Here is a 70832-nt window from a genome sequence, read left to right on the forward strand (position 1 = left end):
GCCCCCTGGTCCGGAGCCGAGCAAGTGATCTTCTTTGAGGAAGTGTCCACTTACCTAAACTCCGTCGACGCCGGCGAGTGCATTATCCTCGGGGGGGATTTTAACCGCACCCTCGAGGCGAGCGACCGTTCCGGTCCCGTGCGTTGCCGAACGGCGACGGAGAAGTTGAGGGACCTGGTCGGGTCCTTCGACTTGGTGGACGTCTGGCGGAATCTCCATCCCGACTCCAGCCAGTTCACCTTTGTGAGGGCTGTAGGAGGGTGCACCAGAATCGACCGCCTGTACGTTTCGCGGGCGTACGCCTCCTGCGTCCCGTCGGCCTCCATCCGGCCGGTGTCGTGCACGGACCACCACCTGGTATGGATGGAGCTCGCTCTGCTCCGTGCCCGGTCGGGGTCCGCGTACTGGCACTTTAACAACCGGCTGCTGGAGGACGCGCGGTTCCGGGACTCGTTCCGTCTGTTCTGGAGCGACTGGAGAGGGAAGCGGGGAGGCTTCTCCTCCTTGAGGCTATGGTGGGACGTGGGCAAGGCTCACGTCCGCCTCTTCTGTCAAGAGTATGCGAGGGGGTCGACTAAGAGGCGGGAGTCCGAGGTCAGGCGGTTGGAGCAGGAGGTGCTTGGCCTGGAGTCCCGTCTCGGTCAGGCCGCCGAGGATCCGGCCCTGCGGCAGGTGTACGAAGAGAAGAAGGACGCTCTGAGGGACCTGCACCTTGTCGGGTCCCGAGGAGCGTACGTGAGGTCGCGGCTCCAGCTCCTGCGGGACCTGGACCGCGGCTCTCCCTTCTTCTACTCGCTGGAAAAGTGGCGGGGGGCTCGTAAGCAGCTCCTTACGCTGTTGGCCGACGACGGGTCCCTCGTCTCGGACCCGGAGGGAGTCAGGGCCCGTGCTCGATCTTACTACGAGGCTCTGTTCTCTCCGGATCCGTCCAGCGAGGAGGCGCGCAGAGTTTTGTGGGAGGACCTGCCGAAGGTCGGCCCGGAGGACGCTGAGCGTCTGGACGCTCCGCTCAGTTTGGCGGAGCTGACCGGCGCCCTCCACCAGCTCTCTAGGGGCAAATCCCCGGGGCTGGACGGGCTGACCGTGGAGTTCCTCAGGGCCTTCTGGGACGTCCTGGGGGGCGACTACGCGCGGGTCCTGGGGGAATGTCTGGCGACCGGGGAGATGCCCCTTTCGTGGCGCAGGGCGGTCGTGGTCCTGCTGCCTAAGAAGGGGGATCTCCGCAACCTTAAAAACTGGCGCCCGGTCTCCCTCCTCAGCACGGATTATAAGGTCTTCGCCAGGGCGATGTCTGCTCGCCTCGGCACCGTGCTGGACCACATGATCCACCCCGACCAGTCCTACACGGTCCCGGGCCGGACGATCCACGATAACATCCACCTGGTCCGGGACCTGATCCACCACTCCCAGAGGGCTGGTCTGTCGGTCGCCTTCCTTTCCTTGGATCAGGAGAAGGCGTTCGACAGGGTGGATCACGAGTACCTATTCGGGACTCTGCGCGCTTTCGGGTTCGGGTCGCATTTCGTCGCCCGGATCCGACTTCTGTACGCCGCCGCGGAGTGTCTGATTAAGGTTAACGGATCCTTGACGGCGCCCCTTCGCTTCGGGAGAGGAGTGCGTCAGGGGTGCCCCATGTCCGGCCAATTATATACCATCTGTGTAGAGCCTTTCCTGCACCTCTTGCGAAAGAGGCTGTCGGGACTGGCTCTGCTCGAGCCGGGCGTGGAGGTCGTCCTTTCGGCTTACGCCGACGACGTGCTCCTCATGGTCACCGATCCCCTTGACTTGCGGAGAATGCGCGAGTGCCAAGAGGTCTACTCTGCCGCGTCCTCCGCAAGAATCAACTGGGAGAAATGTTCCGGACTCCTGGTGGGTCAGTGGCGGGTGGACTCCATGCCGGAGGAGCTCAGGGCTTTCGCCTGGAGTACCACGCACCTCCGGTACCTGGGAGTCTACCTCGGCCCTGCCGAGGAAGCCTGGCCGGCGAACTGGGTAGAGCTGGAGGCCAAAGTCACCGCTCGCCTGGCGCGCTGGACAGGACTGCTCCGAGTGTTATCCTACAGGGGTCGAGTGCTGGTCATAAACCAGCTGGTGGCCGCCATGTTGTGGTACCGGTTGGTCACTTTGACCCCACCCCCTGATTTTGTCGCCAAGATTCAGAGGAAGTTCGTCGACTTCTTCTGGGCCAAAGGGATGCACTGGGTCGCTGCCGCGGTCCTGAGTCTCCCGCTTAGGGAGGGCGGTCAGGGGCTGGTGTGCGTCCGCACCCAGGTGGCAACTTTCCGCCTTCGGATGCTGCAGCGATACCTGTACGCGGAGCGTCCTCTTAGATGGCGTGCGCTGGCGACGTATTTTTTCCGCCAGCTGCACGGCCTGAACTACGACACGCAGCTCCTGTTCGTCTCGCTGCTGGGCGGCCGCACGTCTTTGCAGGAGCTGCCTGTCTTGTACCAGGATCTGCTCAGGGTCTGGACCATGGTCGCCTCCGGTCGGAGCTCTCGCCCGTCGGGGGTAGCGGCCGTCCTGCAGGAGCCGCTGCTCGGGAATCCGTTCCTCCGCGATGTCGGCTTCAGCCGCTCGTGGCTGACGGAGCGGAGGGCTGTGGCCGGTCGGGTAACCAGAGTCAGGGACGTCCTGGATGGCGGAGGGTCGGGTTGGCTCGAGCCGTGGGCGCTCGCCGCTCGCATGTCCTCGTGGCGTGCCGGGGACGCGGCCGCCGCCATCCAGGCGTTGAAATCGGCGCTCGGCCCTGACTCCACTCGGGGTGTGGAGGCGGCTCAGGCGTGCGGAGCCATCCCGTCCGACCTGACCCCCGTTCGGACGGAATTCCTCCTCGGCGCCAAACCCCGGAACCTCCCTCGGAGGGCCGCGCCTCACAACTTGAGCCGTCTCTCGGAAATTCCCTCCGTGCCGTTTCACACCGCGCGGGGGGATTTCCTGTACGGGCTGCTCCTGCACACCATCCACTTCCTCGCCCTCGTCTCTCGCCCGGACACGCCCTGGCGTGCCATCCTGCCGTCCGGCGGAGACGGGGGTCCCCAGTGGGAGGCTCTCTATACGGGGGTCCTCCCGTGTTACTTTGGGGATCTGGGGTGGAGGGTGTTGCACGGAGCAGTCCCGTGCAACAGGCGTTTACGCCATTTTACGGACACCCAGGCCGCTTGCATTTTCTGCGGCCTGGAGGAGTCCGTTTTTCATTTGTACACTGGGTGTGCGAGACTGCAGCCCCTGTTCCATTATTTGGAGGGGCTGCTCCTCAAGTTCTGGCTGCACTTCAGTCCCACGCTCCTGATCTTTGGCCGCCCGGTGAGGAGGGGGGCGGGCAGGTCGGTGGAAGTCCTCGTGGGCCTGCTCCTGGGCCTGTCCAAGGTGGCTATCCACAGGTCCAGGATGCTCGCGGTCCGCGGGGGTGGGCGCTCGGAATGTCTGCCTCTCTTTCGCGGGTTGCTCCGCGCCCGGGTGGCCCTGGAGATGGAGCACGCGGTGTCTGCCGGTACGCTTGAGGCTTTCCGCGACCGGTGGGCACCGCAGGGGCTGGAGTGCATCCTGGACGAGGATAATAAAATTTTGATTTGAACTCCTGGTTTTGGTTTGTTTGGTTTTTAGTTGTTAAGCACACCCCACACCCCCCTTCTTATAAAAGGGGGGCCTAATTAGAAAAAAAATAAAAAAAATAAAAATAAAAAAAATAAAAAGAAATAAAAAAAAAAGAAGGAAAAAAACCTTTTGATGATCTTTTCCGTGCCTTCTCGTGGATCTTCAAAAAAAAAAAAAAATTAACCCCTTTCACTCAAAAAAAAGAAAAAAAAATTAACCCCTTTCACTCAAGCAATTTTAATGTTCCAAAATATAGTCCAAAAGTTTGTGTCAAAATATAAAATGAGAGAGCAGCTATTAGTTCTCTGACAGGGGAAAGCGTTCAAAGCGTTTATGTGGAGGTATTATTCAGGCTGGTTCTAGATTAAGATTTAAATGGTCAGCGATAGATTTAAATATTCGATCTGATGACACAAGTCTCCAACTGTGTGTTCTGCTGCAGCTGGTCTGCAATTTAATCGGTTTCAAATCAATGGATTCGCGAGACCTTTTGATTATCTTTTCCGTGCCTTCTCGTCGATATTCACCTGTTGCCTTAACTTGCGGTCAATTAATGTTCAGTGGAAGTTCCTGTTGAGACTTCTCTTCAAAGATGAAACAAGTGGAATAATAATTGTGATACAATGTATTAAAGGGGAGTGGGAGACACCTGGTGAACGGGATTGACCATCGGTCTGGACTCTCAACATCAGTGACGGTGCGAACTGCGGGCTGTTAACTGGTTAATTGTCTGTCCCAATCAGCCTGAAGCAGAGTCCGTGGCTCACGGACTCTGACAACATCCACACGTCTCCCACGGAGAGAGGCCTGTGAGTAGAGTGCTGGGGCCGGTCGGTATTGGCGAGCCACTTGCCGGCCAATCGAGTGTGGCCCTGCGGAAGTGCTGCAAGCAGGTGCAGAGCACAGAGGAGAGGAGAGCCATCGAGAGGGAAGGAGGGAGAAAGAGGGAAGGAGGCGAAAAAAAAATATCAAGCAGCTGCGAGGGGTGTGCTGCTGTTGTCAGCCTTAAACAGCAGGAAGAGGAGGTCGGCGGCGATCGGGGTGGCCGACTGAAGGTAGGGGGAGGTAAGAAGATCTTTTTCGACCAGGGGATTCCGCCCCCAAGTGTCTGGCCCGGGACAGCTGGAGCTGCCTGGGTGAAGTTCCTTACTTTTGCCATCTGTGGAGGACTGAGCCTAGTCAGCTCCGGCTGTCTAGGGGAAGACATCTCCTCCCCCTGCCCACCGGAAGACTCCACGTTATCGGCCACCCGTGTACGTGTACGTTCCTTCCCTCCAGAGACATTTCTGCAGCGGCCCGCCCCTGCAGACTCCCTCCTTCCTCTTTAAGGAACATCCCTCCCTCTCTCTCTTGTGGTTTCCGCATTTAAAAACAAAAAGAAAAAAACGCCCCAGAAAAGGAGCCCCTCTCCCAATAGATCAGTACCATTTTGGGGAGAGGAGGTTTCCTTGGGCTTTTGGTCCAACAAAAAAAAAGGAAAATACCTGGAAGACCTAAGATTTGGGGTGGGCGTGGCGTACAAGAGAATGGCAACACCATCTTCGCCAGTGCCGGGACCCAGCAGGACGTATGCGGGCGTTACTGCGGCTGCTGCTCCCGCTGCTCGTGCTACTCCTGCTGGCCCGGCGCCATTCCGCCTTGTGACGAGGAAGCACGGGGTCAAAGCCTATGCCCACCCCGGCATGACGATTGAGGCCTGCGTGAAGGCCATGGCCGAGGTTGTCGGCCCCTCGGCCATCGTCGCGGCCTCGAAAGTGTACGGGAAGGCTGTAGTCTTCCTGAGGTCCGAGCGGGCGGTGTCCCTGGCCCTTAGCAAGGGGCTCACGGTGGGCGGGACTTTCCTGCCGGTGGACCCGCTGGAGGCCACCGCGCAGCGGGTGGTGCTGTCAAACGTCCCGCCCTTCCTGCTGGATGAGCTCCTCCTCCCTCACCTGCGTCAACTGGGGGAGGTGAGGTCGGGGGTAACGCCGCTGTCGCTCGGCCTCAGGGAGACCAGCCTCCGTCATGTCTACTCCTTCCGTCGCCAGGCGTTTATCAAGCTGGCGCGGGAGGAGGTTACGGAGGGGGGCTTTAACGCCCTCCACGAGGGGACCGCCTACCGTGTCTTCTGGACGGCAGAGGGTGGGCGGTGCCATGCCTGCAAGGAGGTGGGGCACCTGAGGAAGAACTGCCCCGCCTCCCAGGCCGCCAAAGCAGCTCCGGCGGCCGAGGCTGGCGCCGCCACCGCTCCTCCCCCCAAACCCGCCCCCGCGTCGGGAGAGTCCACTGCGTGGGCGGAGGGTGCCGACGAGGCCTCCGCCGGGGGAGAGGGAGGGAACCCTCGCCCGAAGAAGGCGCGGAAGAAGAGTAGACATCGGGAGGCTGGTCCCCAGGTTGGAAATCCTTCCAGCCAGCCCGAGGCCGTGGTCGTGACCGCGGCCAAACGACAACTCGCGGTCGCGGCAGAGCCAGGGCTGGCGGGTATTCAGGAGGGAGCGGAGGGGGGGGCCCCAGCAGACATGGGGCTCGCCCTCCCTCCGCCACCCTCCGGAAAACAGAAAAGGCGCCGCTCCCTGGAAGCGGAGGGGAACCCTGCCAAGGGACGGCCCCCCGCGAAAAGGGAATCGGAGTCGGCGCCGGCGGCGGATCCTGCGACTCCACCCTCCATTTCCCACCGCCAGCGGGGGTCATCCACCTCTCGGGGGGAGGAGATCGTGCCCGTGCCTCCCGGGGGGGATGGAGAGACCCTGCCGAAAGGGGGGGCCGCGGATTCGTGCGCCGACGCGAGCTTCCCGTTCACCGGGTCGGGGGTCCTGGGTGCCGGAGCGGGCGAGGCCGAAGAGGCCGGATTCGTCTGCCCTCGGCTCGACCTCTCCCAGGACCTGCTCGACCTGGTGGCGGGTTTTAACACGAAAATGTCACGGGCCGGGTCGGTCGGTGGCGGTGTGGGTGGGGAGACCCCCTTCTCCCAGTCTCTGGGCGCGGAGCCGGGGGAGGTTGGAGAGCTGGAATATATGTTCTCCCCGGTTTCCCCGGTTTCCCATTATATCCGGGTGCCCGTTTACCACCGCTCGGAGGCTGGGGAGGGTCCTCGCCCGGAGCCGCCCTCCGACCCGGACCCCCCGGTAGAGCCCGGGGAGGAATCCTCTGCCGACGATCCTGGGGGTGGGATCGTGACAGAGGTGGGGCCGGCCGGCGCGGCCGTCCCGTTCTCCGCACCCTGTGCGGGGAGTGGGTCGGCCGCGGGCGACGATGGCCCGGAGGAGGTCGGGGACTCGGTGGTGGGCACTGGGGAGGATTTAGAGTTCGCCGCCAGTGAGGCGGCGGACACCCTCGTGCCCGACACCGAGTCTCCCCTCATCCCCGTTGAGGAACTCCGGGATTTTGTGTCCGGTTGGACCCATCATGGCAATGGCGCCCGGCGGGCCCTCGACCGTTGGTCGGAGCCGGCGCATCTGATCCGCTCGGTCCGGGCCGCCGTCGTGTCCGTGGCCGCGGAGGAGGACGGCGGCGGGGTCGGTCTGCGTCGGCTCAGATCCCTCCTCACCGGGCTCTTGGGGGGAGAGGAGGTCGACTAGCGGCCCCGCTCCCTCCGCGCATTAGTTTTTAGGTAGGTTGCGCTGTGCTCTTGCCATGGAGATAACCATAGCCAGCCTCAACATCAACGGCGGCAGAGACGCCCGCCGTAGATTTGACAAGTTCTCGGTCCTTCGGGACGGGAAGTATGCGGTGTGCTTTCTGCAGGAAACCCACACCGTTCCGGGAGACGAGGCCACGTGGATCCTGGAATGGGGAGGGGGGGTCTACTTGAGTCACCTCAGCGGCGTTTCGAGCGGGGTGGCCATCTTGTTGGCCCCGACTTTTCAGCCGGAGATCTTGGGGGTCAAGGAGCCGGTGCCGGGCCGCTTGCTCCACGTAGCCCTTCGCCACGGGGACGTGCCGCTTCACCTGGTGAACGTGTACGCCCCCTGGTCCGGAGCCGAGCAAGTGATCTTCTTTGAGGAAGTGTCCACTTACCTAAACTCCGTCGACGCCGGCGAGTGCATTATCCTCGGGGGGGATTTTAACCGCACCCTCGAGGCGAGCGACCGTTCCGGTCCCGTGCGTTGCCGAACGGCGACGGAGAAGTTGAGGGACCTGGTCGGGTCCTTCGACTTGGTGGACGTCTGGCGGAATCTCCATCCCGACTCCAGCCAGTTCACCTTTGTGAGGGCTGTAGGAGGGTGCACCAGAATCGACTGCCTGTACGTTTCGCGGGCGTACGCCTCCTGCGTCCCGTCGGCCTCCATCCGGCCGGTGTCGTGCACGGACCACCACCTGGTATGGATGGAGCTCGCTCTGCTCCGTGCCCGGTCGGGGTCCGCGTACTGGCACTTTAACAACCGGCTGCTGGAGGACGCGCGGTTCCGGGACTCGTTCCGTCTGTTCTGGAGCGACTGGAGAGGGAAGCGGGGAGGCTTCTCCTCCTTGAGGCTATGGTGGGACGTGGGCAAGGCTCACGTCCGCCTCTTCTGTCAAGAGTATGCGAGGGGGTCGACTAAGAGGCGGGAGTCCGAGGTCAGGCGGTTGGAGCAGGAGGTGCTTGGCCTGGAGTCCCGTCTCGGTCAGGCCGCCGAGGATCCGGCCCTGCGGCAGGTGTACGAAGAGAAGAAGGACGCTCTGAGGGACCTGCACCTTGTCGGGTCCCGAGGAGCGTACGTGAGGTCGCGGCTCCAGCTCCTGCGGGACCTGGACCGCGGCTCTCCCTTCTTCTACTCGCTGGAAAAGTGGCGGGGGGCTCGTAAGCAGCTCCTTACGCTGTTGGCCGACGACGGGTCCCTCGTCTCGGACCCGGAGGGAGTCAGGGCCTGTGCTCGATCTTACTACGAGGCTCTGTTCTCTCCGGATCCGTCCAGCGAGGAGGCGCGCAGAGTTTTGTGGGAGGACCTGCCGAAGGTCGGCCCGGAGGACGCTGAGCGTCTGGATGCTCCGCTCAGTTTGGCGGAGCTGACCGGCGCCCTCCACCAGCTCTCTAGGGGCAAATCCCCGGGGCTGGACGGGCTGACCGTGGAGTTCCTCAGGGCCTTCTGGGACGTCCTGGGGGGCGACTACGCGCGGGTCCTGGGGGAATGTCTGGCGACCGGGGAGATGCCCCTTTCGTGGCGCAGGGCGGTCGTGGTCCTGCTGCCTAAGAAGGGGGATCTCCGCAACCTTAAAAACTGGCGCCCGGTCTCCCTCCTCAGCACGGATTATAAGGTCTTCGCCAGGGCGATGTCTGCTCGCCTCGGCACCGTGCTGGACCACATGATCCACCCCGACCAGTCCTACACGGTCCCGGGCCGGACGATCCACGATAACATCCACCTGGTCCGGGACCTGATCCACCACTCCCAGAGGGCTGGTCTGTCGGTCGCCTTCCTTTCCTTGGATCAGGAGAAGGCGTTCGACAGGGTGGATCACGAGTACCTATTCGGGACTCTGCGCGCTTTCGGGTTCGGGTCGCATTTCGTCGCCCGGATCCGACTTCTGTACGCCGCCGCGGAGTGTCTGATTAAGGTTAACGGATCCTTGACGGCGCCCCTTCGCTTCGGGAGAGGAGTGCGTCAGGGGTGCCCCATGTCCGGCCAATTATATACCATCTGCGTAGAGCCTTTCCTGCACCTCTTGCGAAAGAGGCTGTCGGGACTGGCTCTGCTCGAGCCGGGCGTGGAGGTCGTCCTTTCGGCTTACGCCGACGACGTGCTCCTCATGGTCACCGATCCCCTTGACTTGCGGAGAATGCGCGAGTGCCAAGAGGTCTACTCTGCCGCGTCCTCCGCAAGAATCAACTGGGAGAAATGTTCCGGACTCCTGGTGGGTCAGTGGCGGGTGGACTCCATGCCGGAGGAGCTCAGGGCTTTCGCCTGGAGTACCACGCACCTCCGGTACCTGGGAGTCTACCTCGGCCCTGCCGAGGAAGCCTGGCCGGCGAACTGGGTAGAGCTGGAGGCCAAAGTCACCGCTCGCCTGGCGCGCTGGACAGGACTGCTCCGAATGTTATCCTACAGGGGTCGAGTGCTGGTCATAAACCAGCTGGTGGCCGCCATGTTGTGGTACCGGTTGGTCACTTTGACCCCACCCCCTGAATTTGTCGCCAAGATTCAGAGGAAGTTCGTCGACTTCTTCTGGGCCAAAGGGATGCACTGGGTCGCTGCCGCGGTCCTGAGTCTCCCGCTTAGGGAGGGCGGTCAGGGGCTGGTGTGCGTCCGCACCCAGGTGGCAACTTTCCGCCTTCGGATGCTGCAGCGATACCTGTACGCGGAGCGTCCTCTTAGATGGCGTGCGCTGGCGACGTATTTTTTCCGCCAGCTGCACGGCCTGAACTACGACACGCAGCTCCTGTTCGTCTCGCTGCTGGGCGGCCGCACGTCTTTGCAGGAGCTGCCTGTCTTGTACCAGGATCTGCTCAGGGTCTGGACCATGGTCGCCTCCGGTCGGAGCTCTCGCCCGTCGGGGGTAGCGGCCGTCCTGCAGGAGCCGCTGCTCGGGAATCCGTTCCTCCGCGATGTCGGCTTCAGCCGCTCGTGGCTGACGGAGCGGAGGGCTGTGGCCGGTCGGGTAACCAGAGTCAGGGACGTCCTGGATGGCGGAGGGTCGGGTTGGCTCGAGCCGTGGGCGCTCGCCGCTCGCATGTCCTCGTGGCGTGCCGGGGACGCGGCCGCCGCCATCCAGGCGTTGAAATCGGCGCTCGGCCCTGACTCCACTCGGGGTGTGGAGGCGGCTCAGGCGTGCGGAGCCATCCCGTCCGACCTGACCCCCGTTCGGACGGAATTCCTCCTCGGCGCCAAACCCCGGAACCTCCCTCGGAGGGCCGCGCCTCACAACTTGAGCCGTCTCTCGGAAATTCCCTCCGTGCCGTTTCACACCGCGCGGAGGGATTTCCTGTACGGGCTGCTCCTGCACACCATCCACTTCCTCGCCCTCGTCTCTCGCCCGGACACGCCCTGGCGTGCCATCCTGCCGTCCGGCGGAGACGGGGGTCCCCAGTGGGAGGCTCTCTATACGGGGGTCCTCCCGTGTTACTTTGGGGATCTGGGGTGGAGGGTGTTGCACGGAGCAGTCCCGTGCAACAGGCGTTTACGCCATTTTACGGACACCCAGGCCGCTTGCATTTTCTGCGGCCTGGAGGAGTCCGTTTTTCATTTGTACACTGGGTGTGCGAGACTGCAGCCCCTGTTCCATTATTTGGAGGGGCTGCTCCTCAAGTTCTGGCTGCACTTCAGTCCCACGCTCCTGATCTTTGGCCGCCCGGTGAGGAGGGGGGCGGGCAGGTCGGTGGAAGTCCTCGTGGGCCTGCTCCTGGGCCTGTCCAAGGTGGCTATCCACAGGTCCAGGATGCTCGCGGTCCGCGGGGGTGGGCGCTCGGAATGTCTGCCTCTCTTTCGCGGGTTGCTCCGCGCCCGGGTGGCCCTGGAGATGGAGCACGCGGTGTCTGCCGGTACGCTTGAGGCTTTCCGCGACCGGTGGGCACCGCAGGGGCTGGAGTGCATCCTGGACGTGGATAATAAAATTTTGATTTGAACTCTTGGTTTTGGTTTGTTTGGTTTTTAGTTGTTAAGCACACCCCACACCCCCCTTCTTATAAAAGGGGGGCCTAATTAGAAAAAAAAGAAAAAAATAAAAAATAAAAAAATAAAAAGAAATAAAAAAAAAAGAAGGAAAAAAACCTTTTGATGATCTTTTCCATGCCTTCTCGTGGATCTTCAAAAAAAAAAAAAAATTAACCCCTTTCACTCAAGCAATTTTAATGTTCCAAAATATAGTCCAAAAGTTTGTGTCAAAATATAAAATGAGAGAGCAGCTATTAGTTCTCTGACAGGGGAAAGCGTTCAAAGCGTTTATGTGGAGGTATTATTCAGGCTGGTTCTAGATTAAGATTTAAATGGTCAGCGATAGATTTAAATATTCGATCTGATGACACAAGTCTCCAGCTGTGTGTTCTGCTGCAGCTGGTCTGCAATTTAATCGGTTTCAAATCAATGGATTCGCGAGACCTTTTGATTATCTTTTCCGTGCCTTCTCGTCGATATTCACCTGTTGCCTTAACTTGCGGTCAATTAATGTTCAGTGGAAGTTCCTGTTGAGACTTCTCTTCAAAGATGAAACAAGTGGAATAATAATTGTGATACAATGTATTAAAGGGGAGTGGGAGACACCTGGTGAACGGGATTGACCATCGGTCTGGACTCTCAACATCAGTGACGGTGCGAACTGCGGGCTGTTAACTGGTTAATTGTCTGTCCCAATCAGCCTGAAGCAGAGTCCGTGGCCCACGGACTCTGACAACATCCACACGTCTCCCACGGAGAGAGGCCTGTGAGTAGAGTGCTGGGGCCGGTCGGTATTGGCGAGCCACTTGCCGGCCAATCGAGTGTGGCCCTGCGGAAGTGCTGCAAGCAGGTGCAGAGCACAGAGGAGAGGAGAGCCATCGAGAGGGAAGGAGGGAGAAAGAGGGAAGGAGGCGAAAAAAAAATATCAAGCAGCTGCGAGGGGTGTGCTGCTGCTGTCAGCCTTAAACAGCAGGAAGAGGAGGTCGGCGGCGATCGGGGTGGCCGACTGAAGGTAGGGGGAGGTAAGAAGATCTTTTTCGACCAGGGGATTCCGCCCCCAAGTGTCTGGCCCGGGACAGCTGGAGCTGCCTGGGTGAAGTTCCTTACTTTTGCCATCTGTGGAGGACTGAGCCTAGTCAGCTCCGGCTGTCTAGGGGAAGACATCTCCTCCCCCTGCCCACCGGAAGACTCCACGTTATCGGCCACCCGTGTACGTGTACGTTCCTTCCCTCCAGAGACATTTCTGCAGCGGCCCGCCCCTGCAGACTCCCTCCTTCCTCTTTAAGGAACATCCCTCCCTCTCTCTCTTGTGGTTTCCGCATTTAAAAACAAAAAGAAAAAAACGCCCCAGAAAAGGAGCCCCTCTCCCAATAGATCAGTACCATTTTGGGGAGAGGAGGTTTCCTTGGGCTTTTGGTCCAACAAAAAAAAAAAAAAAAAGGAAAATACCTGGAAGACCTAAGATTTGGGGTGGGCGTGGCGTACAAGAGAATGGCAACACCATCTTCGCCAGTGCCGGGACCCAGCAGGACGTATGCGGGCGTTACTGCGGCTGCTGCTCCCGCTGCTCGTGCTACTCCTGCTGGCCCGGCGCCATTCCGCCTCGTGACGAGGAAGCACGGGGTCAAAGCCTATGCCCACCCCGGCATGACGATTGAGGCCTGCGTGAAGGCCATGGCCGAGGTTGTCGGCCCCTCGGCCATCGTCGCGGCCTCGAAAGTGTACGGGAAGGCTGTAGTCTTCCTGAGGTCCGAGCGGGCGGTGTCCCTGGCCCTTAGCAAGGGGCTCACGGTGGGCGGGACTTTCCTGCCGGTGGACCCGCTGGAGGCCACCGCGCAGCGGGTGGTGCTGTCAAACGTCCCGCCCTTCCTGCCGGATGAGCTCCTCCTCCCTCACCTGCGTCAACTGGGGGAGGTGAGGTCGGGGGTAACGCCGCTGTCGCTCGGCCTCAGGGAGACCAGCCTCCGTCATGTCTACTCCTTCCGTCGCCAGGCGTTTATCAAGCTGGCGCGGGAGGAGGTTACGGAGGGGGGCTTTAACGCCCTCCACGAGGGGACCGCCTACCGTGTCTTCTGGACGGCAGAGGGTGGGCGGTGCCATGCCTGCAAGGAGCTGGGGCACCTGAGGAAGAACTGCCCCGCCTCCCAGGCCGCCAAAGCAGCTCCGGCGGCCGAGGCTGGCGCCGCCACCGCTCCTCCCCCCAAACCCGCCCCCGCGTCGGGAGAGTCCACTGCGTGGGCGGAGGGTGCCGACGAGGCCTCCGCCGGGGGAGAGGGAGGGAACCCTCGCCCGAAGAAGGCGCGGAAGAAGAGTAGACATCGGGAGGCTGGTCCCCAGGTTGGAAATCCTTCCAGCCAGCCCGAGGCCGTGGTCGTGACCGCGGCCAAACGACAACTCGCGGTCGCGGCAGAGCCAGGGCTGGCGGGTATTCAGGAGGGAGCGGAGGGGGGGGCCCCAGCAGACATGGGGCTCGCCCTCCCTCCGCCACCCTCCGGAAAACAGAAAAGGCGCCGCTCCCTGGAAGCGGAGGGGAACACTGCCAAGGGACGGCCCCCCGCGAAAAGGGAATCGGAGTCGGCGCCGGCGGCGGATCCTGCGACTCCACCCTCCATTTCCCACCGCCAGCGGGGGTCATCCACCTCTCGGGGGGAGGAGATCGTGCCCGTGCCTCCCGGGGGGGATGGAGAGACCCTGCCGAAAGGGGGGGCCGCGGATTCGTGCGCCGACGCGAGCTTCCCGTTCACCGGGTCGGGGGTCCTGGATGCCGGAGCGGGCGAGGCCGAAGAGGCCGGATTCGTCTGCCCTCGGCTCGACCTCTCCCAGGACCTGCTCGACCTGGTGGCGGGTTTTAACAGGAAAATGTCACGGGCCGGGTCGGTCGGTGGCGGTGTGGGTGGGGAGACCCCCTTCTCCCAGTCTCTGGGCGCGGAGCCGGGGGAGGTTGGAGAGCTGGAATATATGTTCTCCCCGGTTTCCCCGGTTTCCCATTATATCCGGGTGCCCGTTTACCACCGCTCGGAGGCTGGGGAGGGTCCTCGCCCGGAGCCGCCCTCCGACCCTGACCCCCCGGTAGAGCCCGGGGAGGAATCCTCTGCCGACGATCCTGGGGGTGGGATCGTGACAGAGGTGGGGCCGGCCGGCGCGGCCGTCCCGTTCTCCGCACCCTGTGCGGGGAGTGGGTCGGCCGCGGGCGACGATGGCCCGGAGGAGGTCGGGGACTCGGTGGTGGGCACTGGGGAGGATTTAGAGTTCGCCGCCAGTGAGGCGGCGGACACCCTCGTGCCCGACACCGAGTCTCCCCTCATCCCCGTTGAGGAACTCCGGGATTTTGTGTCCGGTTGGACCCATCATGGCAATGGCGCCCGGCGGGCCCTCGACCGTTGGTCGGAGCCGGCGCATCTGATCCGCTCGGTCCGGGCCGCCGTCGTGTCCGTGGCCGCGGAGGAGGACGGCGGCGGGGTCGGTCTGCGCCGGCTCAGATCCCTCCTCACCGGGCTCTTGGGGGGAGAGGAGGTCGACTAGCGGCCCCGCTCCCTCCGCGCATTAGTTTTTAGGTAGGTTGCGCTGTGCTCTTGCCATGGAGATAACCATAGCCAGCCTCAACATCAACGGCGGCAGAGACGCCCGCCGTAGATTTGACAAGTTCTCGGTCCTTCGGGACGGGAAGTATGCGGTGTGCTTTCTGCAGGAAACCCACACCGTTCCGGGAGACGAGGCCACGTGGATCCTGGAATGGGGAGGGGGGGGTCTACTTGAGTCACCTCAGCGGCGTTTCGAGCGGGGTGGCCATCTTGTTGGCCCCGACTTTTCAGCCGGAGATCTTGGGGGTCAAGGAGCCGGTGCCGGGCCGCTTGCTCCACGTAGCCCTTCGCCACGGGGACGTGCCGCTTCACCTGGTGAACGTGTACGCCCCCTGGTCCGGAGCCGAGCAAGTGATCTTCTGTGAGGAAGTGTCCACTTACCGAAACTCCGTCGACGCCGGCGAGTGCATTATCCTCGGGGGGGATTTTAACCGCACCCTCGAGGCGAGGGACCGTTCCGGTCCCGTGCGTTGCCGAACGGCGACGGAGAAGTTGAGGGACCTGGTCGGGTCCTTCGACTTGGTGGACGTCTGGCGGAATCTCCATCCCGACTCCAGCCAGTTCACCTTTGTGAGGGCTGTAGGAGGGTGCACCAGAATCGACCGCCTGTACGTTTCGCGGGCGTACGCCTCCTGCGTCCCGTCGGCCTCCATCCGGCCGGTGTCGTGCACGGACCACCACCTGGTATGGATGGAGCTCGCTCTGCTCCGTGCCCGGTCGGGGTCCGCGTACTGGCACTTTAACAACCAGCTGCTGGAGGACGCGCGGTTCCGGGACTCGTTCCGTCTGTTCTGGAGCGACTGGAGAGGGAAGCGGGGAGGCTTCTCCTCCTTGAGGCTATGGTGGGACGTGGGCAAGGCTCACGTCCGCCTCTTCTGTCAAGAGTATGCGAGGGGGTCGACTAAGAGGCGGGAGTCCGAGGTCAGGCGGTTGGAGCAGGAGGTGCTTGGCCTGGAGTCCCGTCTCGGTCAGGCCGCCGAGGATCCGGCCCTGCGGCAGGTGTACGAAGAGAAGAAGGACGCTCTGAGGGACCTGCACCTTGTCGGGTCCCGAGGAGCGTACGTGAGGTCGCGGCTCCAGCTCCTGCGGGACCTGGACCGCGGCTCTCCCTTCTTCTACTCGCTGGAAAAGTGGCGGGGGGCTCGTAAGCAGCTCCTTACGCTGTTGGCCGACGACGGGTCCCTCGTCTCGGACCCGGAGGGAGTCAGGGCCCGTGCTCGATCTTACTACGAGGCTCTGTTCTCTCCGGATCCGTCCAGCGAGGAGGCGCGCAGAGTTTTGTGGGAGGACCTGCCGAAGGTCGGCCCGGAGGACGCTGAGCGTCTGGACGCTCCGCTCAGTTTGGCGGAGCTGACCGGCGCCCTCCACCAGCTCTCTAGGGGCAAATCCCCGGGGCTGGACGGGCTGACCGTGGAGTTCCTCAGGGCCTTCTGGGACGTCCTGGGGGGCGACTACGCGCGGGTCCTGGGGGAATGTCTGGCGACCGGGGAGATGCCCCTTTCGTGGCGCAGGGCGGTCGTGGTCCTGCTGCCGAAGAAGGGGGATCTCCGCAACCTTAAAAACTGGCGCCCGGTCTCCCTCCTCAGCACGGATTATAAGGTCTTCGCCAGGGCGATGTCTGCTCGCCTCGGCACCGTGCTGGACCACATGATCCACCCCGACCAGTCCTACACGGTCCCGGGCCGGACGATCCACGATACCATCCACCTGGTCCGGGACCTGATCCACCACTCCCAGAGGGCTGGTCTGTCGGTCGCCTTCCTTTCCTTGGATCAGCAGAAGGCGTTCGACAGGGTGGATCACGAGTACCTATTCGGGACTCTGCGCGCTTTCGGGTTCGGGTCGCATTTCGTCGCCCGGATCCGACTTCTGTACGCCGCCGCGGAGTGTCTGATTAAGGTTAACGGATCCTTGACGGCGCCCCTTCGCTTCGGGAGAGGAGTGCGTCAGGGGTGCCCCATGTCCGGCCAATTATATACCATCTGCGTAGAGCCTTTCCTGCACCTCTTGCGAAAGAGGCTGTCGGGACTGGCTCTGCTCGAGCCGGGCGTGGAGGTCGTCCTTTCGGCTTACGCCGACGACGTGCTCCTCATGGTCACCGATCCCCTTGACTTGCGGAGAATGCGCGAGTGCCAAGAGGTCTACTCTGCCGCGTCCTCCGCAAGAATCAACTGGGAGAAATGTTCCGGACTCCTGGTGGGTCAGTGGCGGGTGGACTCCATGCCGGAGGAGCTCAGGGCTTTCGCCTGGAGTACCACGCACCTCCGGTACCTGGGAGTCTACCTCGGCCCTGCCGAGGAAGCCTGGCCGGCGAACTGGGTAGAGCTGGAGGCCAAAGTCACCGCTCGCCTGGCGCGCTGGACAGGACTGCTCCGAGTGTTATCCTACAGGGGTCGAGTGCTGGTCATAAACCAGCTGGTGGCCGCCATGTTGTGGTACCGGTTGGTTCCTTTGACCCCCCCCCCTGATTTTGTCGCCAAGATTCAGAGGAAGTTCGTCGACTTCTTCTGGGCCAAAGGGATGCACTGGGTCGCTGCCGCGGTCCTGAGTCTCCCGCTTAGGGAGGGCGGTCAGGGGCTGGTGTGCGTCCGCACCCAGGTGGCAACTTTCCGCCTTCGGATGCTGCAGCGATACCTGTACGCGGAGCGTCCTCTTAGATGGCGTGCGCTGGCGACGTATTTTTTCCGCCAGCTGCACGGCCTGAACTACGACACGCAGCTCCTGTTCGTCTCGCTGCTGGGCGGCCGCACGTCTTTGCAGGAGCTGCCTGTCTTGTACCAGGATCTGCTCAGGGTCTGGACCATGGTCGCCTCCAGCCGGAGCTCTCGCCCGTCGGGGGTAGCGGCCGTCCTGCAGGAGCCGCTGCTCGGGAATCCGTTCCTCCGCGATGTCGGCTTCAGCCGCTCGTGGCTGACGGAGCGGAGGGCTGTGGCCGGTCGGGTAACCAGAGTCAGGGACGTCCTGGATGGCGGAGGGTCGGGTTGGCTCGAGCCGTGGGCGCTCGCCGCTCGCATGTCCTCGTGGCGTGCCGGGGACGCGGCCGCCGCCATCCAGGCGTTGAAATCGGCGCTCGGCCCTGACTCCACTCGGGGTGTGGAGGCGGCTCAGGCTGCGGAGCCATCCCGTCCGACCTGACCCCCGTTCGGACGGAATTCCTCCTCGGCGCCAAACCCCGGAACCTCCCTCGGAGGGCCGCGCCTCACAACTTGAGCCGTCTCTCGGAAATTCCCTCCGTGCCGTTTCACACCGCGCGGAGGGATTTCCTGTACGGGCTGCTCCTGCACACCATCCACTTCCTCGCCCTCGTCTCTCGCCCGGACACGCCCTGGCGTGCCATCCTGCCGTCCGGCGGAGACGGGGTTCCCCAGTGGGAGGCTCTCTATACGGGGGTCCTCCCGTGTTACTTTGGGGATCTGGGGTGGAGGGTGTTGCACGGAGCAGTCCCGTGCAACAGGCGTTTACGCCATTTTACGGACACCCAGGCCGCTTGCATTTTCTGCGGCCTGGAGGAGTCCGTTTTTCATTTGTACACTGGGTGTGCGAGACTGCAGCCCCTGTTCCATTATTTGGAGGGGCTGCTCCTCAAGTTCTGGCTGCACTTCAGTCCCACGCTCCTGATCTTTGGCCGCCCGGTGAGGAGGGGGGCGGGCAGGTCAGTGGACGTCCTCGTGGGCCTGCTCCTGGGCCTGTCCAAGGTGGCTATCCACAGGTCCAGGATGCTCGCGGTCCGCGGGGGTGGGCGCTCGGAATGTCTGCCTCTCTTTCGCGGGTTGCTCCGCGCCCGGGTGGCCCTGGAGATGGAGCACGCGGTGTCTGCCGGTACGCTTGAGGCTTTCCGCGACCGGTGGGCACCGCAGGGGCTGGAGTGCATCCTGAACGAGGATAATAAAATTTTGATTTGAACTCTTGGTTTTGGTTTGTTTGGTTTTTAGTTGTTAAGCACACCCCACACCCCCTTCTTATAAAAGGGGGGCCTAATTAGAAAAAGAACAAAGAAAAAAAAAAAACCTTTTGATTATCTTTTCCGTGCCTTCTCGAAAAAAAAAGAAAAAAAAAAGATTCGCGAGACCTTTTGATTATCTTTTCCGTGCCTTCTCGTGGATATTCACCTGTTGCCTTAACTTGCGGTCAATTAATGTTCAGTGGAAGTTCCTGTTGAAACTTCTCTTCAAAGATGAAACAAGTGGAATAATAATTGTGATACAATGTATTAAAGGGGAGTGGGAGACACCTGGTGAACGGGATTGACCATCGGTCTGGACTCTCAACATCAGTGACGGTGCGAACTGCGGGCTGTTAACTGGTTAATTGTCTGTCCCAATCAGCCTGAAGCAGAGTCCGTGGCTCACGGACTCTGACAACATCCACACGTCTCCCACGGAGAGAGGCCTGTGAGTAGAGTGCTGGGGCCGGTCGGTATTGGCGAGCCACTTGCCGGCCAATCGAGTGTGGCCCTGCGGAAGTGCTGCAAGCAGGTGCAGAGCACAGAGGAGAGGAGAGCCATCGAGAGGGAAGGAGGGAGAAAGAGGGAAGGAGGCGAAAAAAAAATATCAAGCAGCTGCGAGGGGTGTGCTGCTGCTGTCAGCCTTAAACAGCAGGAAGAGGAGGTCGGCGGCGATCGGGGTGGCCGACTGAAGGTAGGGGGAGGTAAGAAGATCTTTTTCGACCAGGGGATTCCGCCCCCAAGTGTCTGGCCCGGGACAGCTGGAGCTGCCTGGGTGAAGTTCCTTACTTTTGCCATCTGTGGAGGACTGAGCCTAGTCAGCTCCGGCTGTCTAGGGGAAGACATCTCCTCCCCCTGCCCACCGGAAGACTCCACGTTATCGGCCACCCGTGTACGTGTACGTTCCTTCCCTCCAGAGACATTTCTGCAGCGGCCCGCCCCTGCAGACTCCCTCCTTCCTCTTTAAGGAACATCCCTCCCTCTCTCTCTTGTGGTTTCCGCATTTAAAAACAAAAAGAAAAAAACGCCCCAGAAAAGGAGCCCCTCTCCCAATAGATCAGTACCATTTTGGGGAGAGGAGGTTTCCTTGGGCTTTTGGTCCAACAAAAAAAAAAGGAAAATACCTGGAAGACCTAAGATTTGGGGTGGGCGTGGCGTACAAGAGAATGGCAACACCATCTTCGCCAGTGCCGGGACCCAGCAGGACGTATGCGGGCGTTACTGCGGCTGCTGCTCCCGCTGCTCGTGCTACTCCTGCTGGCCCGGCGCCATTCCGCCTCGTGACGAGGAAGCACGGGGTCAAAGCCTATGCCCACCCCAGCATGACGATTGAGGCCTGCGTGAAGGCCATGGCCGAGGTTGTCGGCCCCTCGGCCATCGTCGCGGCCTCGAAAGTGTACGGGAAGGCTGTAGTCTTCCTGAGGTCCGAGCGGGCGGTGTCCCCGGCCCCTAGCAAGGGGCTCACGGTGGGCGGGACTTTCCTGCCGGTGGACCCGCTGGAGGCCACCGCGCAGCGGGTGGTGCTGTCAAACGTCCCGCCCTTCCTGCCGGATGAGCTCCTCCTCCCTCACCTGCGTCAACTGGGGGAGGGGAGGTCGGGGGTAACGCCGCTGTCGCTCGGCCTCGGGGAGACCAGCCTCCGTCATGTCTACTCCTTCCGTCGCCAGGCGTTTATCAAGCTGGCGCGGGAGGAGGTTACGGAGGGGGGCTTTAACGCCCTCCACGAGGGGACCGCCTACCGTGTCTTCTGGACGGCAGAGGGTGGGCGGTGCCATGCCTGCAAGGAGGTGGGGCACCTGAGGAAGAACTGCCCCGCCTCCCAGGCCGCCAAAGCAGCTCCGGCGGCCGAGGCTGGCGCCGCCACCGCTCCTCCCCCCAAACCCGCCCCCGCGTCGGGAGAGTCCACTGCGTGGGCGGAGGGTGCCGACGAGGCCTCCGCCGGGGGAGAGGGAGGGAACCCTCGCCCGAAGAAGGCGCGGAAGAAGAGTAGACATCGGGAGGCTGGTCCCCAGGTTGGAAATCCTTCCAGCCAGCCCGAGGCCGTGGTCGTGACCGCGGCCAAACGACAACTCGCGGTCGCGGCAGAGCCAGGGCTGGCGGGTATTCAGGAGGGAGCGGAGGGGGGGGCCCCAGCAGACATGGGGCTCGCCCTCCCTCCGCCACCCTCCGGAAAACAGAAAAGGCGCCGCTCCCTGGAAGCGGAGGGGAACCCTGCCAAGGTACGGCCCCCCGCGAAAAGGGAATCGGCGTCGGCGCCGGCGGCGGATCCTGCGACTCCACCCTCCATTTCCCACCGCCAGCGGGGGTCATCCACCTCTCGGGGGGAGGAGATCGTGCCCGTGCCTCCCGGGGGGGATGGAGAGACCCTGCCGAAAGGGGGGGCCGCGGATTCGTGCGCCGACGCGAGCTTCCCGTTCACCGGGTCGGGGGTCCTGGGTGCCGGAGCGGGCGAGGCCGAAGAGGCCGGATTCGTCTGCCCTCGGCTCGACCTCTCCCAGGACCTGCTCGACCTGGTGGCGGGTTTTAACACGAAAATGTCACGGGCCGGGTCAGTCTGTGGCGGTGTGGGTGGGGAGACCCCCTTCTCCCAGTCTCTAGGCGCGGAGCCGGGGGAGGTTGGAGAGCTGGAATATATGTTCTCCCCGGTTTCCCCGGTTTCCCATTATATCCGGGTGCCCGTTTACCACCGCTCGGAGGCTCGGGAGGGTCCTCGCCCGGAGCCGCCCTCCGACCCGGACCCCCCGGTAGAGCCCGGGGAGGAATCCTCTGCCGACGATCGTGGGGGTGGGATCGTGACACAGGTGGGGCCGGCCAGCGCGGCCGTCCCGTTCTCCGCACCCTGTGCGGGGAGTGGGTCGGCCGCGGGCGACGATGGCCCGGAGGAGGTCGGGGACTCGGTGGTGGGCACTGGGGAGGATTTAGAGTTCGCCGCCAGTGAGGCGGCGGACACCCTCGTGCCCGACACCGAGTCTCCCCTCATCCCCGTTGATGAACTCCGGGATTTTGTGTCCGGTTGGACCCATCATGGCAATGGCGCCCGGCGGGCCCTCGACCGTTGGTCGGAGCCGGCGCATCTGATCCGCTCGGTCCGGGCCTCCGTCGCGTCCGTGGCCGCGGAGGAGGACGGCGGCGGGGTCGGTCTGCGCCGGCTCAAATCCCTCCTCACCGGGCTCTTGGGGGGAGAGGAGGTCGACTAGCGGCCCCACTCCCTCCGCGCATTAGTTTTTAGGTAGGTTGCGCTGTGCTCTTGCCATGGAGATAACCATAGCCAGCCTCAACATCAACGGCGGCAGAGACGCCCGCCGTAGATTTGACAAGTTCTCGGTCCTTCGGGACGGGAAGTATGCGGTGTGCTTTCTGCAGGAAACCCACACCGTTCCGGGAGACGAGGCCATGTGGATCCTGGAATGGGGAGGGGGGGTCTACTTGAGTCACCTCAGCGGCGTTTCGAGCGGGGTGGCCATCTTGTTGGCCCCGACTTTTCAGCCGGAGATCTTGGGGGTCAAGGAGCCGGTGCCGGGCCGCTTGCTCCACGTAGCCCTTCGCCACGGGGACGTGCCGCTTCACCTGGTGAACGTGTACGCCCCCTGGTCCGGAGCCGAGCAAGTGATCTTCTTTGAGGAAGTGTCCACTTACCTAAACTCCGTCGACGCCGGCGAGTGCATTATCCTCGGGGGGGATTTTAACCGCACCCTCGAGGCGAGGGACCGTTCCGGTCCCGTGCGTTGCCGAACGGCGACGGAGAAGTTGAGGGACCTGGTCGGGTCCTTCGACTTGGTGGACGTCTGGCGGAATCTCCATCCCGACTCCAGCCAGTTCACCTTTGTGAGGGCTGTAGGAGGGTGCACCAGAATCGACCGCCTGTACGTTTCGCGGGCGTACGCCTCCTGCGTCCCGTCGGCCTCCATCCGGCCGGTGTCGTGCACGGACCACCACCTGGTATGGATGGAGCTCGCTCTGCTCCGTGCCCGGTCGGGGTCCGTGTACTGGCACTTTAACAACCGGCTGCTGGAGGACGCGCGGTTCCGGGACTCGTTCCGTCTGTTCTGGAGCGACTGGAGAGGGAAGCGGGGAGGCTTCTCCTCCTTGAGGCTATGGTGGGACGTGGGCAAGGCTCACGTCCGCCTCTTCTGTCAAGAGTATGCGAGGGGGTCGACAAAGAGGCGGGAGTCCGAGGTCAGGCGGTTGGAGCAGGAGGTGCTTGGCCTGGAGTCCCGTCTCGGTCAGGCCGCCGAGGATCCGGCCCTGCGGCAGGTGTACGAAGAGAAGAAGGACGCTCTGAGGGACCTGCACCTTGTCGGGTCCCGAGGAGCGTACGTGAGGTCGCGGCTCCAGCTCCTGCGGGACCTGGACCGCGGCTCTCCCTTCTTCTACTCGCTGGAAAAGTGGCGGGGGGCTCGTAAGCAGCTCCTTACGCTGTTGGCCGACGACGGGACCCTCGTCTCGGACCCGGAGGGAGTCAGGGCCTGTGCTCGATCTTACTACGAGGCTCTGTTCTCTCCGGATCCGTCCAGCGAGGAGGCGCGCAAAGTTTTGTGGGAGGACCTGCCGAAGGTCGGCCCGGAGGACGCTGAGCGTCTGGACGCTCCGCTCAGTTTGGCGGAGCTGACCGGCGCCCTCCACCAGCTCTCTTGGGGCAAATCCCCGGGGCTGGACGGGCTGACCGTGGAGTTCCTCAGGGCCTTCTGGGACGTCCTGGGGGGCGACTACGCGCGGGTCCTGGGGGAATGTCTGGCGACCGGGGAGATGCCCCTTTCGTGGCGCAGGGCGGTCGTGGTCCTGCTGCCTAAGAAGGGGGATCTCCGCAACCTTAAAAACTGGCGCCCGGTCTCCCTCCTCAGCACGGATTATAAGGTCTTCGCCAGGGCGATGTCTGCTCGCCTCGGCACCGTGCTGGACCACATGATCCACCCCGACCAGTCCTACACGGTCCCGGGCCGGACGATCCACGATAACATCCACCTGGTCCGGGACCTGATCCACCACTCCCAGAGGGCTGGTCTGTCGGTCGCCTTCCTTTCCTTAGATCAGGAGAAGGCGTTCGACAGGGTGGATCACGAGTATCTATTCGGGACTCTGCGCGCTTTCGGGTTCGGGTCGCATTTCGTCGCCCGGATCCGACTTCTGTACGCCGCCGCGGAGTGTCTGATTAAGGTTAACGGATCCTTGACGGCGCCCCTTCGCTTCGGGAGAGGAGTGCGTCAGGGGTGCCCCATGTCCGGCCAATTATATACCATCTGCGTAGAGCCTTTCCTGCGCCTCTTGCGAAAGAGGCTGTCGGGACTGGCTCTGCTCGAGCCGGGCGTGGAGGTCGTCCTTTCGGCTTACGCCGACGACGCGCTCCTCATGGTCACCGATCCCCTTGACTTGCGGAGAATGCGCGAGTGCCAAGAGGTCTACTCTGCCACGTCCTCCGCAAGAATCAACTGGGAGAAATGTTCCGGACTCCTGGTGGGTCAGTGGCGGGTGGACTCCATGCCGGAGGAGCTCAGGGCTTTCGCCTGGAGTACCACGCACCTCCGGTACCTGGGAGTCTACCTCGGCCCTGCCGAGGAAGCCTGGCCGGCGAACTGGGTAGAGCTGGAGGCCAAAGTCACCGCTCGCCTGGCGCGCTGTACAGGACTGCTCCGAGTGTTATCCTACAGGGGTCGAGTGCTGGTCATAAACCAGCTGGTGGCCGCCATGTTGTGGTACCGGTTGGTTCCTTTGACCCCCCCCCCTGATTTTGTCGCCAAGATTCAGAGGAAGTTCGTCGACTTCTTCTGGGCCAAAGGGATGCACTGGGTCGCTGCCGCGGTCCTGAGTCTCCCGCTTAGGGAGGGCGGTCAGGGGCTGGTGTGCGTCCGCACCCAGGTGGCAACTTTCCGCCTTCGGATGCTGCAGCAATACCTGTACGCGGAGCGTCCTCTTAGATGGTGTGCGCTGGCGACGTATTTTTTCCGCCAGCTGCACTGCCTGAACTACGACACGCAGCTCCTGTTCGTCTCGCTGCTGGGCGGCCGCACGTCTTTGCAGGAGCTGCCTGTCTTGTACCAGGATCTGCTCAGGGTCTGGACCATGGTCGCCTCCAGCCGGAGCTCTCGCCCGTCGGGGGTAGCGGCCGTCCTGCAGGAGCCGCTGCTCGGGAATCCGTTCCTCCGCGATGTCGGCTTCAGCCGCTCGTGGCTGACGGAGCGGAGGGCTGTGGCCGGTCGGGTAACCAGAGTCAGGGACGTCCTGGATGGCGGAGGGTCGGGTTGGCTCGAGCCGTGGGCGCTCGCCGCTTGCATGTCCTCGTGGCGTGCCGGGGACGCGGCCGCCGCCATCCAGGCGTTGAAATCGGCGCTCGGCCCTGACTCCACTCGGGGTGTGGAGGCGGCTCAGGCGTGCGGAGCCATCCCGTCCGACCTGACCCCCGTTCGGACGGAATTCCTCCTCGGCGCCAAACCCCGGAACCTCCCTCGGAGGGCCGCGCCTCACAACTTGAGCCGTCTCTCGGAAATTCCCTCCGTGCCGTTTCACACCGCGCGGAGGGATTTCCTGTACGGGCTGCTCCTGCACACCATCCACTTCCTCGCCCTCGTCTCTCGCCCGGACACGCCCTGGCGTGCCATCCTGCCGTCCGGCGGAGACGGGGGTCCCCAGTGGGAGGCTCTCTATACGGGGGTCCTCCCGTGTTACTTTGGGGATCTGGGGTGGAGGGTGTTGCACGGAGCAGTCCCGTGCGATAGGCGGCTACGCCATTTTACGGACACCCAGGCCGCTTGCATTTTCTCCGGCCTGGAGAAGTCCGTGTTTCACATGTACACTGGGTGTGGGAGACTGCAGCCCCTGTTCCATTATTTGGAGGGGCTGCTCCTCAAGTTGTGGCTGCACTTCAGTCCCACGCTCCTGATCTTTGGCCGCCCGGTGAGGAGGGGCACGGGCAGGTCGGTGGACGTCCTCGTGGGCCTGCTCCTGGGCCTGTCCAAGGTGGCCATCCACAGGTCCAGGATGCTCGCGGTCCGCGGGGGCGGGCGCTCGGCCTGTCTGCCTCTCTTTCGCGGAATGCTCCGCGCCCGGGTGGCCCTGGAGATGGAGCACGCGGTGTCTGCCGGTGCGCTCGAGGCTTTCCGCGACCGGTGGGCACCGCAGGGGCTGGAGTGCATCCTGAACGAGGATAATAAAATTTTAATTTGAACACTTGGTTTTGGTTCGTTTGGTTTTTAGTTGTTAAGCACACCCCAAACCCCCCCTTCTTATAAAACGGGGGCCTAATTTAGGAAAAAAGAAAGAAAAAAAAGAAAAAAGAAAAAAAAACCTTTTGACTTATCTTTTCAAAAAATAAAAAAAATAAATTAAAAAAAATTAGCGAGACCTTTTGACTTATCTTTTCCGTGCCTTCTCGTGGATATTCACCTGTTGCCTTAACTTGCGGTCAATTAATGTTCAGTGGAAGTTCCTGTTGAGACTTCTCTTCAAAGATGAAACAAGTGGAATAATAATTGGGATACAATGTATTAAAGGGGAGTGGGAGACACCTGGTGAACGGGATTGACCATCGGTCTGGACTCTCAACATCAGTGACGGTGCGAACTGCGCAGACGGCGCTGCGCGGTAGACCCGCCCTCTCCCCTCTCCCCTCTCCCTGCTCCCGGGGCGGAGGCGGAGGCAGAGACGGATACTCGGAGGGTCCCGGCCCGGAGAGCCGTGACCCCGAAGGAGGTCTCGCCCTCGGCCTTTCAAACACACAGACAGCAGCGGCCACAGGAACCGATCAGGATCAGATTATCCCGTGATTGAGTTTTTTGAAGGGGAAACCAAGAAGATAGATGAGGGCTGTGCAGTAGACGTGGTCTACATGGACTTCAGCAAAGCCTTTGCCAAGGTACCGCATGGTAGGTTGTTACATGAGGTTAAATCTCATGGGATCCAAGGTGAGGTAGCCAATTGGATACAACATTGGATTGACGACAGAAAACAGAGGGTGGTTGTAGAGGGTTGTTTTTCAAACTGGAGGCCTGTGACCAGCGGTGTGCCTCAGGGATCGGTGCTGGGTCCGCTGTTATTTAGGAGGCATGGTTAGTAAGTTTGCAGATGACACCAAGATTGGTGGCATTGTGGAAAGTGAAGAAGGTTATCTAGGATTGCAACGGGATCTTGATAAATTGGGCCAGTGGGCCAATGAATGGCAGATGGAGTTTAATTTAGATAAATGTGAGGTGATGCATTTTGGTAGATCGAATCGGGCCAGGACAGACTCCGTTAATGGTAGGGCGTTGGGGAGAGTTATAGAACAAAGAGATCTAGGAGTACAGGTTCATAGCTCCTTGAAAGTGGAGTCACAGGTGGATAGGGTGGTGAAGAAGGCATTCGGCATGCTTGGTTTCATTGGTCAGAACACTGAATACAGGAGTTGGGATGTCTTGTTGAAGTTGAACAAGACATTAGTTAGGCCACACTTGGAAAACTGTGTCCAGTTCTGGTCACCCTATTACAGAAAGGATATTATTAAACTAGAAAGAGTGCAGAAAAGATTTACTAGGATGCTACCGGGACTTGATGGTTTGACTTACAGGGAGAGGTTAGATAGACTGGGACTTTTTTCCCTGGAGAGTCGGAGGTTTCGGGGTGATCTTATAGAAGTCTATAAAATAATGAGGGGCATAGATAAGGTAGTGAGTCAAAATCTTTTCCCAAAGGTAGGGGAGTCTATAACGAGGGGGCACAGATTTAAGGTGAGATGGGAGAGATAAAAAAGGGTCCAGAGGGGCAATTTTTTCACTCAAAGGGTGGTGAGTGTCTGGAACGAGCTGCCAGAGGCAGTAGTAGAGGCGGGTACAATTTTGTCTTTTAAAAAGCATTTGGACAGTTACATGGGGAAGATGGGTATAGAGGGATATGGGCCAAGTGCAGGCAATTGGGACTAGCTTAGTGGTATAAACTGGGCGACATGGACATGTTGGGCCGAAGGGCCTGTTTCCATGTTGAAAACTTCTATGATTCAATGAATCTAAAGGAAACAGTGTTTCCTTTCAGTGATTCTCCTTTTGAGAAGGGGGAGCACTGCTTCTCTCCCTCTCCCCCCGGGTTTCCCCCTCGCGCGCTCCCCCCCCCCCCGGGGTTTCCCCCTCGCGCGCTCCCCCCCCTGGGTTTCCCCCTCGCGCGCTCCCCCCCCTGGGTTTCCCCCTCGCGCGCTCCCCCCCCTGGGTTTCCCCCTCGCGCGCTCCCCCCCCGGGGTTTCCCCCTCGCGCGCTCCCCCCCCCCCCCCGGTGTTTCCCCCTCGCGCGCTCCGCCCCCCCCCCCCCCGGTGTTTCCCCCTCGCGCGCTCGCCTCCCCCCCCCCGGGGATTCCCCCTCGCTCGCTCCCCCCCCACCTGGGGTTTGCCCCTCGCGCGCTCCCCCCCCCCGGGGTTTGCCCCTCGCGCGCTCCCCCCCCCCGGGGTTTGCCCCTCGCGCGCTCCCCCCCCCCGGCGTTTGCCCCTCGCGCGCTCCCCCCCGCCGGAGTTTCCCCCTCGCGCGCTGCCTCCCCCCACCACGGGGATTCCCCCTCGCGCGCTACCCTCCCCCCCCCCCGGGGTTTCCCCGAGAGAGGGGGAGCGTGAGGGGGAGTAGTGAAGGAGTAGAGAGGGGGAGCGAGAATGTGAGGGTGCGGGTGATTTTGGGGCCCCACCTCCTCCTCCTCCACCTGCCCCACCTCCTCCTCCACCTGCCCCACCTGTCCCAGCAACGAACCCAACGTGAGAGAACCAGTCAGCCAGACGTGCAAGTCCAAAGGATTGGTGAGCCTCGACCGGACGTGTGTGTGTGTGATCGGTGTCTCCAGGGTCCCCACCAACCTCTTAGTTTAGCAGGATAAAGTCCTGTTGTGGGTGTGTGTGACTCAATGTACTGTGTAGGACCGTTTGCATCATTGTTTTCTTCGTGTCGATGGTATAATAAAACTAACATTCCAATTCAATTCAAACACCGAGTTTGAGTATTCTCTGTGCTATTCGACTACGTGATCCATCACCGGGTGGATGTCTCTCACACAGGGGAACGATTCGAGTGGGACAGGTGTTGGTTCAGTTCTTTCAGAAAGTTTGTGGGAGGCTCTTTAAAGGGTCTGGGTCTCTCTCTCTCTCTTTCTCTCTGTCTCCCCAGTGCCTGGTCATGTGCTCTCCCCAGTGCCTGGTCATGTGGTCTCCCCAGTGCCTGGTCATGTGATCTCCCCAGAAGTTCCCTCAGTGGATGTTCCAGTTGTGATGGTGGAGGTGAAAATCTCGAGTTTTCCGGGAACAGAGAGCGGGGAATCTGAGAGAAGTGAGTAATAATGAAATCAATAAAAACTAATGTCAATGAGAGAAACAAACAAAGATAAAATGACTGAGCACTTGAACAAATCTGAGCTGATCAAAGAGTCACAGAAGTTTACAACACGGAAACAGGCCCTTTGGCCCAACATGATAGATGAGGTCTGTGCAGCAGACGTGGTCAACATGGACTTCAGCAAAGCCTTTGTCATGGACATGTTGGGCCGATGGGCCTGTTTCCATGTTGTAACTTCGATGATTCTATGTCCATGTCGCCCAGTTTATACCACTAAGCTCGTCCCAGTTGCCTGCACTTGGCCCATATCCCTCTATACCCATCTTACCCATGTAACTGTCCAAATGCTTTTTAAAAGAGAAAATTGTACCCGCCTCCACTACTGCCTCTGGCAGCTCGTTCCAGACACTCACCACCCTTTGAGTGAAAAAATTGCCCCTCTGGACCCTTTTGTATCTCTCCCCTCTCACCTTAAATCTATGCCCCTCATTATTTTATGGACTTCTAAAAGATCACCCCGAAACCTCCTACTCTCCAGGGAAAAAAGTCTCAGTCTGTCCACCCTCTCCCTATAAGTCAAACCATCAAGTCCCGGTAGCATCCTAGTAAATCTTTTCTGCACTCTTTCTAGTTTAATAATATCCTTTCTATAATAGGGTGACCAGAACTGTACACAGTATTCCAAGTATGGCCTTACTAATGTCTTGTACAACTTCAACAAGACATCCCAACTCCTGTATTCAATGTTCTGACCAATGAAACCAAGCATGCTGAATGCCTTCTTCACCACCCTATCCACCTGTGACTCCACTTTCAAGGAGCTATGAACCTGTACTCCTAGATCTCTTTGTTCTATAACTCTCCCCAACGTCCTACCATTAACGGAGAAGGTCCTGGCCCGATTCGATCTGCCAAAATGCATCACCTCACATTCATCTAAATTAAACTCCATCTGCCATTCATCGGCCCACTGGCCCAATTTATCAAGATCCCGTTGCAATCCTAGATAACCTTCTTCACTGTCCACAATGCCACCAATCTTGGTGTCATCTGCAAACTTACTAACCATGCCTCCTAAATTCTCATCCAAATCATTAATATAAATAACAAATAACAGCGGACCCAGCACCGATCCCTGAGGCACACCGCTGGTCACAGGCCTCCAGTTTGAAAAACAACCCTCTACACCCACCCTCTGTCTTCTGTCGTCAATCCAATGTTGTATCCAATTGGCTACCTCACCTTGGATCCCGTGAGATTTAACCTTATTTAATCTGACGAAGGGGATAATCTCCAAAAGCTTGTGATTTTAAAATAAAATTGTTGGACTATAACCTGGTGTTGTAAGATTCCTTACATTTGTCCACCCCAGTCCATCACCGGCATCTCCACATCATGACTCCTTTAAATGGACCATCATAGCTTGGTCCTCGTGTAGCTCTGAGCCGACCACTGATCCGTTAGGATCTTTCGTAGATGGGTTTTTAGACCATTTATTTGTGTTTGCAGTTCTGTATCGTCCAGGCTATTTATTACCGAGGATCCTGTATTGTAGGTTGTGAAAATATCGTTCCAGGTTCCCCTTCTTTGTCTCCCTGCGCCCAGAGTGTGCTCAGTGTGTAATGTGTCCAGCTCTGCTTTGTCAATGTTGGCAAAGTTGAATTTGTGGAATTTCCTAAACATTTCTTTTAGTCGGGCCTGGTATAGCTGTGCTGTCTCCTTAGGGCACCATTCAGGTAAGTGGACTTCGGTAAGGTTTAGGAGAACTGAAGCTACTGCGTAGTGTAGCCCCTGGTGTAGTACCTTTTCGGTCGGCACTAGCACTAACCCATTTCCTGGTCCCTTGGTGGTGTTAGGACACCTCTCTATTACTGTCCGTGATTTCGGGGTCGTGGGCAGAGGCATTCGGGTGCGTGCGACTAGTTTGGTGGCGTTGACTGGGATCGGGGAGTGTGGGAGCGCGCACGCATGCAGGCTGGAATCCCACCCCATCCCCTACCCGGTATCTTGCCATTGTCTGGAGAAGATGATGGATATGCCTGTGGGGCAGGCTCTCTCTGATCCCCACATGCAGATATAGATTCCCTGTTCCGACTCCCACCGCTTATCGCAACACACACTCACTTTTCTTCGGTTCCCTGTGATCGTCCGGTCGGTGTCGTTCCACAGTCGTTCCCAGTCGGCTGTACGGTCCCCTATGTCCCTGCTCAGCTTCCTGAGCCACCACCACCTATTCAGGGCAATCCGTCCCTTGCATGTAAGACACACACGTTTCCCCTCAGTGACACTGACCCTTGGAGCAACGACCTGTACCCTCGGGCACGGGATGGAGGCCTCCCCGTAGGTGAACCCAGTCTGGCTGGAGTATTGTGTAGAGTTAGACCCCAGCCACCCTGGCCACCTTCCCTCATGGAAGTAAATAGCGAGCTCCTCCACACCCGGTTCACCATCCCCAGTGGGAACGATTGGCGCTCTCTCTCCCGAGCACCCATAAATGTGGGAGTCCTCCACGTCCCCTCGGTCACCGATGCTCACCCCTACCAGGGCGAGCAGGAGCAGAACCCTCCTCATGCTGATTTCCTCTCTGGAGGGACACACAGAACAGATAGCCATGTCCCGAGAAGGTTCTCTGGCTTGACAGGTGATCGAGTCTCGAAATTTAAACTTACTTATTGTAAAATAATTAAATAATAATCAACCTGAAACTACCAAAACTGTAAAAAAACTTAACATTCATCAGAAAACTATGTACATCCCCCGCCCGTCTCCGGACGGCCAGGCTAATTCCTGTTTGGCCTCCGTCTTGGGCGGCTTCTGGGCAGCCTGTACACCTGGGCGTAAGGTGGCCTGTCCCGCCGGGCCCGGACAATCCTTCTTAAAACAACTGGGGGTTTCCCTGAATTCCAGATGATCTGGGGAGTGTCCCTTCCTGTGCTACAGCACACTACCACCCCCTTTGGTCTGGCTGCTGAGTCCCTGTCCTGTCCTATGGGTTCCTCGCAGTCTGAGGCCTCAGGCTGGGGACCCCTTTTCCTGCAATGATCCCTGACCTTGGGCATTCTTTTACGGGTTGCGGCCCTTCCGGGGCTGAACCATTGAAACTGAGGTGAGCACGGTAGTTTTGGCTGTGGTGTGCGAGGAGACCTTCTTCGGCCTCCGGCTGCCGGGGGTGCGTCCGAGTCCCAAACAATTGGTGGGATGGGCCCTCCAGTGACACAAGCCACTGCCCCCACCGGTGCAGTCTGTGAGTCTGCCACAGCTGCTGGCTGAGGATCTCTATCTTTAGGACGGTTCACCCTTGCTGGCCGTTGCCCTTTCTCGGGTGTGTACAGTTTACACTGGTTAATGTGGAACCATTTCGTGCAGCGAGGCATCTTTATGGCAGAGACCATGGGACTTGCCTTGTCGACAATGTTGTAGGGCCCCATGTACAGTGGTTCAAAACTCCCCACCCGGGCAAAATTCCGAACCATGACCTGAGCCCCTCTCTCCCACTGGTGGTGCTTGAGGGGTTCGAGCAGCAGTCGGTTACTCCGATGCTGTTTTCCCATGTTGCTAGCAGCCTGCCAGTGAACCTGTTTAAGGTGTTCAAACAGATTCCTGACGAAGCTGTCCTGGTTCACCTCCCTGAGCTGACCCTCCGTGAGCACCGGGGCTAACACATGGGTGGGGTCCGCATCATGAGCTCGTGTGGGGAATACCCCGTGCCTTTTGACTGGCTGGCTCGGATCCCCATTAGGACCAACGGTAAGACTTCATCCCACTTCTTGGGTGAGTCTCCCGTCTCCTTCCGCAGCCTTTCTTTCATGAGACGGTTTAAACGCTCCACAGGACCCGATGACTGCTGGTTGTGGGCGACGTGCCATTTCCCTTCAATGCCGAGTACCCTGAGGGTCTCTTGCATGACCTGCCCGGTAAAGTGACTCCCTTGGTCAGACTCCACCTGGTAGTCCCCATCGTGAGAACACTTCCCTGACCAGGATCCGAACCGGACCCAATGCTGTGGCTGTTCGGCATGGGAAGGCTTCTACCCACTTTGAGAACACATCCACCAGGACTAGGCAGTACTTGTAGCCTCCCTGGGCGGTGGATAGGGGCCCGATATAATCGACCTGGATAGACTGCCATGGTCCCTCTACCCTCATGATGTGTCCCACAGATACCTTCCTTTTCTGGGGGTCTGGGTTGTTAGCAGCACACACCAGACAGCCGGCACAAAACTTGCGGCCATCTTCCCTGAGTCCTGGCCACCATCCTGTCTGTTCCACCTGTTGCCAGGTGGTCTCAGGTCCGGGATGCCCCGCTCCTGGACCCTCATGGGCCAGTTGGAGGAATTCCCTCCTGTGCTGCTGAGGCTCCACCCACTGCTCCCCCCTGAACAGCATGCCTTCCGTAACGGTGATGGCTGCTGTGCCGTACGGGCCCTCTACCTTTTCCCCTTTTGAAAGCGCATTCAGGATGTTCTTGAGGACGGTATCCTGGGCTTGGGCCTTCTTTAAGTCCGAGGCCAAATCGACCCCCTGTGTGCCTCCCTTGTCCCGGATTGCAGCTCCCGAACCTGCTCGGTACGGATCCCAGAATCCCCCTTCCCTGGCCCCCTGTTTGGCCAGCTCGTCTGCCTTTCGGTTGCTCTCCCACTTGGGCTCTGTCTTTGAAAGGGCTTTGACCTTATGGATGTCAACCTTCCCTTCCTCCCCTACGGCCGCCATGATTTTCTCCAGCAGAGGCTGAATTGCCGGGGGTCTCCCGTCAGCGGAGGTATATCCGCGACGGGGCCAGATGGCCAGGTATTCCGTACACGAATTGCATGTGTACATACTGTCCGAGCAAATCGTGTACGGGGTAGGGAATTTCTCGGGGTGTGTGACCACGTACACTATCGCGGACAGTTCAGCCTGCTGGCCGCTCATTGTGCTGGGGAGTTTAATTGCCAGGGCAATGTCCGCCACTGGGTCATAAACTCCACACCCGGGAAGTCGCTCCCCAGCAGATACTGTGCTCGAACCGTCCACATAGATTTCGCGGTCTGAGGGGTGTATCCCGGCCTGAAGACCTATGTTGACTTCCCATACCCCTTCAATGGAACACCGGTGGGCAGTCCCTGGGTAAATCATGTTGGCTGTGAGCTTCGGCTCGCAGAGACCTTTCACCTTTAGGTCCATCTGGGAGAGAAGCAGGGTCCAGCGAGCAATGCGGGCACTGCTCACTGTCCCGTCTTTGACTTACTAAAGAAGCCATGGCCGTTTCCATGTCACCAAACGAACCCTTGACAGTTGAGCTGGTTTGCAATTTCAGGGTTCGCTGTATGTGTTGGTTGGTGTCTGCCGTACCCTGGACACAGTGGAGGACTGTAGTTGGTCAGTCTTGGCGAGTCCGCTGATGCGGTCGGGTGCGTCTTGGATCTATCGGGTGAGGACCCACTTTTCTTTGGAAAGGGATAGGATTTAGAGTCTTTTGAGTAGGAAACTTCCCCAGGGGTAAGTCAGGAATAGATCGTCGAGTGGAAACTTTGCGGATCTTCGGTTTTCTCCCGAGTTGGTTTTCTTTGGTCGCAGTGGCCCAATATTACCCGGTTGGTCGGTGGTAATATTCGGTTGGTTGTTTCGTAAGGCCCTTGTTGCCACGAGGTGTCCGATGGTCACTGGGGCTGTTGCTCTGGTTTCTTCTTGTGTGTCGACCTGCTTCTCGAGCTGCTGACCTTCTCTGTTGAACTTCTTCCTGTTGCCCCCTCGCCTTGTTGAACTGTTGTCTCCCGAACTGTCGAACTCCTGGCTGAAACTGAACTTCTTCAGAAAATCAGCCTTCAATTCTACGAATTGAAGCCTCCTTATCTGCGCGCCAAATCTGACCTGGTTTATTGTAAGATTTTGGCGGGCTGGTTAAGAGTATCTTGTTTATGAATGTGTGAAGTGGTTTCGGGATGGTTTCATCAGTTGTTGAGCTCTTGTTTGATTGTAGTCATTGTGCTCAGGTTTTGAGTTTCCTGACTGGGCCTGAGATTTCCATGGAGTGGGCTGATTGGATTTGTTTGATGCATGTTTTGGCTGGGTCCTGTCATTTGGGTGGGGACTGCTCTTCCGTGGGTCTGTTGTCTGAATGTAAATGTCTGATAGGGGCTGAGTGAGGTCACACAATTCCCCAGACAGTTTGATGAACTCCAATACTCCAACCGTCTATTACAGAGCTTGATCCCAACTCCTGTTGCAGCCTTTTCCTTCACAAGCCCAAACATGCCTTTTTAAAATATCAAATCTTGTTTTTTGACCTCGGATCACCTCTGTTAGGCCCAATATTTCATCACACTGAAATGGTTAGAAAAGAGTCCAATGTCCTTTTCTTTGGGGTTTTTCTCTGAGTTTTGGGGGATCTGTGAATTTTGAGAATCTGACAAGTCTGTGATGTACTGGGATCTGCTGTATGATCCCTGTTCTGATGGTCAGTCTCGGATGTACTGGGACCTGCTGTATGATCCCTGTTCTGATGGTCAGTCTCGGATGTACTGGGACCTGCTGTATGATCCCTGTTCTGATGATCAGTCTGTGATGTGTTGGGACCTGCTGTATGATCCCTGTTCTGATGTTCACTCTGTGATGCACTGGGACCTGCTGTCTGACCTCTGTTCTGATGTTCAGTCTGTGATGTACTGGGACCTGCTGTGTGATCCCTGTTCTTATGGTCAGTCTGTGATGTACTGGGACCTGCTGTGTGATCCCTGTTCTGATGGTCAGTCTGTGATGTGCTGGGACCTGCTGTATGATCTCTGTTCTGATGGTCAGTCTGTGATGTGCTATTACCTGCTGTATAATCTCTGTTCTGATGGTCAGTCTGTGATGCACTGGGACCTGCTGTATGATCTCTGTTCTGAAGTGCAGTCTGTGATGCACTGGGACCTGCTGTATGATCCCTGTTCTAATGGTCAGTCTGTCATGTACTGGAACCTGCTGTATGATCTCTGTTCTGAAGTGCAGTCTGTGATGTCCTGGGACCTGCTGTATGATCCCTTTTCTGATGTTCATTATGTGATGTACTGGGACCTGCAAAATATTCCCTGTTCTGATGGTCAGTCTGTGATGTACTGGGACCTGCTGAATTGTCCCTGTTCTGATGGTCAGTCTGTGATGTACTGGGACCTGCTGAATTGTCCCTGTTCTGATGGTCAGTCTGTGATGATCTGGGACCTGCTGTATGATCTCTGTTCTGATGGTCACTCTGTGATGTACTGGGACCTGCTGTATGATCTCTGTTCTGATGGTCACTCTGTGATGTACTGGGACCTGCTGTATGATCTCTGTTCTGATGTTCACTCTGTGATGTACTGGGACCTGCTGTATGATCCCTCTTCTGATGTTCAGTGTGTGATGTACTGGGACCTGCTGTATGATCCCTGTTCTGATGTTCAGTCTGTGATGTACTGGGACCTGCTGTCTGATCCCTGTTCTGATGTTCAGTCTGTGATGTACTGGGACCTGCTGTATGATCCCTCTTCTGATGTTCAGTGTGTGATGTACTGGGACCTGCTGTATGATCCCTGTTCTGATGTTCAGTCTGTGATGTACTGGGACCTGCTGTATGATCCCTGTTCTGATGTTCAGTGTGTGATGTACTGGGACCTGCTGTATGATCCCTGTTCTGATGGTCAGTGTGTGATGTACTGGGACCTGCTGTATGATCCCTGTTCTGATGGTCAGTGTGTGATGTACTGGGACCTGCTGTATGATCCCTTTTCCGATGGTCAGTCTGTGATGTCCTGGGACCTGCTGTCTGATCCCTGTTCTGATGGTCAGTCTGTGATCTTCTGGGACCAGCTGTATGATTTGAACGAATGTGGCAGGGGGATGGGAACCGATGCAGGAAGTCAGTGGGAAGTTAAGTGGTGACAGAAACAAAAGGCAGTAAGGGAGAGTGTACAGAAGTGTGTTAACCAGGGTTCAGGGTAAGCACATTCCTTATAAAGTGAAGGGCAAGGCTGGTAGAAGTAGGGAACCTTGGATGACTCGGGAGATTGAGGCCCTGGTCAAAAAGAAGAAGGAGGCATATGACATGCAATGGCAGCTGGGATCAAGTGGATCCCTTGAAGAGTATAGAGATTGCCGGAGTGGAGTTAAGAGAGAAATCAGGAAGGCAAAAAGGGGACATGAAATTGCTTTGGCAGATAAGGCAAAGGAGAATCCAAAGAACTTCTGCAAATACATAAATGGCAAAAGAGTAACTAGGGAGAGAGTAGGGCCACTTCAGGATCAACAAGGTCATCTATGTGCGGAACCACTAGAGATGGGTGAGATCCTAAATGAATATTTCGCATCGGTATTTACGGTTGAGAAAGGCATGGATGTTAGGGAACTTGGGGAAATAAATAGTGATGTCTTGAGGAGTGTACATATAACAGAGAGGGAGATGCTGGAGGTCTTAACACGCATCAAGGTAGATAAATCTCCGGGACCTGATGAAATGTATCCCAGGACGTGATGGGAGGTGAGGGAGGAAATTGCGGGTCCCCTAGCAGAGATATTTGAATCATCAACAGCGACAGGTGAGGTGCCTGAAGATTGGAGGGTAGCAAATGTTGTGCCTTTGTTTAAGAAGGGCGGCGGGGAAAAGCATGGGAACTACAGACCGGTGAGCCTGACATCTGTAGTGGGTAAGTTGTTGGAGGGTATTCTGAGAGACAGGATCAACAGGCATTTGGAGAGGCAGGGACTGATTAGGAACAGTCAGCATGGTTTTGTGAGAGGAAAATCATGTCTCACGAATTTGATTGAGTTTTTTGAAGGGGAAACCAAGAAGATAGATGAGGGCTGTGCAGTAGACGTGGTCTACATGGACTTTAGCAAAGCCTTTGACAAGGTACCGCATGGTAGGTTGTTACATAAGGTTAAATCTCACGGGATCCAAGGTGAGGTAGCCAATTTGGATTCAAAATTGGCTTGACGACACAAGGTAGAGGGTTGTTTTTCAAACTGGATGCCTGTGACCAGCGGTGTGCCTCAGGGATCGGTGCTGGGTCCGCTGTTATTTGTTATTTATATTAATGATTTGGATGACAATTTAGGAGGCATGGTTGGTAAGTTTGCAGATGACACCATGATTGGTGGCATTGTGGACAGTGAAGAAGGTTATCTAGGATTGCAACGGGATCTTGATAAATTGGGCCAGTGGGCCGATGAATGGCAGATGGAGTTTAATTTAGATAAATGTGAGGTGATGCATTTTGGTAGATCGAATCGGGCCAGGACCTACTCCGTTAATGGTAGGGCGTTGGGGAGAGTTATAGAACAAAGAGATCGAGGAGTACAGGTTCATAGCTCCTTGAAAGTGGAGTCACAGGTGGATAGGGTAGTGAAGAAGGCATTCAGCATGCTTGGTTTCATTGGTCAGAACATGGAATACAGGAGTTGGGATGTCTTGTTGAAGTTGAACAAGACATTAGTAAGGCCACACTTGGAATATTGTGTACAGTTCTGGTCACCCTATTATAGAAAGGATATTATTAAACTAGAAAGAGTGCAGAAAAGATTTACTAGGATGCTACCGGGACTTGATGGTCTGAGTTCTAGGGAAAGGTTGGAAAGACTGAGACTTTTTTCCCTGGAAAGCAGGAGGTTTAGGGGGGATCTTATAGAAATCTATAAAATAATGAGGGGCATAGATAAGGTAGATAGTCAAAATCTTTTCCCAAAGGTAGGGGTGTCTATAACGAGGGGGCATAAATTTAAGGTGAGAGGGGAGAGATACAAAAGGGTCCAGAGGGGCAATTTTTTCACTCAAAGGGTGGTGAGTGTCTGGAACGAGCTGCCAGAGGCAGTAGTAGAGGCGGGTACAATTTTGTATTTTAAAAAGCATTTGGACAGTAGCATGGGTAAGTTGGGTATAGAGGGATCTGGGCCAAGTGCAGGAAATTGGGACCAGCTTCGTGGTATAAACTGGGCGACATGGACATGTTGGGCCGAAGGGCCTGTTTCCATGTTGTAAACTTCTATGATTCTATGATCTCTATTCTGATGTTCACTCTGTGATGTACTGGGACCTGCTGTATGATCTCTGTTCTGATGGTCAGTCTGTGATGTGCTGGGAGCTGGTGTGTGATCTCTGTTTTGATGTTCAGTCTGTGATGTACTGGGACCTGCTGTATGATCCCTGTTCTGATGTTCATTCTGTGATGTACTGGGACCTGCTGTATGATCCCTCTTCTGATGTTCATTCTGTGATGTACTGGGACCTGCTGTATGATCCCTGTTCTGATGTTCAGTCATGATGTGGAGATGCCGGTGATGGACTGGGGTTGACAATTGTAAACAATTTTACAACACCAAGTTATCATCCAACAAATTTATTTTAAATTCACAAGCTTTCGGAGGCTTCCTCCTTCCTCAGGTGAATGGTGTGGAAATGAAATTTTCGAATCCTTCGCATTTGAAGATCACAGAACAATGCCTGGTGATTACTGCCCGTTGCCAAGGCAATCACAGTGAGCAGACAGAGAGGTGTCATCTAAAAGGCCACCGAATATTCAAACCCCCAACAAAAAAAAGAGAGAAGGAAGATGGTCAATGACACGTTATATTAAACACAGATAACATTTGTTCGCTGGTGAGGTTACGTGTAGTGTGACATGAACCCAAGATCCCGGTTGAGGCCGTCCTCATGGGTGCGGAACTTGGCGATCAATTTCTGCTCGACGATTTTGCGTTGTCGTGTGTCTCGAAGGCCACCTTGGAGAACGCTTACCCGAAGGTCGGTGGCTGAATGTCCATGACTGCTGAAGTGTTCCCCGACAGGGAGAGAATCCTCCTGTTTGGCGATTGTTGCGCGGTGTCCGTTCATCCGTTGTCGCAGCGTCTGCATGGTCTCGCCAATGTACGATGCTCTGGGGCATCCTTTCCTGCAACGTATGAGGTATACAACGTTGGCCGAGTCACAGGAGTATGAACCATGCACCTGGTGGGTGGTGTCCTCTCGTGTGATGGTGGTATCTGTGTCGATGATCTGGCATGTCTTGCAGAGGTTACCGTGGCAGGGTTGTGTGGTGTCGTGGACGCTGTTCTCCTGAAAGCTGGGTAATTTGCTGCGAACGATGGTTTGTTTGAGGTTGGGTGGCTGTTTAAAGGCGAGTAGTGGAGGTGTGGGGATGATCATTGATGACATGTTGAAGGCTGCGCAGAACATGGCGTAGTTTCTCCGCTCCGGGGAAGCACTGGACGACGAAGGTTGCGTCTCGTGTTGGTTGCGTCCTGTGTTAGCCTAATGAGGAGGTCTACGCGATTTTTCGCTGTGGCCCGTCGAAACTGTCGATCGATGAGTCGACCATCATATCCCGTTCTTACGAGGGCGTCTTTCAGCGTCTGCAGGTGTCCATCACGTTCCTCCTCGTCTGAGCAGACCCTGTGTATTCGCAGGGCCTGTCCATAGGGGATGGCCTCTTTGACGTGGTTAGGGTGGAAGCTGGAAAAGTGGAGCATCGTGAGGTTGTCCGTGGGCTTGCGGTAGAGTGAGGTGCTGAGGTGCCCGTCTTTGATGGAGATTCGTGTGTCCAAGAAAGAAACTGATTCTGAGGAGTAGTCCATGGTGAGCTTGATGGTGGGATGGAACTTGTTGATGTCCCCCAGCAGAGATATTTGAATCATCCACCGCTGCAGGTGAGGTGCCTGAAGATTGGGGGGCAGCAAATGTTGTGCCTTTGTTTCAGAAGGGCGGCAGGGAAAAGCCTGGGAACGACAGAACGGTGAGCCTGACATCTGTAGTGGGTAAGTTGTTAGGGGGTATTCTGAGGGACAGGATCAACAGGCATTTGGAGAGGCAGGGACTAATTAGGAACAGTCAGCATGGTTTTGTGAGAGGAAAATCATGTCTCACGAATTTGATTGAGTTTTTTGAAGGGGGAACCAAGAAGATAGATGAGGGCTGTGCAGCAGACGTGGTCTACATGGACTTCAGCAAAGCTTTTGACAAGGTACCGCATGGTAGGTTGTCACAAAAGGTTAAATCTCATGGGATCCAAGGTGAGGTAGCCAATTGGATACAAAATTGGCTTGACGACAGAAGACAGAGGGTGGTTGTAGAGGGTTGTTTTTCAAACTGGAGGCCTGTGTCCAGCGGTGTGCCTCAGGGATCGGTGCTGGGTCCGCTGTTATTTGTTATTTATATTAATGATTTGGATGAGAATTTAGGAGGCATGGTTAGTAAGTTTTCAGATGACACCAAGATTGGTGGCATTGTGGACAGTAAAGAAGGTTATCTAGGATTGCAACGGGATCTTGATAAATTGGGCCAGTGGGCCGATGAATGGCAGATGGAGTTTAATTTAGATAAATGTGAGGTGATGCATTTTGGTAGATCGAATCGGGCCAGGACCTACTCCGTTAATGGTAGGGCGTTGGGAAGAGTTATAGAACAAAGAGATCGAGGAGTACAGGTTCATAGCTCCTTGAAAGTGGAGTCACAGGTGGATAGGGTGGTGAAGAAGGCATTCAGCATGCTTGGTTTCATTGGTCAGAACATTGAATGCAGAAGTTGGGATGTCTTGTTGAAGTTGGACAGGGCATTGGTGAGGCCACACTTGGAATACTGTGTACAGTTCTGGTCACCCTATTACAGAAAGGATATTATTAAACTAGAAAGAGTGCAGAAAAGATTTACTCGGATGCTACCGCGACTTAATGGTTTGACTAAAAGGGAGAGGGTGGACAGACTGAGACTTTTTTCCCTGGAGAGTCGGAGGTTAAGGGGTGATCTCATCGAAGTCCATAAAATAATGAGGGGCACAGAGAAGGTAGATAGTCAAAATCTTTTCCCAAAGGTCGGGGAGTTGAAAACGAGGGGGCATAGATTTAAGGTGAGAGGGGAGAGACACAAAAGGGTCCAGAGGGGCAATTTTTTCACTCAAAGAGTGGTGAGTGTCTGGAACGAGCTGCCAGAGGCAGCAGCAGAGGCGGGTACAATTTTGTCTTTTAAAAAGCATTTGGACAGTTACATGGGTAAGATGGGTATGGAGGGATATGGGCCAAGCGCACGCAATTGGGACCAGCTTCGTGGTATAAACTGGGCGACATGGACATGTTGGGCCGAAGGGCCTGTTTCCATGTTGCAATCTTCCATGATTCAATGATTCGAAAGGGGACACTGCTTCTCTCTCTGCCCCCCGCCCCCGCCAGTGTTTATCTCTCTCTCCCCAGTGTCTCTCTCCCTCTCTCTCCCCAGTGTATCTCTCTCTCTCTCTCTCCCCAGTGTATCTCTCTCTCTCTCCCCAGTGTATCTCTCTCTCTCTCTCTCTCCCCAGTGTATCTCTCTCTCTCTCTCTCTCTCTCCCCAGTGTATCTCTCTCTCTCTCTCTCTCTCTCCCCAATGTTTCTCTCTCTCTCTCTCTCTCCCCAGTGTTTCTCTCTCTCTCTCTCTCTCTCTCCCCAGTGTTTCTCTCTCTCTCTCCCCAGTGTTTCTCTCTCTCTCTCCCCAGTGTTTCTCTCTCTCTCTCTCCCCAGTGTTTCTCTCTCTCTCTCCCCAGTGTTTCTCTCCCTCTCACCCCCCAGTGTTTCTCTCCCTCTCACTCTCCCCAGTGTTTCTCTCTCTCTCTCCCCCAGTGTTTCTCTCTCTCTCTCCCCCCAGTTTTTCTCTCTCTCTCTCCCCCCAGTGTTTCTCTCTCTCTCTCTCCCCCCAGTGTTTCTCTCTCTCTCCCCCCGGTGTTTCTCTCTCTCTCCCCCCGGTGTTTCTCTCGCTCTCTCCCCCCGGTGTTTCTCTCGCTCTCTCCCCCCGGTGTTTCTCTCGCTCGCTCCCCCCGGTGTTTCTCTCGCTGGCTCCCCCCGGGGTTTTTCTCTCTCACCCCCAAGTATTTCTCTCTCTCCCCCCCACTGTTTCTCTCTCTCCCTCCCCCCAGTTCTTCTCTCTCTCTCCCCCCGGTGTTTCTCTCTCTCTCCCCCCGGTGTTTCTCTCTCTCTCCTTCCGGTGTTTCTCTCTCTCTCCCCCCAGTGTTTCTCTCTCTCACCCCCCAGTATTTCTCTCTCTCCCTCCCCCCAGTTCTTCTCTCTCTCTCCCCCCGGTGTTTCTCTCTCTCTCCCCCCAGTGTTTCTCTCTCTCTCCCCCACTGTTTCTCTCCCTCTCCCCCAGTGTTTCTCTCTCTCCCTCCCCCAGTTTTTCTCTGTCTCCCTCTCCCCCAGTGTTTCTCTCTCTCCCACCCCCCACCACTGTTTCTCTCTCTCCCCCCCCCACTGTTTCTCTCTCTCCCCCAGTTTTTCTGTCTCTCTCCCCTAGTGTTTCTCTCTCTCTCCGCCAGTGTTTCTCTCTCTCTCTCCCCCAGTGTTTCTCTCTCTCTCCCCCAGTTTTTCTCTCTCTCTCTCCCCAGTGTTTCTCTCCATCTCTCTCCCCCCAGTTTTATTCTCGCTCTGTCCCCCAAGTGTTTCTCTCTCTCCCCCCCCCAGTGTTTCTCTCTCTCCACCCCCCCCCCCCCCCAGTGTTTCTCTCTTACTCTCCCCCCTGTGTTTCTCCCTCACCCTCTCTCCCCCAGTGTTTCTCTCTCTCTCCCCCAGTGTTTCTCTCTCTCCCCCCAGTGTTTCTCTCTCGATCCCCCAGTGTTTCTCCCTCCCTCACCCCAGTGTTTCTCCCTCTCACACCCCAGTGTTTCTCGCCCTCTCCCCCCAGTGTTTATCTCTCTCCCCCCAGTGTATCTCTCTCTCTCCCCCCACTGTCTCTCTCTCTCTCTCTCGCCAGTGTTTCTCTCTCTCTCCCCCCAGTGTTTCTCTCTCTCTCTCCCCCCAGTGTTTCTCTCTCTCTCTCTCTCTCTCTCCCCCCAGTGTTTCTCTCTCTTTCTCTCTACCCCCCCCCCACAGTGTTTCTCTCTCAATATCTCTCTCCCTCAGTGTTTCTCTCTCTCTCCCCCCAGCGTTTCTCTCTCTCTCCCCCCAGTGTTTCTCTCTCTCTCTCCCCCCAGTGTTTCTCTCTCTCTCCCCCAAGTGTTTCTCTCTCTCTCTCTCCCCATTGTTTCTCTCTCTTTCTCTCTACCCCCCCCCACCCCGCCACAGTGTTTCTCTCTCAATCTCTCTCTCCCTCAGTGTTTCTCTCTCTCTCCCCCCAGTGTTTCTCTCTCTCCCCCCAGTGTTTCTCTCTCTCTCCCCCCAGTGTTTCTCTCTCTCTCCCCCAAGTGTTTCTCTCTCTCTCTCTCTCCCCAGTGTTTCTCTCTCTCTCCCCCAAGCGTTTCTCTCTCTCTCTCTCCCCAGTGTTTCTCTCTCTCTCTCTCTTCCCAGTGTTTCTATCTCTCTCTCTCTCTCTCTACCCCCAGGGTTTCTCTCCCTCTCTCTCCCCGCAGTGTTTCTCTCTCTATCACACACACCCCACATTGTTTCTCTCTCACACACCCCCCATTGTTTCTCTCTCTCACTCCCCCCAGTGTTTCTCTCTCTCTCTCTCTCTCCCCCAGTATTTCTCTCTCTCTCTCCCCCAGTAGTTCTCTCTCCCCCCAGTGTTTCCCTCTGTCTCGCTCCCCCCAGTGTTTCTCTCTGTCTCTCTCCCCCCAGTGTTTACCTCTGTCTCTCTCCCCCCAGTGTTGCTCTCTCTCTCTCCCCCCGCAGTGTTTCTCTCTCTCTGTCTCCCCCCAGTGTTCCTCTCTCTCTCTCCCCCCCAGTGTTTCTCTCCCTCTCTCTCTCTGCCCAGTCTTTCTCTCTCTGCCCCTTTGTATTTCTCTCTCTCTCCCCCCATTGTTTCTCTTTCTCTCCCCGCAGTTTTGATTTTCAGCAAATGAACATATTTCAGCGAGCGAGAAGTTTTTTCTTTCAGAGCGTAAAATTTTATCTTAAAATACATGAACTTTTCGTGGTTCTTGTCAATTTTTGTTGGTTTGAACTAATGAACTTATTTCAGTCAGCTCGATCTTTCTTCTTCAAAGCAAAAAGATTTTATCTTCAAATACAAGAACTTTTCGTGGTTTTGTTGGTTTTCAGCAAATGAACATATTTCAGCGAGCTGGAAGTTTTTTCTTTAATGGCGGAAGATTTCATCTTAAAACACAAGAACTTTTCGTGGTTCTTGTCAATTTTTGTTGGTTTTCATCTGATGAACTTATTTCAATCAGCTGGATCTTTCTTCTTCAAAGCAAAAAGATTTTGTCTTCAAATACAAGAACTTTTCGTGGTTTTGTTGGTTTTCAGCAAATGAACATATTTCAGCGAGCGAGAAGTTTTTTCTTTGATAGCGTCAGATTTTATCTTAAAATACAAGAACTTTTCGTGGTTCTTGTCAATTTTTGTTGGTTTTCATCTAATGAACTTATTTCAGTCAGCGAGATCTTTCTTCTTCAAAGCAAAAAGATTTTATCTTCAAGTACAAGAACATTTCGTGGTTTTGTTGATTTTCAGCAAATGAACATATTTCAGCGAGTGAGAAGTTTTTTCTTTGATAGCGTCAGATTTTATCTTGGTTTTCAGCAAATGAACATATTTCAGCGTGCTCGAAGTTTTTTCTTCAATAGCGTCAGATTTTATCTTAAAATACAAGAACTTTTCGTGGTTCTTGTCAATTTTTGTTGGTTTTCATCCAATGAACTTACTTCAGTCAGCAAGATCGTTCTTCTTCAAAGCAAAAAGATTTTATCTTCAAATACAAGAACTTTTCGTGGTTTTGTTGGTTTTTAGCACATGAACATATTTCAGCGAGCTGGCAGTTTTTTCTTTAATAGCGTCAGGTTTTATCTCAAAATACAAGAACTTTTCGTGGTTCTTGTCAATTTTTCCTACTTTTCATCCAATGAACTTATTTCAGTCAGCTGGATCTTTCTTCTTCAAAGCAAAAAGATTTTATCTTCAAATACAAGATCTTCTCGTGGTTTTGTTGATTTTCAGCAAATGAACATATTTCAGCGAGCGAGAAGATTTTTCTTTAATAGCGTCAGATTTTATCTTCAAATACAAGAAGTTTTCGTGGTTTTGTTGGTTTTCAGCAAATGAACATATTTCAGCGAGCTGGAAGTTTCTTCTTTAATAGCGTCAGATTTTATCTTAAAATACAAGAACTTTTCGTGGTTCTTGTCAATTTTTCCTTGTTTTCATCCAATGAACTTATTTCAGTCAGCTCGAGCTTTCTTCTTCAAAGCAAAAAGATTTTATCTTCAAATACAAGAACTTTTCGTGGTTTTGTTGATTTTCAGCAAATGAACATATTTCAGCGAGCGAGAAGTTTTTTCGTTCATAGCGTAAAATTTTATCTTAAAATACATGAAATTTTCGTGGTTCTTGTCAATTTTTGTTGGTTTGAACTAATGAACTTATTTCAGTCAGCTCGATCTTTCTTCTTCAAAGCAAAAAGATTTTATCTTCAAATATAAGAACTTTTCGTGGTTTTGTTGGTTTTCAGCAAATGAACATATTTCAGCGAGCTGGAAGTTTTTTTATTTAATAGCGTCAGGTTTTATCTCAAAATACAAGAACTTTTCGTGGTTCTTGTCAATTTTTCCTCCTTTTCATCCAATGAATTTATTTCAGTCAGCTGGATCTTTCTTCTTCAAAGCAAAAAGATTTTATCTTCAAATACAAGAACTTTTCGTGGTTTTGTTGATTTTCAGCAAATGAACATATTTCAGCGAGCGAGAAGATTTTTCTTGAATAGCGTAAGATTTTATCTTAAAATATAAGAACTTTTCGTGGTTCTTGTCAATTTTTGTTGGTTTTGATCCAATGAACTTATTTCAGTCAGCTCGAGCTTTCTTCTTCAAAGCAAAAAGATTTTATCTTAAAATACAAGAACTTTTCGTGGTTTTGTTGGTTTTCAGCAAATGAACATATTTCAGCGTGCGAGAAGTTTTTTCTTTAACAGAGCAAGATTTTATCTTGAAATACAAGAAGTTTTCGTGGTTCTTGTCAATTTTTGTTGGTTTTCATCTGATGAACTTATTTCAGTCAGCTCGATCTTTCTTCTTCAATGCAAAAAGATTTTTTCTACAAATACAAGAACTTTTCGTGGTTTTGTTGGTTTTCAGCAAATGAACATATTTCAGCGAGCTCAAAGTTTTTTCCTTAATAGCATCAGATTTTATCTTAAAAAACAAGAACTTTTCGTGGTTCTTGTCAATTTTTGTTGGTTTTCATCAAATGAACTTATTTCAGTCAGCTCCATCTTTCTTCTTCAAAGCAAAAAGATTTTATCTTCAAATACAAGAACTTTTCGTGGTTTTGTTGGTTTTCAGCAAATGAACATATTTCAGCGAGGTCGAAGATTTTTCTTTCGTCACGTCAGATTTTATCTTAAAATACAAGAACTTTTCGTGGTTCTTGCCAATTTTTGTTGGTTTTCATCCAATTAACTTATTTCAGTCAGCTGGATCTTTCTTCTTTGATGCAAAAAGATTTTATCTTCAAATACAACAACTTTTGGTGGTCTTGTTGGTTTTCAGCAAATGAACATATTTCAGCGTGCGAGAAGTTTTTTCATTAATAGCGTAAGATTTTATCTTAAAATACAAGAACTTTTCGTCGTTCTTCTCAATTTTTGTTGATTTTCATCCAATGAACTTATTTCAGTCTGCAAGATCTTTCTCCTTTAATGCCAAAAGATTTCATCTTCAAATGCAAGAACTTTTCGTGATTTTCTTGATTTTCAGCAAATGAACATATTTCAGCGAGCAAGAAGTTATTTTCTTTTATAGCGTCAGATTTTATCTTAAAATACAAGAACTTTTCGTGGTTCTTGTCAATTTTTGTTGGTTTTCATCTAATCAACTTATTTCAGTCAGCGAGATCTTTCTTCTTCAAAGCAAAAAGATTTTATCTTCAAATACAAGAACTTTTCGTGGTCTTGTCGGTTTTCAGCAAATGAACATATTTAAGCGTGCGAGAAGTTTTTTCATCAATAGCGTAAGATTTTGTCTTAAAATACAAGAACGTTTCGTGGTTCTTGTCAATTTTTGTTGGTTTTCATCTAATGAACTTATTTCAGTCAGCTCGATCTTTCTTATTCAAAGCAAAAAGATTTTATCTTCAAACACAAGAACTTTTCGTGGTTTTGTTGATTTTCAGCAAATGAACATATTTCAGCGAGCGAGAAGATTTTTCTTTAATAGCGTAAGATTTTATCTTAAAATACAAGAACTTTACGTGGTTCTTGTCAATTTTTGTTGGTTTTCATCCAATGAACTTATTTCAGTCAGCGAGATCTTTCTTCTTCAAAGCAAAAAGATTTTATCTTTAAATACAAGAACTTTTCGTGGTTTTGTTGGTTTTCAGCAAATGAACATATTTCAGCGAGCTGGAAGTTTTTTCTTTAATAGCGTCGGCTTTTATCTCAAAATATAAGAACTTTTCGTGGTTCTTGTCAATTTTTCCTACTTTTCATCCAATGAACTTATTTCAGTCAGCTGGATCTTTCTTCTTCAAAGCAAAAAGATTTTATCTTCAAATACAAGAACTTTTCGTGGTTTTGTTGATTTTCAGCAAATGAACATATTTCAGCGAGCGAGAAGATTTTTCTTTAATAGCGTAAGATTTAATCTTAAAATACAAGAACTTTTCGTGGTTCTTGTCAATTTTTGTTGGTTTTGATCGAATGAACTGATTTCAGTCAGCTCGAGCTTTCTTCTTTAATGCAAAAAGATTTTATCTTCCAAGACAAGAACTTTTCGTGGTTTTGTTGGTTTTCAGCAAATGAACATATTTCAGCGAGCTGGAAGTTTTTTCATTAATAGCGTCAGATTTTATCTTAAAATACAAAAACTTTTCGTGGTTCTTGTTAATTTTTGTTGGTTTTCATCTGATGAACTTATTTCAGTCAGCTCGATCTTTCTTCTTCAAAGCAAAAAGATTTTATCTTCAAATACAAAAACATTTCGTGGTTCTTGTCAATTTTTGTTGGTTTTCATCGAATGAACTTATTTCAGTCAGCTTGATCTTTCTTCTTCAAAGCAAAAAGAGTTTATCTTCAAATACAAGAACTTTTCGTGGTCTTGTTGGTTTTCAGCAAATGAACATATTTCAGCGAGCTGGAAGTTTTTTCTTTAATAGCGTCAGATTTTATCTCAAAATACAAGAACTTTTCGTGCTTCTTGTCAATTTTTGTTGGTTTTCATGCAATGAACTTATTTCAGTCAGCGAGATCTTTCTTCTTCAAAGCAAAAAGATTTTATCTTCAAATACAAGAACTTTTCGTGTTTTTGTTGGTTTTCAGCAAATGAACATATTTCAGCGAGCTCGAAGTTTTTTCTTTCATCGCGTCAGATTTTATCTTAAAATACAAGAACTTTTCATGGTTCTTGTCAATTTTTGTTGGTTTTCATCTAATGAACTTATTTCAGTGAGCTCGATCTCTCTTCTTCAAAGCAAAAAGATTTTATCTTCAAATACAAGAACTTTTGGTGGTCTTGTTGGTTTTCAGCAAATGAACATATTTCAGCGAGCGAGAAGATTTTTCTTTAATAGCGTAAGATTTTATCTTAAAATACAAGAACTTTACGTGGTTCTTGTCAATTTTTGTTGGTTTTCATCCAATGAACTTATTTCAGTCAGCGAGATCTTTCTTCTTCAAAGCAAAAAGATTTTATCTTTAAATACAAGAACTTTTCGTGGTTTTGTTGGTTTTCAGCAAATGAACATATTTCAGCGAGCTGGAAGTTTTTTCTTTAATAGCGTCGGCTTTTATCTCAAAATATAAGAACTTTTCGTGGTTCTTGTCAATTTTTCCTACTTTTCATCCAATGAACTTATTTCAGTCAGCTGGATCTTTCTTCTTCAAAGCAAAAAGATTTTATCTTCAAATACAAGAACTTTTCGTGGTTTTGTTGATTTTCAGCAAATGAACATATTTCAGCGAGCGAGAAGATTTTTCTTTAATAGCGTAAGATTTAATCTTAAAATACAAGAACTTTTCGTGGTTCTTGTCAATTTTTGTTGGTTTTGATCGAATGAACTGATTTCAGTCAGCTCGAGCTTTCTTCTTTAATGCAAAAAGATTTTATCTTCCAAGACAAGAACTTTTCGTGGTTTTGTTGGTTTTCAGCAAATGAACATATTTCAGCGAGCTGGAAGTTTTTTCATTAATAGCGTCAGATTTTATCTTAAAATACAAAAACTTTTCGTGGTTCTTGTTAATTTTTGTTGGTTTTCATCTGATGAACTTATTTCAGTCAGCTCGATCTTTCTTCTTCAAAGCAAAAAGATTTTATCTTCAAATACAAAAACATTTCGTGGTTCTTGTCAATTTTTGTTGGTTTTCATCGAATGAACTTATTTCAGTCAGCTTGATCTTTCTTCTTCAAAGCAAAAAGAGTTTATCTTCAAATACAAGAACTTTTCGTGGTCTTGTTGGTTTTCAGCAAATGAACATATTTCAGCGAGCTGGAAGTTTTTTCTTTAATAGCGTCAGATTTTATCTCAAAATACAAGAACTTTTCGTGCTTCTTGTCAATTTTTGTTGGTTTTCATGCAATGAACTTATTTCAGTCAGCGAGATCTTTCTTCTTCAAAGCAAAAAGATTTTATCTTCAAATACAAGAACTTTTCGTGTTTTTGTTGGTTTTCAGCAAATGAACATATTTCAGCGAGCTCGAAGTTTTTTCTTTCATCGCGTCAGATTTTATCTTAAAATACAAGAACTTTTCATGGTTCTTGTCAATTTTTGTTGGTTTTCATCTAATGAACTTATTTCAGTGAGCTCGATCTCTCTTCTTCAAAGCAAAAAGATTTTATCTTCAAATACAAGAACTTTTGGTGGTCTTGTTGGTTTTCAGCAAATGAACATATTTCAGCGAGTGAGAAGTTTTTTCTTTGATAGCGTCAGATTTTATCTTGGTTTTCAGCAAATGAATATATTTCAGCGTGCTCGAAGTTTTTTCTTCAATAGCGCAAGATTTTATCTTAAAATACAAGAACTTTTCGTGGTTCTTGTCAATTTTTGTTGGTTTTCATCTAATGAACTTATTTCAGTGAGCTCGATCTGTCTTCTTCAAAGCAAAAAGATTTTATCTTCAAATACAAGAACTTTTGGTGGTCTTGTTGGTTTTCAGCAAATGAACATATTTCAGCGTGCTAGAAGTTTTTTCTTTAATAGCGCAAGATTTTATCTTAAAACATAAGAACTTTTCGTGGTTCTTGTCAATTTTTGTTGGTTTTCATCCAATGAACTTATTTCAGTCAGCGAGTTCTTTCTTCTTCAAAGCAAAAAGATTTTATCCTCAAATACAAGAACATTTCGTGGTTTTGTTGATTTTCAGCAAATGAACATATTTCAGCGAGTGAGAAGTTTTTTCTTTGATAGCGTCAGATTTTATCTTGGTTTTCAGCAAATGAACATATTTCAGCGTGCTCGAAGTTTTTTCTTCAATAGCGTCAGATTTTATCTTAAAATATAAGAACTTTTCGTGGTTCTTGTCAATTTTTGTTGGTTTTCATCTGATGAACTTATTTCAGTCAGCTTGATCTTTCTTCTTCAAAGCAAAAAGATTTTATCTTCAAATACAAGAACATTTCGTGGTTTTGTTGATTTTCAGCAAATGAACATATTTCAGCGAGTGAGAAGTTTTTTCTTTGATCGCGTCAGATTTTATCTTGGTTTTCAGCAAATGAACATATTTCAGCGTGCTCGAAGTTTTTTCTTTAATAGCGCAAGATTTTATCTTAAAATACAAGAACTTTTCGTGCTTCTTGTCAATTTTTGTTGTTTTACATCCGATGAACTTATTTCAGTCAGCTCGATCTGTCTTCTTCAAAGCAAAAAAATTTTATCTTCAAATACAAAATCTTTTCGTGGTTGTTGTTAATTATTGTTGGTTTTCATCTGATGAACTTATTTCAGTCAGCTCGATCTTTCTTCTTTAATGCGAAAAGATTTTATCTTCCAATACAAGAACTTTTCGTGGTTTTGTTGGTTTTCAGCAAATGAACATATTTCGGCGAGCTCGAAGTTTTTTCTTTAACAGCGTCAGATTCTATTTACATGGGGAAGATGGGTATCGAGGGATATGGGCCAAGTGCAGGCAATTGGGACCAGCTTAGTGGTATAAACTGGGCGACATGGACATGTTGGGCCGAAGGGCCTGTTTCCATGTTGTAACTTCTATGATTCTATGATATAAGAACATTTCGTGGTTCTTGTCAATTTTTGTTGGTTTTCATCGAATGAACTTATTTCAGTCAGCTTGATCTTTCTTCTTCAAAGCAAAAAGAGTTTATCTTCAAATACAAGAACATTTCGTGGTTTTGTTGATTTTCAGCAAATGAACATATTTCAGCGAGTGAGAAGTTTTTTCTTTGATAGCGTCAGATTTTATCTTGGTTTTCAGCAAATGAACATATTTCAGCGTGCTCGAAGTTTTTTCTTTAATAGCGCAAGATTTTATCTTAAAACACAAGAACTTTTCGTGGTTCTTGTCAATTTTTGTTGGTTTTCATCTGATGAACTTATTTCAGTCAGCGAGATCTTTCTTCTTCAAAGCAAAAAGATTTTATCTTCAAATACAAGAACTTTTCGTGGTTTCGATGGTTTTCAGCAAATGAACATATTTCAGCGAGCTGGAAGTTTTTTCTTTAACAGCGTCAGATTTTATCTCAAAATACAAGAACTTTTCGTGGTTCTTGTCAATTTTTGTTGGTTTTCATCCAATGAACTTATTTCAGTCAGCTCGATCTTTCTTCTTTAATGCAAAATGATTTTATCTTCAAATACAAGAACTTTTCGTGGTTTTGTTGATTTTCAGCAAATGAACATATTTCAGCGAGCGGGAAGATTTTTCTTTAATAGCGTAAGATTTTATCTTCAAATACAAGAAGTTTTCGTGGTTTTGTTGGTTTTCAGCAAATGAACATATTTCAGCGAGCTGGAAGTTTCTTTTTTAATAGCGTCAGATTTTATCTTAAAATACAAGAACTTTTCGTGGTTCTTGTCAATTTTTCCTTGTTTTCATCCAATGAACTTATTTCAGTCAGCTCGAGCTTTCTTCTTCAAAGCAAAAAGATTTTATCTTCAAATACAAGAACTTTTCGTGGTTTTGTTGATTTTCAGCAAATGAACATATTTCAGCGAGTGAGAAGTTTTTTCTTTGATAGCGTCAGATTTTATCTTAAAATACAAGAACTTTTCGTGGTTCTTGTCAATTTTTGTTGGTTTTCATCTAATGAACTTATTTCAGTCAGCGAGATCTTTCTTCTTCAAAGCAAAAAGATTTTATCTTCAAGTACAAGAACATTTCGTGGTTTTGTTGATTTTCAGCAAATGAACATATTTCAGCGAGTGAGAAGTTTTTTCTTTGATAGCGTCAGATTTTATCTTGGTTTTCAGCAAATGAACATATTTCAGCGTGCTCGAAGTTTTTTCTTTAATAGCGCAAGATTTTATCTTAAAACACAAGAACTTTTCGTGGTTCTTGTCAATTTTTGTTGGTTTTCATCTAATGAACTTATTTCAGTGAGCTCGATCTGTCTTCTTCAAAGCAAAAAGATTTTATCTTCAAATACAAGAACTTTTGGTGGTTTTGTTGGTTTTCAGCAAATGAACATATTTCAGCGTGCTCGAAGTTTTTTCTTTAATAGCGCAAGATTTTATCTTAAAATATAAGAAATTTTCGTGGTTCTTGTCAATTTTTGTTGGTTTTCATCTGATGAACTTATTTCAGTCAGCTCGATCTTTCTTCTTCAAAGCAAAAAGATTTTATCTTCAAATACAAGAACTTTTCGTGGTTTTGTTGGTTTTCAGCAAATGAACATATTTCAGCGAGCGAGAAGTTTTTTCTTTAATAGCGTCAGATTTTATCTTAAAATACAAGAACTTTTCGTGGTTCTTGTCAATTTTTGTTGGTTTTCATCCAATGAACTTATTTCAGTCAGCTCGATCTTTCTTCTTCAAAGCAAAAAGATTTTATCTTCAAATACAAGAACTTTTCGTGGTTTTGTTGATTTTCAGCAAATGAACATATTTCAGCGAGTGAGAAGTTTTTTCTTTGATAGCGTCAGATTTTATCTTAAAATACAAGAACTTTTCGTGGTTCTTGTCAATTTTTGTTGGTTTTCATCCAATGAACTTATTTCAGTCAGCTCGATCTATCTTCTTTAATGCAAAATGATTTTATCTTCAAATACAAGAACTTTTCGTGGTTTTGTTGGTTTTCAGCAAATGAACATATTTCAGCGAGCTCGAAGTTTTTTCTTTAATAGCGTCAGATTTTATCTTAAAATATAAGAACTTTTTGTGGTTCTTGTCAATTTTTGTTGGTTTTCATCGAATGAACTTATTTCAGTCAGCTCGATCTTTCTTCTTCAAAGCAAAAAGATTTTATCTTCAAATACAAGAACTTTTCGTGGTTTTGTTGGTTTTCAGCAAATGAACATATTTCAGCGTGCTCGAAGTTTTTTCTTCAACAGCGCAAAATTTTATCTTAAAATTCAAGAACTTTTCGTGGTTCTTGTCAATTTTTGTTGGTTTTCATCCAATGAACTTATTTCAGTCAGCTTGATCTTTCTTCTTCAAAGCAAAAAGATTTTATCTTCAAATACAAGTAATTTTCGTGGACTTGTTGGTTTTCAGCAAATGAACATATTTCAGCGAGCTGGAAGTTTTTTCTTTAATAGCGTCAGATTTTATCTTAAAATACAAGAACTTTTCGTGCTTCTTGTCAATTGTTGTTGGTTTTCATGCAATGAACTTATTTCAGTCAGCTCGATCTTTCTTCTTCAAAGCAAAAAGATTTTATCTTCAAAGACAAGTACTTTTCGTGGTTTTGTTGATTTTCAGCAAATGAACATATTTCAGCGAGCGGGAAGATTTTTCTTTAATAGCGTAAGATTTTATCTTCAAATACAAGAAGTTTTCGTGGTTTTGTTGGTTTTCAGCAAATGAACATATTTCAGCGAGCTGGAAGTTTCTTTTTTAATAGCGTCAGATTTTATCTTAAAATACAAGAACTTTTCGTGGTTCTTGTCAATTTTTCCTTGTTTTCATCCAATGAACTTATTTCAGTCAGCTCGAGCTTTCTTCTTCAAAGCAAAAAGATTTTATCTTCAAATACAAGAACTTTTCGTGGTTTTGTTGATTTTCAGCAAATGAACATATTTCAGCGAGTGAGAAGTTTTTTCTTTGATAGCGTCAGATTTTATCTTAAAATACAAGAACTTTTCGTGGTTCTTGTCAATTTTTGTTGGTTTTCATCTAATGAACTTATTTCAGTCAGCGAGATCTTTCTTCTTCAAAGCAAAAAGATTTTATCTTCAAGTACAAGAACATTTCGTGGTTTTGTTGATTTTCAGCAAATGAACATATTTCAGCGAGTGAGAAGTTTTTTCTTTGATAGCGTCAGATTTTATCTTGGTTTTCAGCAAATGAACATATTTCAGCGTGCTCGAAGTTTTTTCTTTAATAGCGCAAGATTTTATCTTAAAACACAAGAACTTTTCGTGGTTCTTGTCAATTTTTGTTGGTTTTCATCTAATGAACTTATTTCAGTGAGCTCGATCTGTCTTCTTCAAAGCAAAAAGATTTTATCTTCAAATACAAGAACTTTTGGTGGTTTTGTTGGTTTTCAGCAAATGAACATATTTCAGCGTGCTCGAAGTTTTTTCTTTAATAGCGCAAGATTTTATCTTAAAATATAAGAAATTTTCGTGGTTCTTGTCAATTTTTGTTGGTTTTCATCTGATGAACTTATTTCAGTCAGCTCGATCTTTCTTCTTCAAAGCAAAAAGATTTTATCTTCAAATACAAGAACTTTTCGTGGTTTTGTTGGTTTTCAGCAAATGAACATATTTCAGCGAGCGAGAAGTTTTTTCTTTAATAGCGTCAGATTTTATCTTAAAATACAAGAACTTTTCGTGGTTCTTGTCAATTTTTGTTGGTTTTCATCCAATGAACTTATTTCAGTCAGCTCGATCTTTCTTCTTCAAAGCAAAAAGATTTTATCTTCAAATACAAGAACTTTTCGTGGTTTTGTTGATTTTCAGCAAATGAACATATTTCAGCGAGTGAGAAGTTTTTTCTTTGATAGCGTCAGATTTTATCTTAAAATACAAGAACTTTTCGTGGTTCTTGTCAATTTTTGTTGGTTTTCATCCAATGAACTTATTTCAGTCAGCTCGATCTATCTTCTTTAATGCAAAATGATTTTATCTTCAAATACAAGAACTTTTCGTGGTTTTGTTGGTTTTCAGCAAATGAACATATTTCAGCGAGCTCGAAGTTTTTTCTTTAATAGCGTCAGATTTTATCTTAAAATATAAGAACTTTTTGTGGTTCTTGTCAATTTTTGTTGGTTTTCATCGAATGAACTTATTTCAGTCAGCTCGATCTTTCTTCTTCAAAGCAAAAAGATTTTATCTTCAAATACAAGAACTTTTCGTGGTTTTGTTGGTTTTCAGCAAATGAACATATTTCAGCGTGCTCGAAGTTTTTTCTTCAACAGCGCAAAATTTTATCTTAAAATTCAAGAACTTTTCGTGGTTCTTGTCAATTTTTGTTGGTTTTCATCCAATGAACTTATTTCAGTCAGCTTGATCTTTCTTCTTCAAAGCAAAAAGATTTTATCTTCAAATACAAGTAATTTTCGTGGACTTGTTGGTTTTCAGCAAATGAACATATTTCAGCGAGCTGGAAGTTTTTTCTTTAATAGCGTCAGATTTTATCTTAAAATACAAGAACTTTTCGTGCTTCTTGTCAATTGTTGTTGGTTTTCATGCAATGAACTTATTTCAGTCAGCGAGATCTTTCTTCTTCAAAGCAAAAAGATTTTATCTTCAAAGACAAGTACTTTTCGTGGTTTTGTTGATTTTCAGCAAATGAACATATTTCAGCGAGCGGGAAGATTTTTCTTTAATAGCGTAAGATTTTATCTTCAAATACAAGAAGTTTTCGTGGTTTTGTTGGTTTTCAGCAAATGAACATATTTCAGCGAGCTGGAAGTTTCTTTTTTAATAGCGTCAGATTTTATCTTAAAATACAAGAACTTTTCGTGGTTCTTGTCAATTTTTCCTTGTTTTCATCCAATGAACTTATTTCAGTCAGCTCGAGCTTTCTTCTTCAAAGCAAAAAGATTTTATCTTCAAATACAAGAACTTTTCGTGGTTTTGTTGATTTTCAGCAAATGAACATATTTCAGCGAGTGAGAAGTTTTTTCTTTGATAGCGTCAGATTTTATCTTAAAATACAAGAACTTTTCGTGGTTCTTGTCAATTTTTGTTGGTTTTCATCTAATGAACTTATTTCAGTCAGCGAGATCTTTCTTCTTCAAAGCAAAAAGATTTTATCTTCAAGTACAAGAACATTTCGTGGTTTTGTTGATTTTCAGCAAATGAACATATTTCAGCGAGTGAGAAGTTTTTTCTTTGATAGCGTCAGATTTTATCTTGGTTTTCAGCAAATGAACATATTTCAGCGTGCTCGAAGTTTTTTCTTTAATAGCGCAAGATTTTATCTTAAAACAGAAGAACTTTTCGTGGTTCCTGTCAATTTTTGTTGGTTTTCATCTAATGAACTTATTTCAGTGAGCTCGATCTGTCTTCTTCAAAGCAAAAAGATTTTATCTTCAAATACAAGAACTTTTGGTGGTTTTGTTGGTTTTCAGCAAATGAACATATTTCAGCGTGCTCGAAGTTTTTTCTTTAATAGCGCAAGATTTTATCTTAAAATATAAGAAATTTTCGTGGTTCTTGTCAATTTTTGTTGGTTTTCATCTGATGAACTTATTTCAGTCAGCTCGATCTTTCTTCTTCAAAGCAAAAAGATTTTATCTTCAAATACAAGAACTTTTCGTGGTTTTGTTGGTTTTCAGCAAATGAACATATTTCAGCGAGCGAGAAGTTTTTTCTTTAATAGCGTCAGATTTTATCTTAAAATACAAGAACTTTTCGTGGTTCTTGTCAATTTTTGTTGGTTTTCATCCAATGAACTTATTTCAGTCAGCTCGATCTTTCTTCTTCAAAGCAAAAAGATTTTATCTTCAAATACAAGAACTTTTCGTGGTTTTGTTGATTTTCAGCAAATGAACATATTTCAGCGAGTGAGAAGTTTTTTCTTTGATAGCGTCAGATTTTATCTTAAAATACAAGAACTTTTCGTGGTTCTTGTCAATTTTTGTTGGTTTTCATCCAATGAACTTATTTCAGTCAGCTCGATCTATCTTCTTTAATGCAAAATGATTTTATCTTCAAATACAAGAACTTTTCGTGGTTTTGTTGGTTTTCAGCAAATGAACATATTTCAGCGAGCTCGAAGTTTTTTCTTTAATAGCGTCAGATTTTATCTTAAAATATAAGAACTTTTTGTGGTTCTTGTCAATTTTTGTTGGTTTTCATCGAATGAACTTATTTCAGTCAGCTTGATCTTTCTTCTTCAAAGCAAAAAGATTTTATCTTCAAATACAAGAACTTTTCGTGGTTTTGTTGGTTTTCAGCAAATGAACATATTTCAGCGTGCTCGAAGTTTTTTCTTCAACAGCGCAAAATTTTATCTTAAAATTCAAGAACTTTTCGTGGTTCTTGTCAATTTTTGTTGGTTTTCATCCAATGAACTTATTTCAGTCAGCTTGATCTTTCTTCTTCAAAGCAAAAAGATTTTATCTTCAAATACAAGTAATTTTCGTGAACTTGTTGGTTTTCAGCAAATGAACATATTTCAGCGAGCTGGAAGTTTTTTCTTTAATAGCGTCAGATTTTATCTTAAAATACAAGAACTTTTCGTGCTTCTTGTCAATTGTTGTTGGTTTTCATGCAATGAACTTATTTCAGTCAGCGAGATCTTTCTTCTTCAAAGCAAAAAGATTTTATCTTCAAAGACAAGTACTTTTCGTGGTTTTGTTGGTTTTCAGCAAATGAACATATTTCAGCGAGCTCGAAGTTTTTTCTTTGATAGCGTCAGATTTTATCTTAAAATACAAGAACTTTTCGTGGTTCTTGTCAATTTTTGTTGGTTTTCATCCAATGAACTTATTTCAGATAGCTCGATCTTTCTTCTTCAAAGCAAAAAGATTTTATCTTCAAATACAAGAACTTTTCGTGGTTTTGTTGGTTTTCAGCAAATGAACATATTTCAGCGAGCTGGAAGTTTTTTCTTTGATAGCGTCAGATTTTATCTTAAAATATGAGAACTTTTCGTGGTTCTTGTCAATTTTTGTTGGTTTTCATCTAATGAACTTATTTCAGTCAGCTCGATCTTTCTTCTTTAATGCAAAATGATTTTATCTTCAAATACAAGAACTTTTCGTGGTTTTGTTGGTTTTCAGCAAATGAACATATTTCAGCGAGCTCGAAGTTTTTTCTTTAATAGCGTCAGATTTTATCTTAAAATATAAGAACTTTTTGTGGTTCTCCTCAATTTTTGTTGGTTTTCATCGAATGAACTTATTTCAGTCAGCTCTATCTTTCTTCTTCAAAGCAAAAAGATTTTATCTTCAAATACAAGAACTTTTCGTGGTTTTGTTGGTTTTCAGAAAATGAACATATTTCAGCGTGCTCGAAGTTTTTTCTTCAACAGCGCAAAATTTTATCATAAAATTCAAGAACTTTTCGTGGTTCTTGTCAATTTTTGTTGGTTTTCATCCAATGAACTTATTTCAGTCAGCTCGATCTATCTTCTTTAATGCAAAATGATTTTATCTTCAAATACAAGAACTTTTCGTGGTTTTGTTGGTTTTCAGCAAATGAACATATTTCAGCGAGCTCGAAGTTTTTTCTTTAATAGCGTCAGATTTTATCTTAAAATATAAGAACTTTTTGTGGTTCTTGTCAATTTTTGTTGGTTTTCATCGAATGAACTTATTTCAGTCAGCTCGATCTTTCTTCTTCAAAGCAAAAAGATTTTATCTTCAAATACAAGAACTTTTCGTGGTTTTGTTGGTTTTCAGCAAATGAACATATTTCAGCGTGCTCGAAGTTTTTTCTTCAACAGCGCAAAATTTTATCTTAAAATTCAAGAACTTTTCGTGGTTCTTGTCAATTTTTGTTGGTTTTCATCCAATGAAGTTATTTCAGTCAGCTTGATCTTTCTTCTTCAAAGCAAAAAGATTTTATCTTCAAATACAAGTAATTTTCGTGGACTTGTTGGTTTTCAGCAAATGAACATATTTCAGCGAGCTGGAAGTTTTTTCTTTAATAGCGTCAGATTTTATCTTAAAATACAAGAACTTTTCGTGCTTCTTGTCAATTGTTGTTGGTTTTCATGCAATGAACTTATTTCAGTCAGCGAGATCTTTCTTCTTCAAAGCAAAAAGATTTTATCTTCAAAGACAAGCACTTTTCGTGGTTTTGTTGGTTTTCAGCAAATGAACATATTTCAGCGAGCTCGAAGTTTTTTCTTTGATAGCGTCAGATTTTATCTTAAAATACAAGAACTTTTCGTGGTTCTTGTCAATTTTTGTTGGTTTTCATCCAATGAACTTATTTCAGATAGCTCGATCTTTCTTCTTCAAAGCAAAAAGATTTTATCTTCAAATACAAGAACTTTTCGTGGTTTTGTTGGTTTTCAGCAAATGAACATATTTCAGCGAGCTGGAAGTTTTTTCTTTGATAGCGTCAGATTTTATCTTAAAATATGAGAACTTTTCGTGGTTCTCCTCAATTTTTGTTGGTTTTCATCGAATGAACTTATTTCAGTCAGCTCGATCTTTCTTCTTCAAAGCAAAAAGATTTTATCTTCAAATACAAGAACTTTTCGTGGTTTTGTTGGTTTTCAGCAAATGAACATATTTCAGCGTGCTCGAAGTTTTTTCTTCAACAGCGCAAAATTTTATCATAAAATTCAAGAACTTTTTGTGGTTCTTGTCAATTTTTGTTGGTTTTCATCCAATGAACTTATTTCAGTCAGCTTGATCTTTCTTCTTCAAAGCAAAAAGATTTTATCTTCAAATACAAGTACTTTTCGTGGTTTTGTTGGTTTTCAGCAAATGAACAAATTTCAGCGAGCTCGAAGTTTTTTCTTTGATAGCGTCAGATTTTATCTTGGTTTTCAGCAAATGAACATATTTCAGCGTGCTCGAAGCTTTTTCTTTAATAGCGCAAGATTTTATCTTAAAATACAAGAACTTTTCGTGGTTCTTGTCAATTTTTGTTGGTTTTCATCCAATGAACTGATTTCAGCGAGCGAGAAGTTTTTTCTTAGCATAAGATTTTATCTTGAAATACAAGAACTTTTCGTGGTTCTTGTCAATTTTTGTTGGTTTTCATCCAATGAACTTATTTCAGTCAGCGAGATCTTTCTTCTTTAATGCAAAATGATTTTATCTTCAAATACAAGAACATTTCGTGGTTTTGTTGATTTTCAGCAAATGAACATATTTCAGCGAGTGAGAAGTTTTTTCTTTGATAGCGTCAGATTTTATCTTGGTTTTCAGCAAATGAACATATTTCAGCGTGCTCGAAGTTTTTTCTTTAATAGCGCAAGATTTTATCTTAAAATACAAGAACTTTTCGTGGTTCTTGTCAATTTTTGTTGTTTTTCATCCGATGAACTTATTTCAGTCAGCTCGATCTTTCTTCTTTAATGCAAAAAGATTTTATCTTCAAACACAAGAACTTTTCCTGGTTTTGTTGGTTTTCAGCAAATGAACATATTTCCGCGAGCTCGAAGTTTTTTCTTCAATAGCATCAGATTTTATCTTAAAATATAAGAACTTTTCGTGGTTCTTGTCAATTTTTGTTGGTTTTCATCTGATGAACTTATTTCTGTCAGCTTGATCTTTCTTCTTCAAAGCAAAAAGATTTTATCTTCAAATACAAGAACTTTTCGTGGTCTTGTTGGTTTTCAGCAAATGAACATATTTCAGCGAGCTGGAAGTTTTTTCTTTAACAGCGTCAGATTTTATCTCAAAAAACAAGAACTTTTCGTGCTTCTTGTCAATTTTTGTTGGTTTTCATCCAATGAACTGATTTCAGTCAGCTCGATCTTTCTTCTTTAATGCAAAATGATTTTATCTTCAAATACAAGAACTTTTCGTGGTTTTGTTGATTTTCAGCAAATGAACATATTTCAGCGAGCGGGAAGATTTTTCTTTAATAGCGTAAGATTTTATCTTCAAATACAAGAAGTTTTCGTGGTTTTGTTGGTTTTCAGCAAATGAACATATTTCAGCGAGCTGGAAGTTTCTTCTTTAATAGCGTCAGATTTTATCTTAAAATACAAGAACTTTTCGTGGTTCTTGTCAATTTTTGTTGGTTTTCATCGAATGAACTTATTTCAGTCAGCTAGATCTTTCTTCTTCAAAGCAAAAAGATTTTATCTTCAAACACAGGAACTTTTCCTGGTTTTGTTGGTTTTCAGCAAATGAACATATTTCAGCGTGCTCGAAGTTTTTTCTTTAATAGCGTCAGATTTTATCTTAAAATACAAGAACTTTTCGTGGTTCTTGTCAATTTTTGTTGGTTTTCATCGAATGAACTTATTTCAGTCAGCTAGATCTTTCTTCTTCAAAGCAAAAAGATTTTATCTTCAAATACAAGAACTTTTCGTGGTTTTGTTGGTTTTCAGCAAATGAACATATTTCAGCGTGCTCGAAGTTTTTTCTTTAATGGAGTCAGATTTTATCTTAAAATACAAGAACTTTTCGTGGTTCTTGTCAATTTTTGTTGGTTTTCATCCAATGAACTTATTTCAGATAGCTCGATCTTTCTTCTTCAAAGCAAAAAGATTTTATCTTCAAATACAAGAACTTTTCGTGGTTTTGTTGGTTTTCAGCAAATGAACATATTTCAGCGAGCTGGAAGTTTTTTCTTTGATAGCGTCAGATTTTATCTTAAAATATGAGAACTTTTCGTGGTTCTTGTCAATTTTTGTTGGTCTTCATCTGATGAACTTATTTCAGTCAGCGAGATCTTTCTTCTTCAAAGCAAAAAGATTTTATCTTCAAATACAAGAACATTTCGTGGTTTTGTTGATTTTCAGCAAATGAACTTATTTCAGCGAGTGAGAAGTTTTTGCTTTGATAGCGTCAGATTTTATCTTGGTTTTCAGCAAATGAACATATTTCAGCGTGCTCGAAGCTTTTTCTTTAATAGCGCAAGATTTTATCTTAAAATACAAGAACTTTTCGTGGTTCTTGTCAATTTTTGTTGGTTTTCATCCAATGAACTTATTTCAGCGAGCGAGAAGTTTTTTGTTAGCATAAGATTTTATCTTGAAATAGAAGAACTTTTCGTCGTTCTTGTCAATTTTTGTTGGTTTTCATCCAATGAACTTATTTCAGTCAGCGAGTTCTTTCTTCTTCAACGCAAAAAGATTTTATCTTCAAATACAAGAACATTTTGTGGTTTTGTTGATTTTCAGCAAATGAACATATTTCAGCGAGTGAGAAGTTTTTTCTTCAATAGCGTCAGATTTTATCTTAAAATATAAGAACTTTTCGTGGTTCTTGTCAATTTTTGTTGGTTTTCATCTGATGAACTTATTTCAGTCAGCTTGATCTTTCTTCTTCAAAGCAAAAAGATTTTATCTTCAAATACAAGACCTTTTCGTGGTCTTGTTGGTTTTCAGCAAATGAACATATTTCAGCGAGCTGGAAGTTTTTTCTTTAATAGCGTCAGATTTTATCTTAAAATACAAGAACTTTTCGTGCTTCTTGTCAATTTTTGTTGGTTTTCATCCAATGAACTTATTTCAGTCAGCTCGATCTTTCTTCTTTAATGCAAAATGATTTTATCTTCAAACACAAGAACTTTTCGTGGTTTTGTTGATTTTCAGCAAATGAACATATTTCAGCGAGTGAGAAGTTTTTTCTTTGATAGCGTCAGATTTTATCTTGGTTTTCAGCAAATGAACATATTTCAGCGTGCTCGAAGCTTTTTCTTTAATAGCGCAAGATTTTATCTTAAAATACAAGAACTTTTCGTCGTTCTTGTCAATTTTTGTTGGTTTTCATCTGATTAACTTATTTCAGTCAGCTCGATCTTTCTTCTTCAAAGCAAAAAGATTTTATCTTCAAATACAAGAACTTTTCGTGGTTTTGTTGGTTTTCAGCAATTGAACATATTTCCGCGAGCTCCAAGTTTTTTCTTCAATAGCGTCAGATTTTATCTTAAAATATAAGAACTTTTCGTGGTTCTTGTCAATTTTTGTTGGTTTTCATCTGATGAACTTATTTCTGTCAGTTTGATCTTTCTTCTTCAAAGCAAAAAGTTTTTATCTTCAAATACAAGAACTTTTCGTGGTCTTGTTGGTTTTCAGCAAATGAACATATTTCAGCGAGCTGGAAGTTTTTTCTTTTACAGCGTCAGATTTTATCTTAAAATACAAGAACTTTTCGTGCTTCTTGTCAATTTTTGTTGGTTTTCATGCAATGAACTTATTTCAGTCAGCGAGATCTTTCTTCTTCAAAGCAAAAAGATTTTATCTTCAAATACAAGAACTTTTCGTGGTTTTGTTGGTTTTCAGCAAATGTACATATTTCAGCGAGCGAGAAGTTTTTTCTTTAATAGCGTCAGATTTTATCTTAAAATACAAGAACTTTTCGTGGTTCTTGTCAATTTTTGTTGGTTTTCATCCAATGAACTTATTTCAGTCAGCTCGATCTTTCTTCTTTAATGCAAAATGATTTTATCTTCAAATACAAGAACTTTTCGTGGTTTTGTTGATTTTCAGCAAATGAACATATTTCAGCGAGCGGGAAGATTTTTCTTTAATAGCGTAAGATTTTATCTTCAAATACAAGAAGTTTTCGTGGTTTTGTTGGTTTTCAGCAAATGAACATATTTCAGCGAGCTGGAAGTTTCTTCTTTAATAGCGTCAGATTTTATCTGAAAATACAAGAACTTTTCGTGGTTCTTGTCAATTTTTGTTGGTTTTCATCGAATGAACTTATTTCAGTCAGCTAGATCTTTCTTCTTCAAAGCAAAAAGATTTTATCTTCAAACACAGGAACTTTTCCTGGTTTTGTTGGTTTTCAGCAAATGAACATATTTCAGCGTGCTCGAAGTTTTTTCTTTAATAGCATCAGATTTTATCTTAAAATACAAGAACTTTTCGTGGTTTTGTTGGTTTTCAGCAAATTAACATATTTCAGCAAGCTGGAAGTTTTTTCTTTGATAGCGTCAGATTTTATCTTAAAATATGAGAACTTTTCGTGGTTCTTGTCAATTTTTGTTGGTCTTCATCTGATGAACTTATTTCAGTCAGCGAGATCTTTCTTCTTCAAAGCAAAAAGATTTTATCTTCAAATACAAGAACATTTCGTGGTTTTGTTGATTTTCAGCAAATGAACATATTTCAGCGAGTGAGAAGTTTTTGCTTTGATCGCGTCAGATTTTATCTTGGTTTTCAGCAAATGAACATATTTCAGCGTGCTCGAAGCTTTTTCTTTAATAGCGCAAAATTTTATCTTAAAATCCAAGAACTTTTCGTGGTTCTTGTCAATTTTTGTTGTTTTTCATCCGATGAACTTATTTCAGTCAGCTCGATCTTTCTTCTTCAATGCAAAAAGATTTTATCTTCAAACACAGGAACTTTTCCTGGTTTTGTTGGTTTTCAGCAAATGAACATATTTCGGCGAGCTCGAAGTTTTTTCTTCAATGGCGTCAGATTTTATCTTAAAATATAAGAACTTTTCGTGGTTCTTGTCAATTTTTGTTGGTTTTCATCTGATGAACTTATTTCAGTCAGCTTGATCTTTCTTCTTCAAAGCAAAAAGATTTTATCTTCAAATACAAGAACTTTTCGTGGTCTTGTTGGTTTTCAGCAAATGAACATATTTCAGCGAGCTGGAAGTTTTTTCTTTAATAGCGTCAGATTTTATCTTAAAATACAAGAACTTTTCGTGCTTCTTGTCAATTTTTGTTGGTTTTCATCCAATGAACTTATTTCAGTCAGCGAGATCTTTCTTCTTCAAAGCAAAAAGATTTTATCTTCAAATACAAGAACTTTTCGTGGTTTTGTTGGTTTTCAGCAAATGAACATATTTCAGCGAGCGAGAAGTTTTTTCTTTAATAGCGTCAGATTTTATCTTAAAATACAAGAACTTTTCGTGGTTCTTGTCAATTTTTGTTGGTTTTCATCCAATGAACTTATTTCAGTCAGCTCGATCTTTCTTCTTCAAAGCAAAAAGATTTTATCTTCAAATACAAGAACTTTTCGTGGTTTTGTTGATTTTCAGCAAATGAACATATTTCAGCGAGTGAGAAGTTTTTTCTTTGATAGCGTCAGATTTTATCTTGGTTTTCAGCAAATGAACATATTTCAGCGTGCTCGAAGCTTTTTCTTTAATAGCGCAAGATTTTATCTTAAAATACAAGAACTTTTCGTGGTTCTTGTCAATTTTTGTTGGTTTTCATCCAATGAACTTATTTCAGCGAGCGAGAAGATTTTTCTCAGCAGAAGATTTTATCTTGAAATACAAGAACTTTTCGTCGTTCTTGTCAATTTTTGTTGGTTTTCATCTGATTAACTTATTTCAGTCAGCTCGATCTTTCTTCTTCAAAGCAGAAAGATTTTATCTTCAAATACAAGAACTTTTCGTGGTTTTGTTGGTTTTCAGCAAATGAACATATTTCAGCGTGCGAGAAGTTTTTCTTTAATAGCGTCAGATTTTATCTTAAAATACAAGAACTTTTCGTGGTTCTTGTCAATTTTTGTTGGTTTTCATCCAATGAACTTATTTCAGTCAGCGAGTTCTATCTTCTTCAAAGCAAAAAGATTTTATCTTCAAATACAAGAACATTTCGTGGTTTTGTTGATTTTCAGCAAATGAACATATTTCAGCGAGTGAGAAGTTTTTTCTTTGATAGCGTCAGATTTTATCTTGGTTTTCAGCAAATGAACATATTTCAGCGTGCTCGAAGTTTTTTCTTCAATAGCGTCAGATTTTATCTTAAAATATAAGAACTTTTCGTGGTTCTTGTCAACTTTTGTTGGTTTTCATCTGATGAACTTATTTCAGTCAGCTTGATCTTTCTTCTTCAAAGCAAAAAGATTTTATCTTCAAATACAAGAACTTCTCGTGGTCTTGTTGGTTTTCAGCAAATGAAGATATTTCAGCGAGCTGGAAGTTTTTTCTTTAATAGCGTCAGATTTTATCTTAAAATACAAGAACTTTTCGTGCTTCTTGTCAATTTTTGTTGGTTTTCATGCAATGAACTTATTTCAGTCAGCGAGATCTTTCTTCTTCAAAGCAAAAAGATTTTATCTTCAAATACAAGAACTTTTCGTGGTTTTGTTGGTTTTCAGCAAATGAACATATTTCAGCGAGCGAGAAGTTTTTTCTTTAATAGCGTCAGATTTTATCTTAAAATACAAGAACTTTTCGTGGTTCTTGTCAATTTTTGTTGGTTTTCATCCAATGAAATTATTTCAGTCAGCTCGATCTTTCTTCTTCAAAGCAAAAAGATTTTATCTTCAAATACAAGAACTTTTCGTGGATTTGTTGATTTTCAGCAAATGAACATATTTCAGCGAGTGAGAAGTTTTTTCTTTGATAGCGTCAGATTTTATCTTAAAATACAAGAACTTTTCGTGGCTCTTGTCAATTTTTGTTGGTTTTCATCCAATGAACTTATTTCAGTCAGCTCGATCTTTCTTCTTTAATGCAAAATGATTTTATCTTCAAATACAAGAACTTTTCGTGGTTTTGTTGGTTTTCAGCAAATGAACATATTTCAGCGAGCTCGAAGTTTTTTCTTTAATAGCGTCAGATTTTATCTTAAAATATAAGAACTTTTCGTGGTTCTTGTCAATTTTTGTTGGTTTTCATCGAATGAACTTATTTCAGTCAGCTAGATCTTTCTTCTTCAAAGCAAAAAGATTTTATCTTCAAATACAAGTACTTTTCGTGGACTTGTTGGTTTTCAGCAAATGAACAGATTTCAGCGAGCTGGAAGTTTTTTCTTCAATAGCGTAAGATTTTATCTTAAAATACAAGAACTTTTCGTGGTTCTTGTCAATTTTTGTTGGTTTTCATCTACTGAACTTATTTCAGTCAGCTAGATCTTTCTTCTTCAAAGCAAAAAGATTTTATCTTCAAATACAAGAACTTTTCATGGTTTTGTTGGTTTTCAGCAAATGAACATATTTCACCGTGCTCGACGTTTTTTCTTTAACAGCGCAAAATTTTATCTTAAAAAAGAAGAACATTTCGTGGTTCTTGTCAATTTTTGTTAGTTTTCATCCAATGAACTTATTTCAGTCAGCTTGATCTTTCTTCTTCAAAGCAAAAAGATTTTATCTTCAAATACAAGAACTTTTCGTGGTTTTGTTGGTTTTCAGCAAATGAACATATTGCAGCGAGCTGGAAGTTTTTTCTTTGATAGCGTCAGATTTTATCTTAAAATATGAGAACTTTTCGTGGTTCTTGTCAATTTATGTTGGTTTTCAGCTAATGAACTTATTTCAGTCAGCTCGATCTTTCTTCTTCGAAGCAAAAAGATTTTATCTTCAAATACAAGAACATTTCGTGGTTTTGTTGATTTTCAGCAAATGAACATATTTCAGCCAGTGAGAAGTTTTTTTCTTTGATTGCGTCAGATTTTATCTTGGTTTTCAGCAAATGAACATATTTCAGACTGCTCGAAGTTTTTTCTTTAATAGTGCAAGATTTTATCTTAAAATACAAGAACTTTTCGTGGTTCTTGTCAATTTTTGTTGGTTTTGATCCAATGAACTTATTTCAGCGAGCGAGAAGTTTTTTCTTCGCGTCAGATTTTATCTTAAAATACAAGAACTTTTCGTGGTTCTTGTCAATTTTTGTTGGTTTTCATCCAATGAACTTATTTCAGTCAGCGAGATCTTTCTTCTTCAAAGCAAAAAGATTTTATCTTCAATTACAAGAACTTTTCGTGGTTTTGTTGGTTTTCAGGAAATGAACATATTTCAGAGAGTGAGAAGTTTTTTCTTTAATCGCGTAAAATTTTATCTTAAAATACAAGAACTTTTCGTGGTTCTTGTCAAATTTTGTTGGTTTTCATCCAATGAACTTATTTCAGTCAGCTTGATCTTTCTTCTTCAAATCAAAAAGATTTTATCTTCAAAGACAAGAACCTTTCGTGGTTTTGTTGATTTTCAGAACATATGTCAGCGAGTGAGATGTTTTATCTTTAATAGCGTAAAATTTTATGTTAAAATACAAGAACTTTTCGTGGTTCTTGTCAATTTTTGTTGGTTTTCATCCAATGAACTTATTTCAGTCAGCGAGATCTTTCTTCTTCAAAGCAAAAAGATTTTATCTTCAAATACAAGAACATTTCGTGGTTTTGTTGATTTTCAGCAAATGAACATATTTCAGCGAGTGAGAAGTTTTTTTCTTTGATAGCGTCAGATTTTATCTTGGTTTTCAGCAAATGAACATATTTCAGCGTGCTCGAAGTTTTTTCTTTCATAGCGCAAGATTTTATCTTAAAATACAAGAACTTATCGTGGTTCTTGTCAATTTTTGTTGGTTTTCATATAATGAACTTATTTCAGTTAGCTCGAACTGTCTTCTTCAAAGCAAAAAGATTTTATATTCAAATACAAGAACTTTTCGTGGTTTTGTTGGTTTTCAGCAAATGAACATATTTCAGCGTGCTCGAAGTTTTTTCTTTAATAGCGCAAGATTTTATCTTAAAATACAAGAACTTTTCGTGTTTCTTGTCAATTTTTGTTGTTTTACAGCCGATGAACTTATTTCAGTCTGCTAGATCTTTCTTCTTTAATGCAAAAAGATTTTATCTTCAAACACAAGAACTTTTCCTGGTTTTGTTGGTTTTCAGCAAATGAACATATTTCAGCGAGCTGGAAGTTTTTTCGTTAATAGCGTCAGATTTTATCTTGAAATACAAAAACATTTCGTGGTTGTTGTTAATTTTTGTTGGTTTTCATCTGATGAACTTATTTCAGTCAGCTCGATCTTTCTTCTTTAATGCGAAAAGATTTCATCTTCCAATACAAGAACTTTTCGTGGTTTTGTTGGTTTTCAGCAAATGAACATATTTCGGCGAGCTCGAAGTTTTTTCTTTAATAGCGTCAGATTTTATCTTAAAATATAAGAACTTTTCGTGGTTCTTGTCAATTTTTGTTGGTTTTCATCTGATTAACTTATTTCAGTCAGCTCGATCTTTCTTCTTCAAAGCAGAAAGATTTTATCTTCAAATACAAGAACTTTTCGTGGTTTTGTTGGTTTTCAGCAAATGAACATATTTCAGCGTGCGAGAAGTTTATCTTTAATAGCGTCAGATTTTATCTTAAAATACAAGAACTTTTCGTGGTTCTTGTCAATTTTTGTTGGTTTTCATCCAATGAACTTATTTCAGTCAGCGAGTTCTTTCTTCTTCAAAGCAAAAAGATTTTATCTTCAAATACAAGAACATTTCGTGGTTTTGTTAATTTTCAGCAAATGAACATATTTCAGCGAGTGAGTAGTTTTTTCTTTGATAGCGTCAGATTTTATCTTGGTTTTCAGCAAATGAACATATTTCAGCGTGCTCGAAGTTTTTTCTTCAATAGCGTCAGATTTTATCTTAAAATATAAGAACTTTTCGTGGTTCTTGTCAATTTTTGTTGGTTTTCATCTGATGAACTTATTTCAGTCAGCTTGATCTTTCTTCTTCAAAGCAAAAAGATTTTATCTTCAAATACAAGAACTTCTCGTGGTCTTGTTGGTTTTCAGCAAATGAACATATTTCAGCGAGCTCGAAGTTTTTTCTTTAATAGCGTCAGATTTTATCTTAAAATATAAGAACTTTTCGTGGTTCTTGTCAATTTTTGTTGGTTTTCATCGAATGAACTTATTTCAGTCAGCTAGATCTTTCTTCTTCAAAGCAAAAAGATTTTATCTTCAAATACAAGTACTTTTCGTGGACTTGTTGGTTTTCAGCAAATGAACATATTTCAGCGAGCTGGAAGTTTTTTCTTCAATAGCGTAAGATTTTATCTTAAAATACAAGAACTTTTCGTGGTTCTTGTCAATTTTTGTTGGTTTTCATCTACTGAACTTATTTCAGTCAGCTAGATCTTTCTTCTTCAAAGCAAAAAGATTTTATCTTCAAATACAAGAACTTTTCGTGGTTTTGTT

The sequence above is a fragment of the Heptranchias perlo genome, unplaced genomic scaffold (genome assembly GCF_035084215.1).
Source record: "Heptranchias perlo isolate sHepPer1 unplaced genomic scaffold, sHepPer1.hap1 HAP1_SCAFFOLD_76, whole genome shotgun sequence".
Lineage (NCBI taxonomy): Eukaryota > Metazoa > Chordata > Chondrichthyes > Hexanchiformes > Hexanchidae > Heptranchias > Heptranchias perlo.